This window comes from Chiloscyllium plagiosum, unplaced genomic scaffold, assembly GCF_037043375.1.
Source record: "Chiloscyllium plagiosum isolate Xiang-an unplaced genomic scaffold, Cpla_swu_hap1 HiC_scaffold_50, whole genome shotgun sequence".
NCBI classification, from domain to species: domain Eukaryota; kingdom Metazoa; phylum Chordata; class Chondrichthyes; order Orectolobiformes; family Hemiscylliidae; genus Chiloscyllium; species Chiloscyllium plagiosum.
Genome location: NW_028270188.1, coordinates 45,662,652 through 45,734,740, shown reverse-complemented (window position 1 = coordinate 45,734,740; position 72,089 = coordinate 45,662,652). Strand labels below are relative to the sequence as shown.

Below are 72,089 nucleotides of genomic sequence, written 5' to 3'. Positions count from 1 at the left end.
TCTATTCCTCTGATCATCTTATAAACCTCTATCAAGTCACCCCTCATCCTTCGTCGTTCCAACGAGAAAAGGCCTAGCACTCTCAACCTATCCTCGTACAACCTATTCTCCATTCCAGGCAACATCCTGGTAAATCTTCTCTGCACCCTCTCCAAAGCTTCCACATCTTTCCTAAAGCGAGGCGACCAGAACTGCACACAGTACTCCAAATGTGACCTAACCAAAGTCCTGTACAGTTGCAACATCACTTCACGACTCTTGAATTCAATCCCTCTGCTAATGAATGCTAATACACCATAGGCCTTCTTACAAGCTCTACCCACCTGAGTGGCAACTTTCAAAGATCTATGAACATAGACCCCAAGATCCCTCTGTTCCTCCACCTCACTAAGAACCCTACCGTTAACCCTGTATTCCGCATTCTTATTTGCCTTTCCAAAATGGACAACCTCACACTTGCCAGGGTTGAACTCCATCTGCCACTCCTCAGCCCAGCTCTGTATCATATGTAAGTCTCTTTGCGTCCAACAACAGCCCTCCTCACTATCCACAACTCCACCAATCTTCGTATCATCTGCAAATTTACTGACCCACCCTTCGACTCCCTCATCCAAGTCATTAATAAAAATTACTCCAGCAGAGGACCCAGAGCTGATCCCTGTGGAACTCCATTTGTAACTGGGCTCCAGGCTGAATATTTGCCATCTACCACCACTCTCTGACTTCGACCGGTTAGCCAGTTTTCTATCCAATTGGCCAAATTTCCCTCTATCCCATGCCTCCTGACTTTCCGCATAAGCCTACCATGGGGAACTTTATCAAATGCCTTACTAAAGTCCATGTATACTACATCCACTGCTCTACCCTCATCCACATGCTTGGTCACCTCCTCAAAGAATTCAATAAGACTTGTAAGGCAAGACCTATCCCCACAAATCCGTGCTGGCTGTCCCTAATCAAGCAGTGTCTTTCCAGATACTCATAAATCCTATCCCTTAGTACCCTTTCCATTACTTTGCCTACCATCGAAGTAAGACTAACTGGCCTGTAATTCCCGGGGTTATCCCTATTCCCTTTTTTGAACAGGGGCACAACATTCGCCACTCTCCAGTCCCCTGGTACCACCCCCATTGACAGTGAAGACGAAAAGATCATTGCCAACGGTACTGCAATTTTCTCTCTTGCTTCCCACATAATTCTAGGATATATCCCATCAGGCCCGGGGGACTTGTCTATCCTCAAGTTGTTCAAAATGTCCAACACATCTTCCTTCCTAACAAGTATCTCCTCTAGCTTACCAGTCCATTTCACACTCTCCTCTTCAACAATACGGTCCCTCTTGTTCGTAAATACTGAAGAAAAGTACTCATTCAAGACCTCTCCTATCTCTTCCGACTCAATACACAGTCTCCCACTACTGTCCGTGATCGGACCTACCCTCTTTGTGACAGAAAGCCACATTTCAAGACCCCATGTCCGTAATGTTGTGTCATAACAGGTTCAATCATGCTTATTGAAATATGAAAACAGCTCACATTTCCATATTACTGTATTATTCGAGTTTACAAAGGAATAAGATATGTGTGCTGCAAACCATGGAAAACTGTAGTAAAATGCCTTTATCACTTCCCCAACATCATTTAACAGGTGTGCTACACGCTAATCAGTCAATCTGAGATTAAAAATCACCATTTGATCAGTTTTGCTATTATTTACAAGTGGCTTAGAAATGCCTTCTGATTTCATTGTGGCCTTATGTTGGTCCCTTCACTTTTTTATTGTACTTATGTCTTTAGCTTTTCTCCTTGGACTTGCTTCTTTCAGATCTATTAATTGATTGCAGATGGCCTCTTGAAGAGTGGGCTTCCCATTGACTCGTTATGACAGGTTCAAATGGGTTCTGCTTTAGCAGTAGGTTTTCATGCAGTCATGCTCAACAGTGTAGATTTGTAGGTCATGGGTTCAAAACAACCTTCAAAGTTGTGGACAGTAAAGAAGGTTATGTATGATGACACAGAGATTTAATTGATTGGGTAAATAGGCTGAGTGGCAGATGGAGATTAATATGGATAAGTATGACGTGTGGCTTTGTAACATTCATTCACACAATGAGGGCATCATTGGCTGGACAGCATTTGTTGCTCATTCCTAATTGTCCAGAGTCAACCACATCGCTGTGGGCGTGGAGTCACATGTAGGCCAGACCAGGTATGGATGCAGCTTTCTTCCCTGGAGGACATTAGTGACCCAGATGATTATTGAATTCAAATGTCACTGTCTGCCATGGTGGGATTTGAACCCAGTACCCAGAACATTATGTGGGTCTCTGGATTACCAGTCCAGCGATAACACCACTAGGTAATCGCCTCTCTAATACAAAACACAAAAGATCTCTTGCAATTAGTGGTAGCCCCTTGACCGGTATTGGAGAACAGACAGACAATTAGATTCATGGATTAATTCTTTGAAATTGGCATCAGATGTAGACAGTGCATCACGCTTGCCTTCAATGTTCAGACTGTTGTGCATAAGAGTTCAGATGCCATTCTCAGGTTATACAGGGCATTCGTCAAGCTACTTCTGGTGTACTGTTTACTATTTTGGTCACGCTATTTATAAAAAAGAATTTTACTAAACTGGAGAGGGTTCAGAAAAGATTTGCTAGGATTTTTCCAAGATTGGAATTTTTGAGATATAAGAATGGACTGGAAAGGAAGAGACTTTTTTCACTGGAGCACAGGGGATTGAGGGGTGATTTATTGAGGTTTCTAAAATCAATTCGTGATTAATAAGGTGAATGACAGATGTGTTTTCCCTATGGTTGGGAACTTCAAAACTAGGTGGTATATTTTTATGGTGATTGGAGAAATATTTAAAAAGGAAATTTTAAATATGCGTGTGTGAAATGAACTTCAAAGAAAGTCGTGAATGTAGTTACAGTTACAACGTTTAAAAGACATTTGGATAATTTCATTATTAGGACAAGTTTAAACAGATATGGGTCAAGTACAGCCAGATCGGATTAGCTTGCCTCAGAAACATGGTCAAACAACAAAAAAGAACAAAGAACAAAGAAAGTTTACAGCCCAGGAACAGGCTTCTCGGCCCTCCAAGCCAGAGCTTAAAAATGTGTTGCTGGAAAAGCGCAGCAGGTCAGGCAGCATCAAAGGAACAGGAGAATCGACGTTTTGGGCATAAGCCCTTCTTCAGGCCTGAAACGTCGATTCTCCTGTTCCTTTGATGCTGCCTGACCTGCTGCGCTTTCCCAGCAACACATTTTTAAGCTCTGATCTCCAGCATCTGCAGTCCTCACTTCCTCCAAGCCTGAGCCAATCCAAATCCACTGTTTAAACCTATCGCCCAATTCCTAAGCATTGGTATCCCTCTGCTCCCGACCTACTCATGCATCTGTCCAGACGCATCTTAAATGAATCTACCGTGCCTGCCTCTATTACCTCTGCTGGCAACGCGTTCCAGGCACCTACCACTCTCTGAATAAAGTACTTGCCGCATGTATCCCCCTAAAATATTTCACTTCTCACCTTAAATAGTTGCACTGAAAGGTCTGTTTCTGTGCTACATGACTTTATCAAATGGTGACTCTTTTTGTAGACATGTTGCATCACTTCCTTGCTTCCTTGGTCTACAATTCAATTTATAAATCCAAGGATTCTATCAGATTTCTTTGCTACTGTTTCAACTTGCCTTGCCACCCTTAAATCATCTACAAATTTAGGCATTTTGTTTTCAACACCCATCTTCAAATCCTTTACATCAATCAGGAAAAGCAGAGGTCCAAACCCAGATCTGTGGGCAACATCACTTTCAACTCATCTCTAATCTGGCAAATGCCCACCGCCACTATCCTCTACTTCTGATCCTTTAGTCAAACACGAATCCATGCTAGCAATGACTCATGAATTCCAAGCATTTCTAGTTTGCTACCGCAGTGCCATGTTGCACCAGTATCATTCCTTTCCTGAAAGATCAAATATATAACATGTGCAACAGTACCCTCATCTACCGCCGGTGCCACTTCATCATCGAACTCAATTAAACTTGTTACAGATGATCTGGCCTTGACAAAATCATGTTAACTGCATTATCCTGTTTTGTGGCCTCCATCTGTTTTCCCACCATTGATGTCATGTCCTGCTCTGCTGTTTCCTGGGTTATCCTTTGCCAGTTTCGTAAACAACGGTGTCACATTTACAATCCTCCAGTTGTTGGTGACATCACTCCGCGATTTGTTCCTTAACTTCATTCGCAATCTGGATGCATCCACCTCAGTCTGGTGACTTCTCAGTCTGGACCGCTGCCAGCGTTTTTAGCATCTCTACTCTATCTATCTCAATACTGTCATTCACGTTTCAACTCTGCCATTGTTACCATTTAGAATTTAGAATTTAGAAAGGTACAGCATAGAACAGGCCCTTTGGCCCACGATGTTGTGGCGAGGATTATTCCTAATCTAAAATAAAATAACCTAACCTATGCACCCCTTAATTAACTGCTGTCCATGTGCATGTCCAACAGTCACTTAAATGTCCCTAATGACTCTACTCCCACCACCTCTGCTGGCAATGCATTCCATGTATTGACAACTCTCTGTGTAAAGAACCTACCTCTGACATCTCCACCATACCTTCTTCCTAATATCTTCAAACTATGACGCCTCGGGCCATCAATTGTGCCCTGAGGAAAAATCTCTGGCTATTGAATTTATCCATTCCTCTCATTACCTTGTATACCTCAATCAGGTCACCTCTCTTCCTCCTTCTCTCCAGCGAGAAAAGTCCGAGCTTAATCAACCTCTCTTCGTATGGCAAGCCCTCTAGTCCAGGCAGCATCCTGGTAACCTTCTTTGCACCCTATCCAAAGCCTCCGTATCTTCCCATAATAGGGTGACCAGAACTGGACACAATATTCTAAGTGAGGTCTAACCAGGGTCTTGTAGAGCTGCAGCAAAACCTCACGGTTCTTAAATTCGATCCCCTGCTTTCTTAACAACCCTATCCATTTGGGTGGCAACTTTGAGGGATCTATGCGCTTGAACACCAAGATCCCTCTGTTCCTCCACACCGCCAAGAATCCTGTCTTTAATCCTATATTCAGCATTCAAGTTCGACCTTCCAAAATGCATCACTTCGCATTTATCCAGGTTGAACTCCATCTTCCATTTCTCAGCCCAGCTCTGTATCCTGTCTACGTTGCGCTGCAGCCTGCAATAGCCCTCTATATTATCAATGGCACGTCCAACCTTTGTGTCATCTGCAAATGTACTAACCCACTCCTCAACCTCCTCACCCAAGTCATTTATTAAAACTACAAAGAACAGAGGCCCAAGAACAGAGGCCTGCAGACACTACTCACCACTAACATCCAGGCAGAATACTTTCCATCTACAACCACTCTCTGCCTTCTGTCAGCCAACCAATTCTGAATCCAGGCAGCCAAATCACCCTGTATCCCATACCTCCTGAATGAGCCTACCATGGGGAACGTTATCAAATGCCTTGCTGAAGTCCATATACACCACATCGACTGCTTGACTTTTGTCGACCTGTCTCGTCATCTCCTCAAAGAACAAAATAAGATTAGTGAGGCATGCCCTGCCCCTCACAATGCCATGCTGACTGCCTTGAATCACACTATGCTTTTCCAAATAGTCATTAATCCTATCCCTCAGAGTTTTTTCCAAATCTTGCTGACTACAGACGTAAGGCTGACTTGTCTGTAATTGCCAGGGATTTCCCTATCTCCCTTCTTGAGTTAGGAGGTTACGACTCCTGTGGAGAGTGAGGAAGCCGCTTAGCAACCTCCTTTCTCGTTTCCCGGAGCAACCTAGGGTAAATCTGGTCTGGCCCTGGGGATCTACAGTTCCCTGATTTTTCTTTACATCTCTTCTTGGTTAAGGGTACAACATTGGTGGGCAGCACGGTGGCACAGTGGTTAGCACTGCTGCCTCGCAGCGCCAGAGACCCGGATTCAATTCCCGACTCAGGCGACTGACTGTGTGGAGTTTGCACGTTCTCCCCGTGTCTGCGTGGGTTTCCTCCGGGTGCTCCGGTTTCCTCCCACAGTCCAAAGATGTGCAGGTTAGGTGAATTGGCCATACTAAATTGCCCATAGTGTTAGGTAAGGGGTAAATGTAGGGGTATGGGTGGGTTTCGCTTTGGCGGGTCGGTGTGGACTTGTTGGGCCGAAGGGCCTGTTTCCACACTGTAATCTAATCTAATCTAATCTAATTCGCTACCCTCCAGTTCTGGGATCTCATACATGGCTAAAACTGATGCACATATATCAGCTTGGGGCACTGCAAATTATTTTTTACCCTCTTGCACAATTCTTGGACATATCTAGTTAAACTAAGGGGACTTATCCACTTCATACATTCTCATACATCCAACACCTCCTCTACTGAGATATGTATTGTCCCTAAGATATCAATACAAACTTCCCTGATTTCCCAAGTCTTTATGTCTTTCTCCAAGGTAAACACAGAGGAGATATATTGATTAAGGATCTCACTCATCTCCTGCAATATCACACATACATGTCCACTATGGCTCTTGAGAGGTCCTATTCTGTCTTGAGTTATTCTTTCACCCTAACCTCATAGATTCACCCTAACCTTCTCAGCCAAGGCTATCTCGTGCCTCATGTTCATCCTCCTAATTTCATTGTTCAGTCACCTCCTGTATTGCCTATATACTTCCAGGGATTCCCTTGATCCCAGCTGCCTTTGGCTGAGCCATGCCTTCTTCTTTTTCTTCTCGCCAAAGGCTCAAGATCTCAAATAAGCCTGTTGGACTATAATCTGGTGTTGTGTGCTTTTTGTCCACCCAAAACCAATACCGGCACCTCTACTTCTTCAACATTTCTTGTCATCCAGCGTCCCCTACTCCTGCTAACCCTGCTTTCATGCACACAAGAACATATGGACATTAAACTCCAGCTATTGTACATTTGAATGCCTCCCTTTGGCTGCAAACAACTACTCCCATCAACCCCTGCAAGCTCCTGTTTAATTTTATCAAAATTTGCCTTGGCCAAAGTTAGAAATTGAGAGTGTGGATTAGTTTTGTCCCTCTCTTTAACGATTTTAAAATTAATACACTGGTCCCAAAGTGCGCCCACACCATCACCTCAGTAACCAACCCTGCCCAATGTCCGAAGAGTAAGTGGAGTTTTGTGATTCCCGAGTTAGACCCTGTATATGCTGCTTGCGAAAACCTTCCTAATCATATTTTAAAATTTCACGTCATCTAAGCCCTTAACGCCATGGCAGTTCCAGTCCATATTAGAAAATATTAAATCCCCACTCTAACAATTTTATTGCTCCTGCTAGACTCCCCAACCTCCCTCCATAGTTGTTCCTCTATTTCCTGTTGACTATTTAGGGTACTGTAGTACAACCCCAATAATATCACCATCCCCTTCTTATTTATTAGCTCCACCCACAAAGCCTCACTGGATGATCCTTCATTTATTTCATATCTGCGTAATGCCGTGAAGCTCACCTTAATCAAGCATTTAACTCCCCATACATTCCTTCCCCACCACCTCTGTCCCGCCTCAACCATCTGTACACTGGCATATAAAGCTGCCCATCCATTCCCTCTCTTAGCCATGTTTCTGCAATGGCTATAATATCCCAGTCCCACATATGTATCCATACCTTGAGTTCATGGGCCTTGCCTGACAACCTTTTGCATTGAAATAGATGCAATTTCATTGAAAAGTCAATCCTTGCTCCCTGCCATGTTCCAGCCTGACCAGTCCCATTATCTTACTATTTCTGATTACATTACATCAATCCAGCTTCACAGTTGCCTGCCTGCTGTTGAGGATCCAACTATTCCCTGCCAATCCAGTTTAAATCCTTCTTCGTTGCACTAGCAAACCTTCCCGCCAAGATACTAATCCCCCTCCTGTTCAGGTGCAATGCGTCCTTCTGGAACAGATCACCTCAGCCCTGATCTGAAAATCTGAATCCCTGCCCGCAGCATATCTTTAGCCACAGATATTTTCCATATTCTCCTGTTTTATCCTCACCAGCACGTGACACTGGAAGTAACCCACTATAGAGGTCCGGGCTTTTAGCTTTTTTTCTAACTGTATAAAAAAGGAGAACCTCATCCCTATTTCTACCGATGCCATTTATTCCAAGGTGCACAATGACTTCTAGTTGCTCACCCTCCCCACTGAGAAAGTTCTGCAGCCACTCCTAAACAGCATGGACTCTGGCACGTGGTTTTGCAACACACCACCCTGGATTTCCGTTTGCGGGCACAAACTCTGCTATCTGTCCCCCTAGCTATCGAATCTCCTATCACTGAGGTCCTGCTACCTTTACCCTTTTCCTGTTGTGCTCCAGAGCCATTCGTAGCACCATCGACCTGGCTACTGCTGCTTTCCCATGAACAATAATCCCTCCAACAGTGACCAAAATAGCATACTTGTTTTCGAGGGGATTGGCTACAGAAGATTCCTACACTCTCTGTCTACTCCCTCTGCCTTTGCTGGTGGTTACACAGCCACTCTCTGCCAACAACTTAGTTGTGACCATCTCATTAAATCTCTGATCTATGATGAGTTCCACATCTCAGATGATCCTGAGTGCAGCCAGATCGACCTTCATAACACAGTCTTGGAGGAGATGCAGTTGGGTGCACACTACACACGTTTACTCACAAGGGACGACGGAGGTCTGCCTGAGCTCCCACATCCTGCAGGAGGAGCATGTGATTGCCCTAACTCCTATCTCAACTGCTCTAAGACTAAAGTGGAATTTTAAAAGGACTTTATCTGAGCTTACCTGTACATCTTGCTGAAGAGTTGCTCTCCGAAGCCTGTTAGGCCAAAGCCTTACTACTTACTCTGCGACCAACATTTTTTTCAATAACACGTCTCTTTACACATTATTTCTGGTTAGATGAGAAGGAAGGGAAGAAACATTACAGTGATGCCGTGTTTCAGTCTGAACCACTCCTTGAACCCAGGCCTAAGATGCACCACTCTTCAGTGCAGATGACTCTATAACTCCAGGATGACGGGGTCAAGAATGTCACAGCATCTTCAGAATATTCTTTTGTTTGAAGATGAGCAGTCAGAGGTCATGGTCCATGCTGGTCACAATGATGTGGATAGGAAGTGTGATGAGGTCTGGGAATCAGAATTTAGGGATCCAGATGGAAGGTTAGCAAGCAGGACTCGCTGGATTGCTCCGAGTGCCAGGATTGAGTTCTTTGGGGAACATTTGGCTAGTGCTGTTGGGAAGGTTTTAAATTAAGTTGGTAGGTGTGTGGGAACCAAAAGGAAGTGTTGAGGAGACTACCAGGATCCCCAAAACTCTTGGAAATGCAGCTGGTGCAAGTTTACAACAGTTAGTTCAATAACTGAAGACGGAATATGGAAGCAAATGACATCTACATTGTAGTTATTCTGCATGCATGGGAGTACTCGGACTTCAGTAAATAAGATTGGGGAGCTACAGATGCTGACTGGTATGTGGAAATCTGATGATGCAGTGATTACTGAGAGTTAATTCAAGGAATGTCAGGACATGATAGAACATAGAACATAAAAAAGTACAGCTCAGAACAGGTCCTTTGGTCCATAATGTTGTGCTGAGATTTAATCCAAATGTCAAATATAGTAACTTAACCTATGCACCCTTCAACTATCCATGTGCTTGTCCAGCAGTCGCTTAAATGTCCCCAATGACACTGCTTCCACCACCACGGCTGGCAATGCATTCCATGCATTCACAACTGATGTTAAATATTGCTCTATACAAAGTATTCACAGTTGACAGAAAGGAAGAGATGAAGTGCCGAGGTTTAGAGTGGCGTTAGTTAATGAGTCTGAGAGAAAGACATTACCTCCAAGGTCAGAATGATTTTGGCTTGAGGTACAGAACAAAAAGTGTAGAATTACACTGTAAGGCACAGTCTATATGACACTAATCAATGCAAAACATGGAGAGAACAAATTCTCAGAGATATTAGAGAAAGGTGGCAACATCGTAGAGCAACAGAGAAACTTAAATGATTCAAATATAAACTTGGATACTGGCAGTGCCAGGGCTATGAGGGGTAAGTGTTTCTAGATTGCACGGAGTAAAGCTCACTTCAGAAATATGTCTCCAACCCAGTGTTGGACGTGGTCCTTGGAAAAGAGAGAGGGCAATTGGATCCAGTGCCATTCGGCAACATATTAGGGCATAGTAATCATTTTACTATAAATTTTAGGGTGATTTTAGAGAAGGACATGCAACAACTGAAAGTGCGAAACATCAGTTGACTGAGAGTGGTTTCAATGGTGCAGGAATGAAGATGGGAAGATTAGACTGGAACACCGAGTTGGAGAGAAAAACAAAAACTGAACAATGGACTCCCTTCAAAGAGAAATGCTTGGGTTGAGTCAAGGAATTCTTCCTCGTATCAGAAAGGCAGGATAAGCAAACCCAAAACGTTCTGGATGATAAAGCAAGAAATTAAGGTGAAGAAGAATAATAAAGTAGGTGTCAGATAGAGAATCGTATGGGAACAAAGAGGAATGTTGACGACTCAGAGGGGAGAAGATTGAGCAGGGGGGAATTATGAGACAACGGATAGCAAACATAGAGCTATCCCACAGTCTTCTGTGGATACCTAATAATGAGAGTACTAAACGATGGAGTAAGTCTGATTCAACACAAGGAACAGTATTTATAACTGAAAGAAGGCGATTTGGCTAAGTGTTAAATGAATACTTTCTCTCTGTCTTTACAAAAGAGGGAAAAGCTACCCATGCCATGGAAGCTCTATCACAAGAATGGTACAATATTGGTGAGCTAGACCTGTGTGGAATAGGTGACAAAACATGTTTCACTGCATTTTCCTCGATCAACTTGACAGCAAAATCATTCATTCATTAATTCATTCATTTGTTCATGGAATAAAAGGGACTGTATCAACGTGAATACAAAATTAGCTGATAGAAAATAGAAAGGAATCGTCACGAGATTTTTTTTTGAGTTGGAGCAAGATTTTCAGTGCAATGCCCCAGGACTGAGTTTTGGGAACCTCCACGTTTGGATATGTGTGAACAATCTATGCCTGGTGTGCAAGGTGCTATTTCAAATTTTACATAAATCACAGAACTTAAACAAATTGAGCAAGGTGGAAAGTATTGTAGAACTCCAAAAAAACCATTGAGAAGTTGGTAAAGTGAGCAGAAAGGTGGTAGCTGAAGTTTGGCGCAAAGCATCATAAGACAATGCAATTTGCTAGCAAGAGCATTAAAAGACATTATAAAATAGGATGTAAAATCTGAAAAGCTATGGTGCAAAGGACTGGAGGTATAGGTGCACAGATCATTGAAATTTGCAGGACATAAAATCTAAGTAAAGCATAAAGTATTTTTGGCTTTTTAAAAATTCATTATGCGGTATAAGAGCATGGAGGTGATGTTGAACTTGCATTAGACCCATGTTAGACCTCAACTGGAGTATTGTATACAGTCCAGAGTGTCACATTGAAAGAAGGATGTTAATACATTGGAAAACGTGAAAAACTATTTACAAGAATAGTTCCAAGATAAACAAATTCCGCTGTGAAGTTGGAAACAGTGTCTTTGGACAGAAAGTAGCTAACAGGAGATATGATTGAGTTTTCAAACGCATAAGCAGATTGAATAGAACAGATAAAATAGAACTATTACTGTTCATAAAGGGAACAAGAATGAGAGGGCTTGGATTTCAAATTATACATAAAAGAAGAAAGAGTGAAATGAGTAAGAGCATTTTCACTTGATGAGATGTTACGATGTGCATGGATATGTTCAATGGAAACACTCAAGAAGGGATTGATTGAGTATTGGACCAATAATGATGTGGAGAAAGTGAGGGCTGCAGATGCTGGAGATCAGAGCTGAAAATGTGTTGCTGGAAAAGCGCAGCAGGTCAGGCAGCAACCAAGGAACAGGAGAATCGACATTTCGGGCTTATGCACGAAACGTCGATTCTCCTGTTCCTTGGATGCTGCCTGACCTGCTGCGCTTTTCCAGCAACACATTTTCATCACCAATAATGATGTGTAAAGATATGGGGAAAGCGGGAGTTTATTACTAGATAATGAGTTCAGTTGAAGATCTGGTGCAAATATCATGTGCCAAATGACATTATCTGTGCCAATTCTTTTATGTGGCTCAGTAAGATCTATTGAGGGTCCTCCAACTCCATTAACATGCTTTCTCTGTAACTGAATGGACCCCGTACAATCCATCCCTACCTTTACAACCTCCATCAGCCAATGTAGCCCTCCGTTCTGACTCAATCTCCTCCAACCCTGACAATCCTCCCTCTCTATGTAATCTTTCTCAAGTGCTGACTGTTCTCACTTTCTTTGTAATTGTTCCAATCCATAAAAACATCCCAATCTTTAAAATGTCTTCTAGTCCATGCAACCATCAATGTCACTAAGTCCCTTCTGCTCTGACAAGTCGTAGTATCTCCATGAACTCTCCAGTTACAACAGTGTGCATTATATCTGCAACTTTCACCAGCACCTACAACTCTGCACATCTCTTTAACTTCGTCGAGTCCCTACAATTTCCACAATATGTAACCTACTGCACTGTGAAATCAGCTGCATAACATCCTGTAGCCCCTACAGTGCTTCTCGATTCTGTAACCATCTTCTGTCTCTACATAGTTCCTTATTTTAGAAACCTTCAGATCCTAAATCCATCCCTATCTGTGGAAAAAGCTCTAGACCTCGCTTTTAGGAGTTGCATGGTGGCTCTGTGGTTAGCACTGCTGCCTCACAGTGCCAGGGACCCAGGTTCAATTCAATCCACAAGTGCCTTCCTGCATGAAGTTTCCACGTACTCCCCGTGTCTACGTGGGTTTCCATCACATGATCCAGTTTTCTCTCACAGTCCAAATATGCGCAATTTATTTGTATTAGTCATGAAACATTGCCCATACTGTTGTGGTATGTTTAGGTTAAGTGCCTTAGCCAAGGGGGATGCAGGATTACAGGGTTAGCATACGGGGATGTTTAGGAACAAGATGCACCTTGGACGGTCGGTGTGGACACATTGGTCCCGATGTCCGGTCGACCCATCTGGGAGACATCATACCATTCAAGGGTCTCATGTTCGGCCATAGAACCGCCTATCTACTCCCCTTACAATTGAATCCCCTATGACTATAGCCATTCCACTCTTTTTCACGCCCTTCCGAATAGCAGAGCCAGCTTGTCCAACCTTATCCCCCAGGTGACTATAGGGACATATTTCAATGTTCCTCTCATCTTAGGAACCAGTGATAAAAGACTCCATTCCACTGACTATATCTATAACTTCAACTAGTAAAGAACAAAAATGTTCATTTAACAGTGCCTCAAGGAAGGGGAGGGAACCGTGGCGAGCTCAGAAGTTTGGTCGATGTCTCCCTGCCTTTGCTTTCACCTCTGGTACCACCTAATCTGATCAGGCCTCAGCAGAATTCACCTCCCTCCCTTGCTCCCTATCCCTCAATATCTCCGTCCCACTCTCACACGCTCCCTCTCTTTCTTGACCTCCTATGTTCTCTCTTTGTTCCATGTTGCTACGTGCCCATTCCCTTGAATCTCTATTCCTCTTGCAGACCCTTTATCTCCCCCCTTCCGCTTCCCTCATGCTGTCCACACTTATGTGCCTCTAAATCAAACTCAACTTCCTTTCCTTGGGTAACCAATTGGGGATGGGTTCCCATGACTTACTCGGGAACGGAGTGGGGATGATGATCAAAGGTATCAAAGTGTGGATGGGTTCACAGGCTGTTGCTGGAGGAATACGGTGAAGATTGGTTCACAGGCTCTTGCAACACAATGAGAATAGTTTTACAAGCCCTTGCAAGGGCAATAGAGTAAGGATAGGTTTAGACGATGTTCCTCGGTCAATCATGTGAGGAATGGAATAGAGGAAGTAAGCTTTCAAAGACCATTGCTAAGAGAAAAGGTTGGCTCTGCATTCAAACCGCATTGCTGGTAGAATAGTTGTGGAGGTCTTTGCGGGAGAACAGATTGTGAATTGATCACAGGCCATTGCAAGGAGAACAGAGTGGGATTGATGGACCGGTCATTGCTAGGTGAACAAAATGGGCAGCGGTTGACTGGCCATTACTAGGGGTGGGGGTGGGGGCAGAGTGAGAATAGATTCACGGGCTGTTGCAAGAGTAACAGAGTGGGAATGCTTTCACAAATCGTTACATCAAGAAGAGAGTGAGATGTTTAAGGACAGATTATCATCATATCATGATTACGAACTGCAGGGACTATTCAAGCTCTCATGTAGTCCTGCATTCGTATGAACTTATAAGATATATGCTATCTTCTGAAGTTTAACAATGATTCAATTGATAGATAATGAGGATTTGTTTTCATTGACTGAACAAACAAGAGAATGGAACAAAAAAGAGCACAATCATGTAGCGTGATTTAAAGAGACAGTACTCCAGATACAAGACATTGGAAGCTGTGCATATCTCCTGTCAAATCTTCTGAGGAATAGCTGCCAATAAAAACTAAAACAGATTTGTAACTTTTTGATTCGAGAGCGTGAGGATTTACAGAATCAACTCTCAGTATATTAAGTATGGAGAAGGGCTTTCCTGAAGAAGGGCTTATGCCCGAAACGTCGATTCTCCTGTTCCCTGGATGCTGCCTGACCTGCTGCGCTTTTCCAGCAACACATTTTCAGCTCTGATCTCCAGCATCTGCAGACCTCACTTTCTCCTCATATTAAGTATGGATTCAAGTCAGACATGATTTCACAAAAATTTCAGAATACACAGCAGTTGCATATGATTGTGTTTAGGTGGGCCTCATGTTTTGGAACTCCTTGTCTATATTCCTACACAACCCATTTGCAGACCCATCTTCAAACAAAAGCTATGGACAGTCTGTTGTCCTCAGTTGTCAGCTCTATTTTTAAAACATTGATCTCGATTGTTCAAACTACATATGGCTTGCAAAGATCTGTCATAAATCAAATTACTCCATTTTTCACCAGGTCATAGGAAATTGTGAGGAGTTGCTGATTAATTTAACGATGTTTGTCAATAAATATTCTCCTTACTGCTACTTTCTGTTTTTCCACAAATTTTTTATTGCCACTTTTAAAACAGAATAGTTTTTCATGGGTGTGGCATGCTTATTAACACATTTGTTCTATTTCCCAGTGTGAGTGGTAACACAGAAAGTATGTATTGTTACATGTTCAATCGCCGCCCCGTTGAGCCACACTCCATCATAATTGATTTCCCAGATTCATGACATCTTGAGAAGAAACTTTTTCTCATCTGTTTTAATGTGCTAGTCATTCTTAAACCTTTAATTCTCAATTAGCCGACAAGAGGAAATATCCTCTCAGTCTTCTTTAAAATCTTTGATATCTAAATTGCATCTGCTCTCACTCCTCTAAACTCAAACAGCATTCTCCTAAACTGTTCACACAAAAAAACGCCTCTCCAGAATCTTTCTCCTGAATCTTCTCTGAACTTCCTTGAAAACAGTTACACCCAACATCAAGTAAGAGTGCAGAAATGCCATGCTGTATTGTAGGTGTCAACTAACTAATGCCTCGCACAGATTAAGCAGCATTTCAATTATTTTATTTATTTTAAAAAAGGACACTGTGTGAATATGTTCTGCGACAAACCAACATATTAAAACAAACTGTAAAAATAAAACTTATCATCTGTCAAGCAAGGTTTCACACTGGATTCTGACTCGTCCAAAATTACTGATCAGCTGTGGTAATAGTTGATATGATCCTTGTTGAAGGGAATCGTACCCCTACCAGGAAGGTAAATTGAAATGATAAAAACTTACCCTGTGTGTTCAGCGGTCTCCATTTTTCTCATAGCAGTGTGAGAAATGACAGTAAGGGCCAGGGGCCTGTCAGGAAGATAAATTTAAAATATAAAACTTACCTCTTGTATAGGCGAAGAACACGCTGAGCAGGAGCCGACATGGGACTGCTGAGTAAGTTAGGTCATATATTTAGATGGTCGCTTTATGCGAAACACCATGTAGATAGTGTTTCCCACCCTTCCTCCTCTTCTAACCAAAAAGAAAGTTTCTGTGCGTCGGATTGGAAAGGTAAATAGTTTTCTTTTTTTAATTTTCCAACACTATCTTTGAATATTTAGAACAGTGGGAATGAGGGTTAGGGCAGTTGAATGTTTGTCCTGAAGAACGTGGGAGGTAAAAGTCACCACTAATGTCCCTGCTAACTTCATCTGTGGGAAGTGCACCCAACTCCAGCTCCTCGAGAACCAAGAACTGGAGCTGGAGCTGGATGAACTTCAGATCATTTGGGAGGTGGAGGGGGTTATTGAGAGGATATACAAGAAGGTAGTTACACCTCAGGTACTAGAAAAAGGCAGGTGGGTGACAGTCAGGGGACAAAAAGAAAGCCGGCAGGCAGGATAGGGATCCTTGTGGCCGTTGTCCTCAATAACAAGTATACCATCTTGCATACTGTTGGGGGGTGGAGGGTTGACTTACCAGGCATAGGCCATTGTTTAAAGGTGTCTGCCACATAACCGGTCGCTGATGCTCAGAAGGGAAGGGGGAGAGGACCAGAGCATTAGTCATTGGGGATTCCATACTTAGGGGAACAGATAGGAGGTTCTATATGAACGAGAGAGGTGCCAGGGTTCACGATGCTTCTGATTGTTTTTCCAGGATCCTTAAGGGGGAGGGAGAGCAGCTCCAAGTCATGGTCTGTGTAGACATCAATGACATAGTTAGGAAAAGGAATAGGGAGTTAAGACAAGAATTCATTGAGCTCAGGTGGAAGCTTAAAGCTAGAAAAAAGTTAGTTTCGCTGGTTTGTTATCCGTGCCACGGGTTAGCGAGATGGGAAATAGGGAGACAAGGAGTTCAACACGTGGATACAGGGAGCATGCAGGATAGAGGGTTTCAGATATCTGGATAATTGGGGATCATTCTGGGGTAGGTGGGACCTCGACAAACAGGATGGTCTACATCTGAACCAGAGGGGTACCAATATCCTGAGAGGGTGGAATATTTTCTAATGTTCTTTAGGAGGGTTTCAATTAATTCATCAGGGGGTTGGGAAGCTAAATTGTTGCTCCAGTGTCCAGGAGGTTGACAGCAGTGAGGTCAGAAATATGGTTTCAAGTTCACAAGAATGCACCTGCTGGCAAGAGGGTGGTCTAAATAGTGTTTACTTCAGCGCCAGGAGCATCCAGAATAAGGTGGGGGAGCTTACAGTGTGGGTTGGTACCTGGGATTTTGATGTTGTGGCCATTTCAGAGACATGGATAGAGCAGGGAAAGGAATGGTTGTTGCAGATTCCTGGATTTAGATGTTTCAGAGAATGTGGTAAAAGAAGGGGGATGTGGCATTGTTAGTCAAGGATAGTATTACAGTGGCAGAAAGGACATTTGATGAGGACTCGTCTACTGGGATAGTGTAGGCTGAGGCTAGAAACAGGAACAGAGAGGTCACCCTGTTGGGAATTTTTTTTCAGCCTCCGAAAAGTTCCAGAAATGTCGAGGAAAAGATAGCAAAGATGATTCTGGATAGGAGTGAGAGTGACAGGGTAGTTGTTATGGGGTTTTTAACTTTCAAAGTATTGACTGGAAATGCAAGAGTTTGAATACTTTGGATGGGTCAGTTTTTGTCAAATGTTTGTAGGAGGGTTTTCTGACACAATGTGTATACAGGCCAATAATGCCACATTAGATTCGGTACTGGATAATGAACCCGGCCAGGTGTTAGATTTGGAGGTAAGTGAGCACTTTGTTGAACACAATTCTGTCATTTTTACTTTAGTGATGGAAAGGAGTCAGTACAGATCGCAAGGCAAGAGTTAGAGCTGGGGGAAAGGCAATTATGATGCGATTAAGCAAGGTTTAGGATGCATAGAATGGAGAAGGGCACAATTGAAACGTGAAGCGTATTAAAGGAACAGTTTGGCCAGTTGGATAGAGAACTGGCTAACCGGTCGAAGTCAGAGAGTGGTGGTACATGGTAAATATTCAGCCTGGAGCCCAGTTACGAGTGGAGTTCTGCAGGGATCAGTTCTGGGTCCTTTGCTGTTTGTAATTTTTATTAATGACTTGGAAGAGGGAGTCGAAGGGTGGATCAGTAAATTTGCAGACGATCTGAAGATTGGTGGAGTTGTGGATAGTGAGGAGGACTGTTGTCGGCTGCAAAGGGACTTAGATATGATGCAGAGCTGGGCTGAGGAGTAGCAGATGGAGTTCAACCATGTCAAGTGTGAGGTTGTCAATTTTGGAAGGACAAATAAGAATGTGGAATACAGGGTTAACGGTAGGGTTCTTAATAAGGTGGAGGAGCAGAGGGATCTTGGGGTCTATGTTCATCGATCTTTGAAAGTTGCCACTCAGGTGGATAGAGCTTGTAAGAAGGCCTATGGTGTATTAGTGTTCATTAGCAGAGGGATTGAATTCAAGAGTCGTGAGGTGATGTTGCAGCTAAATAGGACTTTGGTAAGGCCACATTTGGAGTTATGTGTGCAGTTCTGGTCGCCTCATTTTAGGAAAGATCTGGAAGCTTTGGAGGGGGTGCAGAGGACATTTACCAGGATGTTGCCTGGAATGGAGAATAGGTCGTACGAGGATAGGTTGAGAGTGCTAGGCCTTTTCTCATTGGAATGGAGAAGGATGAGGAGTGACTTGATAGAGGTTTATAAGATGATCAGGGGAATAGATAGAGTAAACAGTCAACAGTCCCCGGGTACAACAGAGTGTTACAAGATGACATAAATTTAAGGTGAAGGGTGGAAGGTATAGGGGGGATGTCAGGGGTAGGTTCTTTACCCAGAGAGTGGTGGGGGCATGGTATGCGCTGCCTGTGGGAGTGGCAGAGTCAGAATCATTGGTGATCTTTAAGCGGCAATTGGATAGGTACATGGATGGGTGCTTAAGCTAGGACAAATGTTCGGCACAACATCGTGGGCTGAAGGGCCTGTTCTGTACTGTATTGTTCTATGTTCTATGTTCTATGTTCTATGTTCTTACTGCGTGTTCTTGATAAGTATGTACCTGTCAAGCACAGAGGGAGTGGTCGAGCAAGAAGGCCATGGTTTACTAAATAATTTGAATTTCTTGTCAAGAAGAAGAAGGAGGCTTATCGAGTTTTGAGAAGATTTGTAACCAGGATGAGGAAGGGCACCATTTCGACTGGGACAACACATCCATCCTAGGACAAGCCAAGCAAAGACACGCATGAGAATTCTAAGAAGCATGGCATTCCCACCGGAACTCTACCAACAAACACATGGAGTTAGACCCCCATCTACCACCCCCTGAGAAAAAGAACAGGAAGTGACTTCGCACCTGAAATGACATCACCACAGGAAATGATATCACCAACCCAAAGAAACCCAAACATGCAAATAGAAAGCAGGACTTACCAGTAGTGCTTCGCCTGAGGACCACTGGAGATGTTACCTAGTAGGACGACAAAACGTCTGGGAATGAAACTTCCAGCTTAGCGAGCAAACCTACATCCAGAAAGGAGGTTTATGTTAAGATGAGACATGAAGGCTCAGTTAGGGCGCTTGAGAGTTCCTAGTTAGCCAGGAAAGACCTAAAGAGAAACCTAAGAAGAGCTAGGAGGGGAAATGAGAAATCATTGGCAGGTAGGATCAAGGAAAACCCGAAAACTTTCTATAGGTATGTTAGGAATAAAAGAATGACTAGAGTAAGATTATAACCAATCAAGGACAATAGAAGGAAGTTGAGCATGGAGTCCGAGGAGATAGGAGAGGCACTAACTGAATCTGTTTCGAATGTGTTCACACTGGCAAATGATAATGTTGTCGAGAATACACAGATAAAGCCTACTAGATGAGATGAGATTGAGGTTCACAAGGAGGAGGTGTTAGCAATTCTGGAAAGTGTGAAAATAGATAAGACTCCTGGGTGGAATGGGATTTATCTAAGGATTCTCTGGGAAGCCATGGATGAGATTGCAGAGTCTTTGGCTTTGATCTTCAGTTGTCATTTTCTGTAGGAATAGTGCCATAAGACTGGAGGATAGCAAAGGTTGTTTCCTTGTTCAAGAAGAGGAGTAGAGACAACCCTGGTAATTATAGACCAGTAAGCTTTATTTTGGTTGTGAATAAAGTGTTGGAAAGGGTCAGCTGGCCATCGATTTGCATGGCATGCCTGCATGACTATTTGGCACTTCTCTCTCCCTGTTGGTCGGTCTCTGTTGCCTGGTGCTCGGACTCGTGGGTGGCAAGTCGTCTCTGTACCTGTACCTCTGGTCCCGGCGCCTTTCTCCTCCAGTAATCGACCGGCACTTCGGTGATTCGCCTCCCCGTGCAGAGAGGGTCTCTGGTACCATGCTTCGCACCAAGCATGCACAGCCAGTCACGCAGCATCCGAGGAGCAGGACAACCGACATTTCTGGCATTAGCCCTTCATGTGAAATAACCGGAGCAAACCCACAAAGACACAGTGACAATGGGCAAACACTGCACAGACAGTCGCTAGAGTCTGGAATCGAATCCAGTTCCCTGGCACTGCGAGGCAGCAGTGCTCACCACTGAGCTACCTTGCTGTGCTCGCAAAGATTGAGGATGATTGTCTAGATTGGCTAACTTCTTCATAAATGTAGAGTTCTGCCAGTTGCAGACAGATCTTCATCTTTGTTGTTATGTATTCACCCTCTCTATCCCTTCACCTGATTCAGATATAGACAGCTGGAATACCCATTATTCTACGATCCTCAGAAACCGCTACATCTACAGTCATGGTATTTCTGGAACTTCATCACGTGCTCAAGCATCCACTTGACACAGTAGAGAAGGCCATCAATTAATCAGTCCAACCAATGGTAGCCAATGCAAGATGGATCTGGAGGACCAAGCAGGAGAGACTTATCCACTAAAGAATGGGAGTGAATGGAAAGTTGAGCTGAGAGAACAGAGACTCATTAAATTTTTCGACCAGCTTCATCAGCTTGTCCTCACTGTGCAGTCCCAAATGACTGTATTCGTGAATATCTTTTAATAATACGCTATATTGACTTTATTCAGCCTCTTCTCATTCAGCACTCTGAAACCCTATCCTGGACAGTGAGTCATTTTGGAACATTCTGTGGGCGAAAACAATTATAATAAACACACAAACTTTCTCATTTAAAGTTTAATAGTTGTAGATTTTGATCCAAAGATTACATTATGATTAACATTCAACATGATCTGCCTTACTGATGGATTAATATGCTTGGCAGCGTGGTGTAAATATAACGAACTATCCATCAACACCAGCAAAATGAAAGAGCTGGGCATTAACTTGCAGAGGTGGACTGGAGGGCACACCCCCATCTGCATCAATAATGCTGAGGTAGAGATGGTCCAGAGTGTCAGGTATGTGGGAGATATTATCACTAAAAATCAGTCCTGGTCCTTCCACGTCAACATGACGGTGAAGAAAACACAACAATGCCTCGATTTCTTCAGCAGGTTGAGGAAATTGGGCTTGTCCACAAATAAGTTAACCAATTTTTCTTGATGCACCATAGCAAGTATACTATCTGGAAGCATCTCAGTATGGAATGGCAACTGCTATTCTGAAGACCTCAAGAAACTACAAAGAGTCGTGAACATAGGGCAATCCATCATCCAAACCGGCCTTCTGTCCATTGACTCCATTTGTACTTCCTGTCATCTCTGGAAAACAATCAATATATTCAAAGATACCTCGAACTCCGGTTATACGCTCTTGTATCCTCTACTGTCCAGCAACAGATATAAAGGTTTAAATACATATAGTGACCAGATTCATGAATAGCTTCTTCCCCACAGTGAGAAGTCTTTTGAACGAACCTGTCAAATGTTAATGTTGACCTCTCTTCTTGCACCTTGTCTGTGGTTGTTTCACTGTAGTCTGCATTCAGTTCAACTACCTGAAGCACTTTATATCATAGGCCATGCTGAGAGAGCACGTGAAGCAACACTTACCGCTGTATCTCGGGATATGTGACAACAATAACTCAAAGCAGAATCAAATAAAATAAAGGAATCAGTGAATGTACAGAATCGACCTAAAATAATTGTATGTCAACTTTTTCAAGTAGTCCTGATAGCTCAATCAACTCAACTATTAGCTCAGGAGACCTTAACCCCACACATTTTGCGCAGGGCACTTCAGAGGATATAGTGAGTAACATTAACCTTTTGACTAACACCATCAAGATAATAGATAATTCAAAAGGATTTAACAGCCAGGCATTGGATTAATGAACATTAAACATTGCTGTGCACAAACTGATGTTGTGACAGTTATAGTTTGTATTCAGGTAACATGCTTCATGCAATAAAAATGTCTTAAGCCGAACCAAAGCAGTTTCTTGAAGAAGCATTCAACAACTAGTCCGAATGTGACATGCGGAAAGATGTTAATTGGACAGACTATATTGATCAAACATCTTTAATTAAGAGATAAGTCTTGAAGGCTTAAGAAAGAAATGTCAGAAACTTTCACATAGTTGTGGCATCCACTGGTGAAATCAGTGAAAACATTATACTGAAGAATCCAGAATGGTAGGATCACAAATCTGTCAGAGGGTGCTGTGGATGCAGTTTGCATGTGATCTGATGTACAATCAATGATGAAACTTTCAAAAGTCCAAGTTCCTTTCCAGATACTGGAACAAAAAGAAAATCACTCAAGGTCACAGAATGAGAGAAATGTTTGTTTGGGGAAGGACAGTGCTGGCTCCAATTGACAAGGAGCAAACCTGGAATGAATGGATTCAGATGGGTAGGGGAATCGAATTACTAAATTCCTACTGGACATTATCGTCGGTCCAATTATTTATTTTTTTTCCTATATGACCTGTGTGGATTTGGCGAATACAATGGTTATAATCTAAAATGGAGCAGAAGGCTTGAGATGCTTCTGTGTGAGTCAAAAAGTTGGCTCTCCCATCTTCTCTTTCTTTGTTTATTCAATTCTACCTTACGCCATCCTCCTTTTTATTATTTAATCTCTCCTGTCTTCCAACTATGACAGAGCATCCTAATTATTCAATCATCCTCTCTCAGACAACATAGAACATTAAAGAACAGCACAGGCCCTTCGGCCTTCGATGTTACGACGACCTGTGGAAACAATCTGAAGCCTATCTATCCTACACGTTTGCATTTTCATCCATATGTTTCTCCAATGACCATTCAAATGCCCTTAAAGTTGGCAAGCCTACTGCTGTTGCAGGCAGTGCGTTCCATGCCTCTACTACCCTCTGAGTAAAGAAATCACCTCTGATATCTGTTCTATATCTTTCACCCCTCAATTTAAAATGATGTCCCTTCATGCTAACCATCACCATCCAAGGATAAAGTCTCTCACTGTCCATGTTATCTAACCCTTTGATTATCTTATATGTCTCAATTAAATCACCTCTCCACCTTCACCACTCTAATGAAAATAGCCTCTAGTCGCTCAGCCTTTCCTCATAAGACCTTCCGTCCATACCAGGCAACATCTGAGCAAATTGCCTCTGAACCCTTTCCAGAGCTTCGACATCCTCTACATAATATGTCAGGAAACCCTCCTGCAAAATTTGAACAAAAACTGGCCCATTTAAAGTACTCAAACTATGGTACTGCCAGTCAATGTTTGGAAAGTTGAAGTCCCCCATAACAGCTGGCCTGTCACACTCGCTCCTATTGAGAATCATCTTTGCTGTCCTTTCCACTACATCTCTGGAACAATTCAGAGGCCTGTAGAAAACTCCCAACAGGGTGACATCTCCTTTCCTGTTTCTAACCTCAGCCTATACAACGTCCGTAGACAAGTCCTCAAACGTCCCTTCTGCCACCGTAATCCTAAACCTTGACTAGCAATGCCACACATCCCCCTCTTTTATCATCTTCTTTGTGCTTACTGAAACATTGAAATCCCGGAACCTGCAACAACCATTCCTGTCCCTGCTCTATCCATGTCTCTGAAATGGCCATAATCGAAATCCCAGGTACCACTCTGCAAGTTCGTCCACCTTATTCTGGATACTCCTGGTGTTGAAGACACACACTCCAAACCACCTATTGCTTGCTAGAGTACTCTTGCAACATTGAAACCTCATTTCTGACCTCATTGCTCTCAATCTCCTGGACACTGGAACTATAATTTAGTTTCCCATCTCACTACTGAATTACTTTAGACCGTCCCGAAGAACATTAGCAAAATTCTCCCCATCCCACCCCCGTCAATCCAAGGAATTTGTTACCCCTCCGGGTTCAGGTGTCGACCATCCTGTCTATAGAGTTCCCACCTACCCAGAATGAGCCCCAATTATGCAAGTATCCAAAACCGTCCGTCCTGCACCATCCCTTTAGCCACGTGTTCAATTCTTCTCTCTCCCTATTCCTCACCTCACTAGCACATAGCACGGGCAACATCGAGACATAACAACTCTGTTTGTTCTGGTACAGATGTTTTGCCCAAGCTACCTGAATTTCTGCCTTAAATCCACATCATTTTTCCTACCTATGTGGACCACAAATTGGGCTGGTCGCTCTCCTCCTCTAGGATCCCAAAAACATGATCTGAGATCCCGAACCCTGGCACGGTGGAGGCAATGTACCAACTGTGAGTATCTCTCATTCCAACAGAATCTCCTCACTGTATCCCTAACTATAGAGTCTCAATGACTAATGCTCTCCTCATCTCCCCCTTTCCCTTCTGATTAATGGGGACAAACTCTGTGCCAGAGACTGGACTCATAGCTTACCACTGGTAAGTCCCCCCCACACAACAGTATCCAAAATGGTATACTTGTCATTGAGGGGAACGGCCACAGTGGTTCCCTGCACTACCTGCCGTTTCCCTTTCCGTCCCCTGACTATTACCCATCTGCCTCTTTCTTGCACCTGAGCTTTGACTACCGCCCTGCTCCCTGTAATTCCTCTCAATAACACCTCCACCTTCCGATAGATCTGAAATTAATCCAGCTCCAGCTCCATCTCCAGTTCCGTAACACGGTTCTTGAAGAGCTGGAGTTGGGTGCACTTCCCACAAATGCAGTTAGCAGGGACACTAGTGGTGACCCTTACCTCCCACATTCTGCAGGAGGAACATTCAACTGCCTATCTGACATTCCCAGTATTTTAAATTCCCAAAGAGACTGTAGAAATATAAAGAACTTGTCACCTTCTGTCCAGCAGACAGAAGTTTTTGTTTTCTTTTAGAGGAGGAGGATTGGTGGGAGACACTTCCTAAGTCGTGTTTTGGTTGACACAACCACCCAAATATATTACCTACCTTACTCAGCAGTCCCGTGTCCGCTCCTGCCCAACGGGTGATCCACTTATTCACGAGGTCAGTTCATAAATCAGTGATTCACCTTCCTAGTAACCCCCACACTCCCACCCTCCCACCCCACCCCCACCCCCACCTCCGCCCCCCCACCTCCCAGCCAGCGCATCTGCTCTTACTGCTGCTGAACCAGAACTAGCGGACCCTGATGCTTAAGGTATGTTCTTAACTCTGATTCACCTTCCCATTAACCCCCTAGTTGACGCTCCAGCTGTTCCTCCTGCTGAAACAAAAACCTTAAAGGGAAATCGCAGAAACGAAAATATTTATTGAGAAATATTCCTAAGTAACATCCTGTAGTAATTGTGCCCAGAGAAAAAGTGAATGAATTTGATGTGAAGCAAAGCTTCTTCAGCCTAATATAGTTTGAAGATGGAAACTTCTGATCTGGAGTCAGATGTGTTTTGTTGTACCACAGGTCTAAACACCACGAGGTGCTCTTCTGCAAGATTAAGAGAAAACGTCATGAAGAATGTTTACATTATGACTGACAATGGAGGCCAAAATATTGTCCATAATCCTTCTGTTTTAAAAGGATGTCGAACAAAGCAGTGTCAGAATATAGACAGGGAGTTCCAGACTTTTAGACCTACCTACTCATCCTCCTGTACCTGCTATACTCTCCTCAAATCTTTTCTACTATTTCATGAAATCACTCCGGTCCTAAATCCTCATTAGCTTTTATCCGGATTTAATTCTATAAACCTTCAAACACTCACCTCAAAAAAAAACTCTTTTTGGCTTACTGGTTTTAATTGACAGCCTGCCGACAGCATTAGGTTCTAGTCCAACAGGTTTATTTGGAAGCACTAGCTTTCAGAGCGCTGCTCCTTCACCAGATGGTTGTGCACAACGACCTGATGAAATGGCTGTGCTCCAAAAGCTAGTGCTTCCAAATAGACGTGTTGGACTATAACCTGGTGTTGTCTGATTTTTATCTTTGTACAACCTTTTTACTTTGTAGTTTTAACTTTGTCGGGTGGCACGGTGCCTCAGTAGTCAACACTACTACATCCAGCACCAAGGACCCCGTGCCTTGGGCGTCTGTCTGTGTAGAATTTGCACATTCTCCCTGTGCCTGCGTGGGTTTCCTCTGGGTTTTCCAGTTTCCTTCTGCCATTCAGAGATGTGCAGGTCAGGTGAATTGACCATGCTAAATTGCCCATAGTGTTAGGTGCATTAGTCAGAAGGAAGTGGGTGTGGGTGGGTTACCCTTTGGAGGATCAGTTGGGCCAAATGGCCTATTTTCACACTGAAAGAAATCTAATCTAATCACTCCAGTCCATCACCGGGACCTCCGAATTGTGACCACCTACAATATGTTTTACTGGAGACATCTTGCATGATATTTGTCTCCACTGTTGCCACCTCATAGCACACATAATTACTTTCATCTCTATTTTTCATTTCTTGATGTTCATCGGTTGATTGAAAGAAGTCACTGTCTATCACATCGAATATTTTAGTTACCTGTAACACCTCAGGAAATAATACATATTTTCTAAATGTCTGTGAATACATTACAATATGAACAGTCCCTCCTGTGTTGTAAACCATATTCTGAGCTGCATGTTGGCAGCTCAGAATATGGTTCTACCACTTTACTTTGACACTCCCTATCATAAGACGTCGTTACTCTCTGGAAAGTAAAGCACATTTAATGATCTTAAGCAAGTGGAAATTCGTGATTTAAGTAATGACAAGATAAGTCTTTGCAGTTTATTTGGATCTGATGTATCAACAATGATGTCAGATATGCCTTATGAGAAAGACAAATTAACAATCAATCAAGTATGTTGTCAAAGATAGGATAAGATGGACCTGAAACCGTCCTCTTATAGCCAGCTTTTCAACTATGTTTCTTTGTTGAATACTTCCCTGTTGACTTTCCATCCATGAAGATTGGATAAAATCTGTTTTATTCAGCACAAGTCCTGACATCCAGCCAGATGATCATATCAAAAGTGTTTTCTTTTTCAGCAAGACAATTTTCCACTGCATCACGTCTGCGTCTTGTCAGATTGGACCCCGTGTAAAACAGTTCCAGTGGAGAACCTCATCATTACATATTAATACTCAGATCGCTGACGGACGTGTGATAATTCTAAATTCTACACAAATGTAATTTGAAGTCATTGGAAAAAAGACTTAACTTAGCATGATTTACGAAACATAGTCTCAGGGCGACACTGATATTGGTGCAAATGGACAACAATGTGTCTGCTCTTCTCTCGAACAAACATTGAGTTGTAACATTTGCCATTATGTAGACATCGAGAGAAAAGCAACACGATAAATAGTACTATCCCAGATGATGGCAATAGTCGATAAATTAGACTGCAGCGTGAAACCTTGCTTCATTGCTCATAAGTTATATTTTTTCCAATTTGTTTTAACATGTTAGTTTGTCGCAGAACATATTCACACAATGATCTTAATACGAAATAACTCAAGTTGATTGCAGGAAATAAAATCATTGACACCTCTGGACGTCTCTGTCCACTTACATGATGTTGGGTGTAGTTTCATTGAATGAAGTACAGAGAAAATTCACGAGAAAGATTCTAGACACGCACTTTTTCGTGTGTGTTGAAGAAGATTGAATCGTTTACACTCTTGCTCCCTAGAGTTTAGGGATATAATATGGATATCAAAGATGTTAAAGAAGATTTAGAGGCTATTTCCTCTTGTTGGTTAATCGAGAATGAAATATCATAGTTTAAGGAGTAGTAGATTTAAAACAAATGAGGAGAAATTTCTTCTCAAGATGTCGTGAATCTAGGGAATGCATTACTGCAGCGTGTGGCGATAAACATAAATACTTTCTGTGTTACAATTCACACTGGGAAACAGAATAAATGAGCACGCCGAGTCCATGAAACACTGTCCTCCTTTAAAAGTGGCATTAAGACTTTGTGAGTAAATAAGAAAGGGAATGAGAAAACTTATCGACATATTTTGTTAAATTGTTTAGCAAAACCGCACAATTAGCTACGCTCTGGTGAAAATTAAAATACTTTTAGGTAAGACAAACCTTAGTTAGTTAGAACCCGAAACAGTATTGCTGCATCATAAGCTCAAGCATTGCCAGCTGCTGTTCTGCAAGGTTATGAGAAAGAATTGAGATTAAAGTTTTAGAACTAAAGCTGACAACGGCGAATGACAGGCTGATCATGCCCTTCATTTTAAGTTGCATCTAAAAATGAGTTGCGTAGGGATATAGAGGGGGAGTTCCTGAACATCAGGCCCACCTCAACACAGTCAGTTAAACCTACTGCCTACTCTCACACTTGCGTGAAATCATGAAGAAAGACAAAATGTTACAGCACAGGAACAGGCCCTTCGGTCCTCCAATCTTGTGACGATCCAAATCCTCTCTCTTAACCTGTCGCCTATTTTCTAGTGATCTGTGTCCCTTTGTTCCCTGCCCATTCATGTATCTGTCTAGATACATCTTAAGTGAATCTATCATTCCTGCCCCTAATTCCTCCATTCGAGGCACCCACCACCATCTGCATGAAGAGCTTTCCATGTATATCTCCCCTAAACTTTTCCCCTCTCACTTTGAAATCATGCCCTCTCGTAATTAAGTCCCCCCCTATCCACCCTACCGATACTGCTCATGATTCTGTGGATCTCAATCAGGTATCCCCTCAACCTTAGGCTTTCTAATGAAAATAATCTTAATTTACTTAACCTCTCCTCATATCTAGCACCCTCCATACCAGGCAACATCCTGGTGAACCTCCTCTACACCCTCTCCAAAGCATCCACATCCTTTTGGTAATGTGACAACCAGAACTGTACGCAGTATTCCAAATGTGGCCGAACCAAAGTCTTATACAATCGTAACATGACCTGCCAGTTTTGTACTCAATACCCCATCTGATGAAGGAAACCATGACGTATGCCTTCTTGACCACTCTACTCACCTGTATTGCCATGTTCAGGGAACAATGGACCTGAACACGCAGATCTCTCAGTACATCAATTTTCCCCAGGACTTTTCCATTTGCTGTACAGTTCATTCTTGAATTGGCTCTTCCAAAATTCATCACCTCGCATTACCCTGATTGAACTCCATCTGTCATTTTTCTGCCCAACTCTCCAATCTATCTATATTCTGCTGCATTCTCTGTCAGTCCCCTTTACTATCTGCTACTCCAACAATTTTAATGTCACCTGCAAACTTTTTAATCAGACGACCAATATCTTCCTCCAATCATTTATGTATATCACAAACAAAAGTGGTCCCAGCATGGATCCTCACAGGTTTCCATTTTGAGAAACTCCCTTGCATTACTACTCTCTGTCTCCTGTTGTCAAGACAATTCTTATCCATCGAGTACACCCTGGATCATAAGCAACTTCACCTTCACCATCAGCGGAGAACCTTATCAAACGCCTTACTAGAGTCCAAGTCTATGATATTAACATCCTCCCCTTATCAATGAACATTGTCACTTGCTCAAAGAATTCTAATACTTTTGTAAGACATGTCCTTCCCTGCACAAAACCATGTTGCCTGTCACTGAGGGGCATATTTTCTTCCAAATGGGAATAGATCCTATACTTCAGCATCTTCTCCAGCAGCTTCCCTACCACTACATCAGGCTCACTGCTCCATAATTAACTGGATTGTCTCTGCTAACTTCCTTAAACAATTGGACAACATTAGCAATTCTGCAGTCCTCTGGGACCTCACCCATGTTCAAGGATGCTTCAAAGATATCTGTTAAAGCTCCTACCATTTCCTCTCTTGCTTCTCTCAGTAGCCTGGGATAGATCCCATCTGGACCTCGGAACTTGTCCTCCTTAATGCCTTTTAGAATACCCAACACTTCCTCCATCCTTATGCCGACTTGACCAAGAGTAATCAAAGATCTATCCCTAACCTCAACATCCATCATGTCCCTCTCCACAGTGAATACCAATGCAAAATACTCATTAAGACTCTCACCCATTTTCTCTGACACCACGCTTAACATTCCTCCTTTGTTCTTGAGTGAGCCAACACTTTCTCTAGTCATCCTCTTGCTACTTATAATTGAAGAAAAGGCTTTGGGATTTTTGTTACCCTGTTTGCTAAATATATCTCATGACCCCTTTGAGGCCTCTTAACACCTTGTTTCAGATTGATCTGACATTCCTGATATTCTCCAAAGCTTCTTTTGTCTTCAATCACTTGGAACTTCTGTGCACTTCCATTTTCCTCTTAGCTAGTCTCTCAAATTCACTTGTCATTTATGGTTCCCTAACTGTAGCATTTCTATTCCTCATTTACACAGGAACATACTCTCCTGAACTCTAATCAACCTCTTTTTAAAAGCCTCCCACATATCATAGTGGATTTACCTTCAAACAGCTGCTCCCAATCTACATTCCCCAGCTCCTGCAGAATTTTGGTATAGCTGGCCTTCCCCAAATTTAGCACTCTTCATTTTGGTTCACTCTTGTCTTCGTCCATGAGTATTCTAAAACTTACGGAACTGTGATCACTATTCCCAAAGTAATCCCTGACTGAAACTTCAGCCACTTGGACGGGCTCATTTCCAGAGTCAGTATGGCACCTTCCCGAAATTAACTATTTACATACTGTTCTAGAAAACCCTCCTGGATGCTCCTTACAAATTCTGCTCCATCTAGACCTCTAACACTAAGTGAATGCCAGTCAATGTTGGGAAAATTAAAATTTCCCATGGCCACCACCAAACTGTTGCTCCTACATCTTTCCATGGTCTTTTTTCATATTTGTACCTCTATCTCATGCTTGCTGTTGGGAGGCTTGTAGTACAGCCTCAACATTGTTACTGCACCCTTCCTATTTCTGAGCTCTGCCCATATTGCCTCACAGCTCGAGTCTTCCATACTTCCCTCCTTCAACACAGCTGTGATCTCCTCTTCGACCTGTATTGGAACTTCTTCACCCCTCTTACCCCCTCTTTATCCCACCTGATATCCCTGGGATAGTTACTTGCCGTACTTAAAATACCTAGGATTGAATCTCTAAAACTTTAAGCTCTCGCATCAAACAGCTGAAATTCTATTTCAGACCTTTTGTCAGAAGGTCTGTCTCCTCAAGTAACACTACATGATTTTGTTCTTTCCTGTTTCATTTTCTTGTTTGCTCAGTCAATAAAAAAAAATCCTCACTATCTGTCAATTGAATCCATCTGTAACACTTCAGGAATTAGCATACTCCTTTTAAATATCATATAATTACAGGAGTACATGATAGTTTGAATAACTCCTGCTGCGTTTTAACCATTCTGTGATGCTAATCTGCCTTCATATCCCCCAATCTGTTCTCCCCGCAATGATCTGCAGAAGAATCCTTATGCTGTTACCCCAGCAACAGCCTGTGAACCTATCCCCACTCTGTTCCCCCAACAATGGTCTATCAACCACTGCCCACGTGTTGATCTGGTAACGACCAATAAACAATTCCTAATCTGATCCCTTTGCAACGGGCCTGTGAACTATTCCCACAATATAGTATCCGCAACAGCCCATGAACCTTTCCGTCCACTACTCCTCCAGCAACGGCCTTCTGAACCGAGACCAACTCTTTTCTTTCTGGAATGGCCTGTGCACCCATCCCTGCTCTGTTCACGTAGCAATGGCCTGTGAACATAGAACATAGAATTTAGAAGCATACAGCACAGAACAGGCCCTTTGGCCCACGATGTTGTGCTGAGGATTAAACCTAATGTAAAATAAAATAACTTAACCTACGCACCCTTCAATTCACTGTTGTCTGTGTGCATGTCCAGCAGTCACTTAAATGTCTCTAATGATTCTGCTTCCACCACCATCGTTGGCAATGCATTCCATCCATTCACATCTCTTTGCGTAAAGAACCTTCCTCTGACATCTCCTGTATCCCTTTCTCCTAATATCTTAAAAGTCTGACCCCTTGCGCCAGTCAGTCCTGCCCTGGAGAAAAGTCTCTGGTAATTGACTCTATCCTTGTGTCCCTCGATCAGGTCACCTCTTTTCCTCCTTTTCTCCAGAGAGAAAGGTCTGAGCTTAGTCAACCTCTCTCATAAAGCAAGCCATCCAATCCAGACAGCATCCTGGTAAACCTTCTTTGCACCCTCTCCAAAGCCTCTGTATCTTTCCTTTAGTAGGGTGACCACAACTGGACACAATATTCCAAGTGTGGTCTCACCAGGCCCTTGTAGAGCTGCAGCAAAACATCACGGCTCTTAAACTCGATCCCCCTGTTAATGAAAGCCAAAATACCACATACTTTCTTAACAACCCTATTCACTTAGGAGGCAACTTTGAGGGATCTACGTACTTGAACACCAAGATCCTCTGTTCCTCCACACTGCCAAGAATCCTGTCTTTAATCCTATATTCAGTATTCGAGTTCAACCTTTCAAAATGCATCACTTCACATTTATCCAGGTTGAACTCCATCTGGCATTTCTCAGCCCAACTCTGCATCCTGTCTATGTCGCGCTGCAGCCTGCATTAGCCCTCAATTCTCTCGAGAATGCATCCCCATTTTAATCTCTTGACAATGGTCTGTGAATCCATCACCTCTCTGTTACCCTTGAAATGGCCTGTGATCCCATCGCCAATCTGTTCCCTCAGCAACAGCCTGTGAACCTCTTCTTCACCTGGTGCCCTAACCTGGTACGTGAAACCATCACCACTCTGTTAACCGAAGAACGGCCACTGAACCAATCCCTACACTGTTCCCAGCCAACAGCCTTTGATTGCACCCTCATTCTGTTCCCTGCACAACGCCGTGTGAATTCACCCTTATTATATTTTTCTCACGACTGTGTTCCCCTTACAATGGACTGTGTGCCTATCCACACACGGTTTCCCTAGCAACTGCCTTTTGAACCCATTCCTCACTCCTTTCTTCCAGCAACAGCTTGTGAACCCATCCCCACATTGTTCGTATATCAACGGCCTTTGATCCAATTGCCATGCTTTTCTCCTGGGAATGGTCTTTTTAACATACTCCTTCATTTTCTTCTCACACAGCCAGTGAACCCATTTCTGCTCCGCAGCCCTCGCAACAACCTGTGAACCTAGACCTCGCACTGCTCCCCCAGCAACGGTCTTTGAAACCACTCCAACTGACTACTCCCCACAATAGCCTCTGGACTGATCTCTTCTTTGTTCCCATAGCAAAAGACTGTAATGCTGTTCCCACTCTGTGCCCCTTGCAACAGCCTGTGAACCCATGCCCACTCTGTTGGCCAAGGAAACAGCCTTTTATAACATTCCCACACTTTTCTCCTTGCAATGGCCTGTTACCCCATTCTGTCTGTTTCCCTAGCAATGGCCTGTGGACCAATTATTTCTCCATTACCCTTGCAATGGTTTGTGAATCCATTCTCAATCGGTTCCTCTATTAAAGGAGCAGCGAAATCGACGCTTTGGGCAAAAGCCCTTCATCAGGAATAAAGGCAGAGAGCTCCCTGCCTTTATTCCTGATGAAGGGCTTTTGCCCGAAACGTCGAATTCGCTGCTCCTTGGATGCTGCCTGAACTGCTGTGCTCTTCCAGCACCACTAATCCAGAATCTGGTTTCCAGCTTCTGCAGTCATTGTTTTTACCTCCTGTATTAAAGGTCTGTGAACCCATTCTCCCTCTGTTCCTCTAGCAACGGTCTGTGAGCCCATTCTCCCTCTGTTCCTCTAGCAATGGCCTGTGAGCCCATTCTCCCTCTGTTCCTCTAGCAACAGGCCTGCGAACCCATTCTCCCTCTGTTCCTCTAACAACGGCCTGTGAACCCATTCTCCATTTGTTCCATTGCCAACAGCCTGTCAACCCATTCTCCATTTGTTCCATTGCCAACAGCCTGTGAACCCATTCTCCCTCTGTTCCATTATCAACGGTCTGTCAATCCATTCTCCCTCTGTCCCTCCAGCAACGGCCTGTGAACCCATTCTCCCTCTGTTCCTCTAGCAACAGCCTGTGAGCCCATTCTCCCTCTGTTCCTCTAGCAACGGCCTGTGAACCCATTCTCCCTCTGCTCCTCTAGCAACGGCCTGCGAACCCATTCTCCATTTGTTCCATTGCCAACGGCCTGTGAACCCATTCTCGCTTTGTTCCCCTTGCAACGGCCTGTGAACCCATTCTCCCTCTGTTCCATTATCAACGGTCTGTCAATCCATTCTCCCTCTGTCCCTCCAGCAACGGCCTGCGAACCCATTCTCCCTCTGTTCCTCTAGCAACGGCCTGTGAACCCATTCTCCATTTGTTCCATTATCAACGGTCTGTCAATCCATTCTCCATCTATCCCTCTAGCAACAGCCTGTGAGCCCATTCTCCCTCTGTTCCTCTAGCAACAGCCTGTGAACCCATTCTCGCTTTGTTTCCCTTGCAACGGCCTGTGAACCCATTCTCCCTCTGTTCCTCTAGCAACGGCCTGCGAACCCATTCTCCCTCTGTTCCTCTAGCAACAGCCTGTGAGCCCATTCTCCATTTGTTTCATTGCCAATGGCCTGTGAACCCATTCTCGCTTTGTTCCCCTTGCAACGGCCTGTGAACCCATTCTCCCTCTGTTCCATTATCAACGGTCTGTCAATCCATTCTCCCTCTGTCCCTCCAGCAACGGCCTGTGAACCCATTCTCCCTTTGTTCGTCTAGCAACGGTCTGTGAACCCATTCTCCCTCTGTTCCTCTAGCAACAGCCTGTGAACCCATTCTCCCTCTGTTCCACTAGCAACGGCCTGCGAACCCATTCTCCCTCTGTTCCTCTAGCAATGGCCTGTGAACCCATTCTCCATTTGTTCCATTGCCAACGGCCTGTCAATCCATTCTCCCTCTATCCCTCTAGCAACGGCCTCTGAGCCAATCCTCCCTCTGTTCCACTAGCAACTCCCTGCAAACCCATTCTCGCTTTGTTCCCCTAGCAACAGCATATGAACCCATTCTCCCTCTGTTCCTCTACCAAGGGCCTATGAACCAATTCTTTCCCTGTTCCCCTTGCAATGATCTGTGAACCCATTCTCCCTCTGTTCCTTTACCAATGGCCTAGCAACCCATTCGGCTTTCCTAGCAATGTTTTCTGAACCTCTACTTCATCTGTTGCCTTCTCAACAACTTGTGAACCCAACCTCATTGTGTTGCTCGATCAATGGCTTGTGAACTCATCTTCACAGTTTTCCTACAGCAATCCATTTCCTGTCAATCCATTCCTACTCTGTTCCCCTAGCAATGGCCTGTGATCATTATGCACACTCTGTTCCATAGTAGGACATGTGCACCCATTCCCAATCTGTTACCCTAGCAGAGGAAGATGAGAGAGAATTCGAGAAAGATATTTCTGGACAGTGTAAGGGATGTGTGAGAGGGAGAGGGAGTCAAGGGGAATGGGGAGGTTGGAAAAGTCATAAAAGTAAGGAAATGAGAGGAAGAGAGAAAGAGGGACAGTGCGAGAGTAGGAGGGAGCTATGGAGGCAGAGGGAGCAAAGGAGGGAGATGAATTCTGCCGACGCGAGGTTGGATTGGGTGACACAAGAGGAGAAAGCAAGGACGGAGAGATTTCATCCCATAACATGGGCTCCTGTATTCCCTGAGGCACTGTGTAATGAACATTTTTGTTCACTCCAAATTGAAGTTATCAATACAGTCAGTGGAACGATGCTTTTTCTCACTAGTCTTTAAGTCGAGAAGAACAATGAAATGTGTCCCTGTAATCCAGTGTGGCAAAGGGTGAACAAACCAGCACTGTCCTCAGTCTGTTACTATAGCAACAGTCTGCTCCAGGGTTGAAACTTTGAACCGAAATTAGAAAATTCTGGATAGAGTCATTAATGAGTGAATTTGATTGATTGATGAATTTGGGTAAAGGGATATTTCAGCACATTCTTCAGTTGCTTTCTGAACTTAGTCTGGGTCACGGCATAAATTGCGGTGTTTGTGCAGCAACTGAGGAGCTGCAGCATGAAGCCTAATTCAAGCATGAACCAATGAAGATACACAGAGTCATACCCAATCTGCCACATCCGTCTCCATATAGAATACACCATTAACGTTGACCATAACAGGATGAAATTGGCCGAGATCACAAGCAGTAAAATGACGGATTTTTTTCGATTTTGCATTTCTGTGTCAGACTGATCGTCCCCATTGATGTGAGTCCGAAGTCTCCTGCGGGCTCTGCTGGCCACTAAAATGTGCCTGACAGTGAAAATATTGAGCAGCAGAATCAGGAGAAATGGGAGTGCCGGGTTTAGAATGTGGTGGAGGAACTCGATTGTGACCCAGACACAAGAGTCATAAACATTGTCTCTTACATCACAAAACCAGGGAGAGCTCTCCTGTGAATACCAAGCTGTGAACATAAAATACCAGAAAATATTCTTTAAACAGCTCAGCACAGTCACTGATCCCAGAACCACAGCTGCTGTTTTCTCACTGCAGTACTTACTTTTCAGCTTCTGGCAACAAATGGCCACAAATCGATCAAAAGTGAAAGTGACGGTGAACCAGACAGAGCAGTCAGTGGTTGCATGAAGCAGGACAGCGTGGATATTACACACAGGGATGGAGTACAGGAAATTAAACTGTCTCCTATAAAGAATCGGAAAGTGTCTCCATACCACGTCGAGGATAATGACCAGTAGATCCGCCACAGCCATGGCCACCAGGTAATGACTGACACATCGAGACAATCCACAATCTTTATAAAGCAGGACGTAGATCGTTACTACGTTAACTGTGAGGAAGGAAAGCAAACACATTATACATCAGCCTGGAGGCAAATTTACCAGTTTGTTTGAGGACCTTTTAAGATTTTCAAATATCTCATTATATTCAGAGATTTATTGAAATTGGCACTGAAATAACAAATGATACGTTCTGAATTACTGACAAAAATATTCTGCAAAACACAAGAAACCCTCCCTCCCCAAACACACATATGCACATCCATAAGAACAGATGGTTTCTGGAACATTCCCACACATTTGATCACTCGAAAGCAGACGCAAGTCAGGTCTTCACAGTTCATAATACAGAGGGTGAAAACATTGCCATTCTGAAGGATTCGCTCCCAGTTCCTTCAATACCAATTGAAGTTAGAAATTTCTGTCTTTATGTCTAACTTGTGGTGGATCCTCTGTAGTGAAGAAACCTACATACAAGGAAAACTTATCCACCTCTTTAACTGCCTGAGGAAGTTCCTGAACAATGTCGCCTTCTCCATGGAAAGGGGTCTCTTCCCTCTAGATTTTATCTTTTGTTCAATTAACTGACATTCAGCTGTTCAAAAATAATATCAGTTATAGAATGTTCCAGACATAGATGGTTACGGACCAATCTGGATCGTTATAACCAATTACCTACTTCAGGAAAAGAGCAATTTCCCCCAGTATGTGACACACGAAGATGAATAGAGTTGGAGTTTTGTTAAGCCACATACAAGTAAAGTCTATCACGAGGAGAAAGTGAGGACTGCAGATGCTGGAGATCAGAGCTGAAAATGTGTTGCTGGAAAAGTGCAGCAGGTCAGGCAGCATCCAAGGAGCAGGAAAATCGATGTTTCGGGCATGAGCCCTTCTTCAGGAATGAGGAAAGTATGTCCAGCAGGCTAAGATAAAAGGTAGGGAGGAGGGACTTGGGGGAGGGGCATTGGAAATGCGATAGGTGGAAGGAGGTTAAGGTGAGGGTGATAGGCCGGAGTGGGGGTGAGGGCGGAGAGGTCAGGAAGAAGATTACAGGTTAGGAAGGTGGTGCTGAGTTCGAGGGTTGGGACTGAGACAAGGTGGGGGGAGGGGAAATGAGGAAACTGGAGAAATCTGAGTTCATCCCTTGTGGTTGGAGGGTTCCTAGGCGGAAGATGAGGCGCTCTTCCTCCAGCCGTCGTGTTACTATGGTCTGGTGATGGAGGAAGAAGCGGAGGGCTTTGAGTCCTTCGTGATGGGGGATGGAGGTGTACAGGGACTGGATGTCCACGATGAAGATAAGGCGTTGGGGACCGGGGAAGTGAAAATCATGGAGGAGGTGGAGGGTGTGGGTGGTGTCCCGAACGAAGGTGGGAACTTCTTGGACTAAGGGGGACTAAGACTCAAGCCCTCCGCTTCTTCCTTTCCCGCCGTACTAACCAGTACCCTTCCACTGACACCCTCCTTCGACTGACTGAACTGGTCCTCACTCTGAACAACTTTTCTTTCCAATCCTCCCACTTCCTCCAAACCAAAAGAGTAGCCATGGGCACCCGCATGGGCCCCAGCTATGCCTGCCTCTTCGTAGGATATGTGGAACAGTCCATCTTCCGCAGCTACACTGGCACCACCCCCCACCTTTTCCTCCTCTACTTCAATGACTGTATCGGTGCTGCCTCATGCTCCCACAAGGAGGTTGAACAGTTCGTCCACTTTACCAACATCTTCCACCCCAACCTCAAATTTACCTGGACCGTCTCAGACTCCTCCCTCCCCTTCTGAGACCTCTCCATTTCTATCTCGGGCGACCAAATCAACACGGACATTTACTATAAACCGACCGACTCCCACACTCCCACAGTTACCTAGACTACACCTCCTCCAACCCTGCCCCCTGTAAAAATGCCATCCCATAATCCCAATTCCTTCGTCTCCACCGCATCTGCTCCCAGAAGGACCAGTTCCAATACCGAACAACCCAGATGGCCTCCTTCTTCAAAGACCATAATTTCCCCCCAGACGTGATCGACGATGCTCTCCACCGCATCTCCTCCACTTCCCGCTTCTCTGCCCTTGAGCCCCGCCCCTCCAATCGCCACCAGGACAGAACCCCACTAGTTCTCACCTACCACCCCACCAACCTCCATATACATCGTATCATCCGTCGTCATTTCCGCCACCTCCAAATTGAGCCCACCCCCAGGGATATATTTCCCTCCCCTCCCCTATCAGCGTTCCAAAAAGACCACTCCCTCCATGACTCCCTCATCAGGTCCGAAACCCCCACCAACCCAACCTCCACTCCCGGCACCTTCCCCGGCAACCGCAAGAAATGCAAAACTTGCGCCCACAACGCCCCCCCTTACTTCCCTCCAAGGCCCCAAGGGATCCTTCCATATCCACCACAAATTCACCTGCATCTCCACACACATCATTTACTGCATCCGCTGCACCCGATGTGGCCTCCTCTATATTGGGGAGACAGGCCGCCTACTTGCGGAACATTTCAGAGAACACCTCTGGGACACCCGGACCAACCATCCACCACCCCGTGGCTCAACACTTCAACTCCCCCTCCCACTCCACCTTGGACTCATCCATCGCCAGACCATAGCAACACGACAGCTGGAAGAAGAGCGCCTCATCTTCCACCTAGGAACCCTCCAACCACAAGGGATGAACTCAGATTTCTCCAGTTTTCTCATTTCCCCTCCCCCCACCTTGTCTCAGTCCCAACCCTCAAACTCAGCACCACCTTCCTAACCTGCAATCTTCTTTCAGACCTCTCCGCCCCCACCCCCACTCCGGCCAATTACCCTCATCTAAACCTCCTTCCACCTATCGCATTTCCAACGCCCCTCCCCCCAGTCCTTCCTCCCTACCTTTTATCTTAGCCTGCTGGACACACTTTCCTCATTCCTGAAGAAAGGCTCATGCCCGAAGCGTCGATTCTCCTGCTCCTTGGATGCTGCCTGACCTGCTGCGCTTTTCCAGCAACACATTTTCAAGTCTATCACGAGGCCATACAGCCTTTCACACCTGTTTCACCATTCCATAATTTGGATTGTGTCCTGAGCTCCGTGTTACAGGAAATTTCAATTATTCAATCCCCTCGATTCCTGTCACGGACAATGCTACATTCAGACAATTTTTATTCAGCTTTTCTACAGGACCCATTTTGCATGAGTACAGACTCAGCAAACAATATATTCTATCAGATTTAAACTTTAATATAAGCTCAAAAGGATTTTACACAACAATCAAACATATACAGTCATTTTATAGGCATCAAGGTTCACTTTTTATTAGTAATTGTGGTCATTCTATTTACCAAATGATAGCCTCTATTCCCTAGCCTTATCATGCAATATAACAAGTGGTTGTGTGTAGGGAGTATCTAGAATTAGGAACAAAATTAAAGAGTTGGACCCCAAGTGTTAGAATCTCTGGATAATTTCCTGAGCCACATGTAAGTTTGCACAGAAAGAACAAATTTTAGGAAGCAAACATGTCACCAAAGAAGCGATGCAGGAAAGAGGGGCTCCGTTCCCTAGGGCACTGGCATCGGTATTGGGACAGAAAGGAAATGGACCATTGGGATGGACTCCACCTGTACCGATCTGAGACCAGGATTCGAGCAGGAAGGTTAAATAGTGTGATCAGAAAAAGTGGAAAATAGTTAGTAGAGGTGAGGGTTTAGGAGATGTTTCGAACGTTTCCACAACAACTAATAAGAGAGAGAGTAGGAAGCAGGTCAATAACCTAACGCCAGGCACAGCAGATCTGTATTAGAAGGGAGATAACGCAGCACTGAGGCTGCTGCATTTAACTGCACACAGTATACGAAACAAGATAAATGAGCTTGCAGTTCAGATTGTGTGTGTGAAGTGAATGTTATGGGTATCACAGAGACGTGGCTGCAAGGGAATCAGGACTGGGAAATAAATATCTAAGAACATATGAAAAGAACAGGCACATAGGCAGCACACAGGAGGTCAAGCAGCATCCAAAGAATGGAAAAATCGAGGTGAAGCACTTATACCTGAAATGTAGACTCAGCGGCTCTGTGTATTCTACCTGACCTCCTGTGCTTTTCCACCACCACACTCTGACTCTCCAGAATCTGCAGTCCTCACTTTCTCCAAGATAGGCAGAGTGGACAGGGATAATCTATCAGTAAAGCGTAACACTAAATGAATTGATTTTGCAAGATTAAAGTTTAATTTCGTGAAGGATTTTCTGTGTCTCCTTGGTGTTTTTTAATAGAATTTTGAGTGTTTCCTCCACAACAATAGCAAGGAGTGATTTCTAATTGGAAGGTGCAGAATCTGTGTGGGCGGATGTGAAGAACCACAAAGGGGAAAACACAACTCCTTGTGGGAACTGGATGCAGGCCTCCGAGTGGATTCAGAATGTGAGGCAAGAAATAAATCACGCATTAGAAAAGCCATGCAAGAAAACCACGATTACAATAATCATCGGGAATTTCTATCTGCAGGTTGACTGGGAAAATTGGTTCATAATGGATCCCAAGAAATAAATTTGTGAAATATATTTGAGATTTTATTTGGGACCAGCTTATGGTGGAACCCAGTGGGAAATAGGCAATGTGGATTTGGTGTCGTGAAATGACACACATGTGATTATGGAGTTGAAGTTGAAGGAGCTTTGGGAGGCAGTGGCTGCAATATGATCAATATTGCCCTGCAGTTTGAGAATGAGAGGCTGGAATTAGATCTGATACTACTTTTGATACTACTAAAAGTGGCATGACAGAGGAGTGGAGTGGAAGGAGAGATGATCAAGTAAGTCGGCAGAACTCAAACGGCTGTAGTTTCTGGAGGCACAGCAGGAATACATTCCAAGGAATAAAACACATTCTAAGAGGAAAGAGAGGGAAGGCAGGAAAAGTAGCTCCTGTAACACCCCTGTTTAAGACAGGAGAATGACAGATGACAAGGAATTATGGAATATTTAGGCTGATCTCGTTCAATGGTTATTATTAAGGATGAGATTGCGGAGTACTTGGAAGTGAATGGAAAATAGGTCGAAGTCAGCATGGTTTAATCATTCAGATGACATGCCTAGTGATTTTGTTAGAATTGGTTGAGGCAGTAACAAACACGTTGGACAACGGGGTGCCAGTGCATGTGATCTCCGGATTTATGAAAGACCTTTGATAAGGTACCACACAGCAGGCTGCTGAATAACATATGAGCCCATGGCTTTCGGGACAAGATAATGACAGGCATGCAGGATTGGCTCACTTGCAGGAGGCCGCGATGAGGGATAAAAAATGATATTTTTCAGGATGGCACTAGCCAAGAGCAGAGTTAGGTAGAGGTAAGTGTCGCAATCACAACTGTTCACTCTGTACATGAACGATCTGGACGAAAGAGCTGAGGCCATTGTTGGTAAGCTTGAAGATGACACAAAGATAGATGGAAGTACAGGTCATGTTGTGGAGGGTGTGAGGTATCGAAGGAAAAATCCTTGAAAGTGACAGGACAGTTTAGTAAAATATTTAAGAACGCATGCAAGCCACTTGAGTAATCGAGGCATTGATTAATAATAATGGGGAGGTTTTTTTGAGCTGTTCAGATCTGTGGTCAGTCCACAGCTTGATTACTGTATGCAGTTCTGGCCACCACAGTCTTGGAGGGATCTGAGTGCACTGGAATGGGGACAGAGGAGATTCACCATAATGTTGCTAAGGATAAAGTCATAGGACAAAGGAGAAAAAGTCGGCCAGTCAGCTAAATGAATCTGATCCACCACTTGTGACTGATCTGATAACCCACAAGTCTCTTTTCCTCCATTTTCTCCTTGGTTCTCACTGATTAAAAATCTGTCCATGTCAGTCTTGAATGTACTTAATGAACCAGCTCCAACAGCCCTCTGTGATGTGGAATGCCAAAGAATTACTCAAGGTAAATGTAGTAATTGGAATGAGGCCAGCCAGCTGGAACTCCGAATATGAGGCTGTTAATCTGGGACAATCATGGAGCCCTGGCTGACAGATATAAACAGGAGGAACTGTTCACTCTGAGAGCTGGCTCTGAGGGAACTGGGTCAGCAGCAATGACTCTACATGTTTAAATAAACGGTAATTTGGTGACAGGTTACTGGCCTCTTTAGAGTTATTTCAGTAACGTTTACATAGTCCCGCCGGATCATAGGTTTGTACTGACATTGGAGAGAGATGATTGGTCTGGTAGAAACGGATGATCATCACGCCTCAGGCAAGGCAAAGAGTTGAGACTTGGAGTCCTTTACGGAAATCTCAGCAAGTAAGAGAATTGACACCTTGCTGTTGTCATCCCTCTGCATGTCAAACCGTTCAGCCAGCCAAGTGAGTGAACTGAACCCCCAAAACAGGTTCACTGGCCTCTGAGAGGGAGAAATATCCTCCTCTTCCTTGTTTTTGATGAACAACTACTTATTCTGTGATTCAGCTGTCTGGTCCCAGAATCTGCCACAAAGAGAAACAACCTCTCTACGTTTCCTAACCATCCTGAACATTCCAATAAAGTCATAGGCACGCTGTTTGCCAGGCATCACTTGTGATGCTAGAAAGCCATGCATTCATGGTATATTTGTCAGGTACCATTTCCCAAGGGGCGCTTCGTTTTGTCCGTAGAGTAGGGCAACTTATCAGTTCAGTTCTTGGAAACAAAATTCCAAAGCGCAGGAAAGTGGCAGCCGTGCTGCTCTATGTACAGTTTACAGGATGAAGGAAATCTACTTTTGCTGTCTTGAAGTCACAGACTGATGTCACATACTAAACGAAATGCGTTCTGCACTCGTGTTTTTCACCCCCACCCCTTCCACCCACTGCAGACTGAACATAACTTGTTCTGACTTTAACTTCTTAAACTAATCCCTCCCCTTCGTCGGGCATATAAAACAGATTGTTACAGCACAGGAGATGGCCCTTCACTTTCTCGTTCCTCTGTTGACTCTCCTAATAAGCGATTCATCTCCTGCCACTCTCAGTAATCCTGCACATTCTTCTTTTTGCAGAAAATAATCCATTCTTGTTCAAATATAACCACGTCCATTGCCCTCTCCAACAGAGCATTCCTGATTTTAAACACTCTCTGCAATAAAACATGTCTCCTTGTGTCTCGATTGCTTCTTTTGACAATTACTCTCAGTATGTGGCCTTTTATTCTCCATCTTTTCATCAATGGAACTGTTCTTCTCTATCTACATTGTCCAGGCCTCTAATGATTTCGAGCACCTCCATGAAACCACCACTCAACTTTCGCTTGTCCAAGCAATACAGACCTAACATCAGCAATCTATCAACAGCTCTGCAGATAGCGGAATGTACAGCTGACTGTGTATGGGAAATGAAGTAACAGAGAAGTCTCTGATTTGGATCCTACATGTTACTGCAGAACAGGTTGTTCACTCTCATTGAATCATCAGATCTTACTGGGAGATGTGTATGCAGGTCTGGCTTGACGAATTGGAAATGAGAATATTACACGGATTGCAAAGAAGATTTTAAAAGATGACACCAAAAACTGAGAAGCTCTGACTTTTTACACAATGACTGGTCACTGTGAGGCACTTTCCTCTAGAAAAGATAAAATCCAGAAGCGAAGGAATGCGTACTTTAAATTTAACAAGTGGATTGGGGGCCAGGCAGATGTAGAGAAGCTGTTATCCACTTGTTGGGAGTAGGGGTTGCCAATGAATAGTAATTATTAATAAAAGCAATGAGACAATCGCAAGAAAACTATTTGCAGATAAAGAGGTCAGGAAGTGGAGCTTGCTACTGCATGGAGCAAAGAAAGTAGATTGGATGTCAGTTTGCTCGCTAAGCTAGAAGATTCGATTTCAGATGTTCTGTTACCAACATCATGAGTGATCCTCTGGATGAAACACTGGTTGTATGGCCTGCTTTCTATTCATGTGTTTAGCTTTCCTTGGGTTGGTGATGTCATTTCCTGTGGTGATGTCATTCCCTGCGGTGACGTCATGTCCTGTTCTTTTTCTCAGCTAGTGGTAAATGGGGTCCAAGTCAATGTGTTTGTTGATAGAGTTCCGGTTGGAATGTCATGCTTCTAGGAATCATCATGTGTGTCTCTGTTTGGCTTGTCCAAGGATGGATGTGTTGTCCCAGTCGAAGTGGTGTCCTTACTCATCTATATGTAAGAATACTAGTGAGAATGGGTCTTGTCTTGCTGTGGTTAGTTGATGTTCATGTATCCTGGTGGCTAGCTTTCTGCGTGTTTGTCCAACATAGTGTTTGTTACAGTTCTTGTAAGAACTGTGGAATGACATCATCACAGGACCAACCCAAGGAAACCTAAACACATACTATCAGTGCTTCGTCCGAAGGCTCACTGATGATGTTCCCTAGTATGGTGACAAACGACTGAAAATGAACCTTCCAGCTCAGCGACCAAAACTACATCCAGACCTGCAAATCTTCTCAGAAGTAGACTTTACAAGTATATAGCCAATAGAGACATAATGGGCTGGATAGCCTTCTTCAGCACTATGATGACGTTTTGACAGGGAATCGCTACCAGTATCTGAAAGAGAAAAGAATACAAATTTCTAATAGTTCCAGATGAAGTTGCTGACAGCAGGATCATTTGGAACATAAACAGCAGCACAGAATATGTTGAAAATATGGCTCATCTCTGTGCTGGACATCCATGGAGCAAGTATGCAACACAGTATGTGAGGCATGAACTTAGCCAACCGAGTACCAATGGAGCCAACAGCAGAGCAGCAGCACAGCTCTCAGTCAAACACAAATGACTTCTGATCAAAAAAACCATAACGTTAGAAATATTAATGTCCAGAATTGAAACAGAGCATGAGTCAAAATTACAGCATTGACGAGCGTTGAGGAAATCAAACCTGAACAATGTGAACCTCCATAGCTTAGAATGATAATTGCATTCACTCACTGCGGGCGATAATAGCTGGGATTTGCATAACGCCTTAACACAAGAATGTTCTCTGAGCTGGAAGGTTTGTTTTCAGATGGTTTGTCATGATGACTAGATAACATAATCAGTGATAGTCTCTAGTGAAGCGCTGCTGGTATGTCCCACCTCTCTATTTACAGATCTTGGTTTCTTAAGGCGGGTGATGTCATTTCTTTTTTTCAAGGGAAGACATGGGATATAAGTTGATGTGTTTATTGATGGTGTTCTGGTTGGAATGCCATAACTCGAAAAATTCCCGTGCGTGCCTTTGCTTCGCCTGTTCGTGGATGTGTGTTTTGTCCCAGTCAAAGTGGTGTCCATCTTTGTCTGTATGCATGAGAACTAGTGATAATGGGTCGTGTCTTTTGGTGACTAGTTGGTGCTCATGTATTCTGGTGGCAAATTTCCTGCTTGTTTGTCCGATATAGTGTTTTTTACAGTTCTTGCATGGCATTTCGTAAATGCTGCATAATCCACATCATCCACCATCATTTCCGCCACCTCCAAATGGACCCCACCACCAGGGATATATTTCCCTCCCCACCCCTTTCCACTTTCTGCAAAGACCGTTCTCTCCGTGACTAACTGGTCAGGTCCACGCCCTCCACAACCAACCCTCCCCTCCTGGCACCTTCCCCTGCCACCGCAGGAATTGCAAAACCTGCGCCAACACCACCTCTCATCTCCACCCAAGGCCACAAAAGAGTCTTCCACATCCATCAAAGTTTCACCTGCACATACACTAATGTCATTTATTGTATCTGGTGCTCCCGATGCGGTCTCCTTTACATTAGGGAGAAGAATGCCTTCTCTCAGAGCGTTTCAGAGAACATCTCCATAACACTCACAACAAACAACCCCACTGTCCTGTGGCAGAACATTTTAACTCCCCCTCCCACTCTGCCGAGGACATGCAGGTCTTGGGCCTCCTCCACCACCACTCCCTCATCACCTGACACTTGGAGGAAGAACACCTCATCTTCCGCCTTGCAACACTTCAACCCCAGGGCATCAATGTGGATTTCACCAGTTTCCTCATCTCCCCTCCCCCAACCTTACCCCAGTTCCAACCTACCAGCTCAGCACCATCCGCATGACCTGTCCTACCTGCCAATCTTCCTTCCCACCTATCTGCTCCACCGTCCTCTCCAACCTATCACCTTCATCCCCACCTCCATCCACCTATTGCACTCTTAGCTACCTTCTCCCCAGCCCCACCACCCTCCCATTTATCTCTCCCCCCCCACCCGGAGGGTCCCTGCCTCATTCCTTTTGCCTGAAACATCAATTTTCCTGCTCCTCGGATGTTGCCTGACCTGCTATGCTTTTTCAGCACCACTCTAATCTTGACTCTGATCTCCAGTGTCTGCAGTCCACACTTTCACCTGGTTGATTTTAACCTGACTGTGAATCTTCTTGCCAGGTTGTCTACCTTGAAGAAGTTCACCTCCTCTCTCTACAAGGATCTGTGAGTCTCTCTCTCTCTCTCTCTCTCTCACTGCAACCCCCAGCTCATCTTCTCTGCCCTGAAGCTCCTCAACCATGTCCTTAAACAGGCTCCTCACTGCCTGCCTGCACAACCAACCAATCCCACATGGATTCCAGAAAACAGCGCAGTTTGGATCCAAACAGGATAACCAGTACAGACTACAAATTCAAAACCAGCAGCTACGGTTCTCCTACAGGATCCTCCACTCCACGCTTGCATCAATGCACCGCCACCAAACCTCTCTACAGTCAGCTATGCCTCAACTGAGGGCCACACACTCTTAGAACTGCACAGGACCCCTTCTGTACTATATCCTAAGAAGAATTCATACTCTCAACAAACAGTGTTTCCACACCATCTCAAACATGAAAAACTGTAAGTACAACAAACTTTTATATACCCACCTCCATAACCAGCACTCCTGAAACATTCCAGAAGCTTCCCCCCAGCCTCCGGAACTGCTTGGCTGCCATTAGCCACGAGGCCGGTAGAGCCACCATCCCCACAGCGATCGGTGGCATCACGTCCGCCCCCATCATGGCCTCTTCCGTAGCCACTTCCACACTTAATGATTTTGCATGCACCACGCGTGATATCATTTCCGCCCTTCACGTCCATGTTCGCCACCACTTCCGCCCCACCAACGCCAATCACTTGCATACTGCTGACACACCACCCACGGATCCCACTGTCACAATCTCCACCCTCCAGAACCCTGAGGGGAACATCACCCCTGCTGATGACTCCCCCCATTCCCCTGCCACCCACTGCCACTCCAGTTACAGGCTCCACTCCCACTTCCAGCTCCACACCTACTGCAGGTCCTAGCTCACAACCCTGCCGAGTTTTCATCATCCACCACAGAACTCTCCATCACTGAGGACAAACGATCAGTCCTCAGCAAAGGCCTTACCTTTATCGCCCTCCATCCACGCATCAATGAATTTAAATGCGTCATGACGTTGAACACTTCTTTCACTGCCTCCACCTCTGACCTTACCTTTTCAATCAAGACTCCTGCCCACCTTGCGAGGACCTCTGCACCTGCCTCCAACACACTCCATCCACCTGGACACCCTGTGCTAGCCTATTACCCACCCTCAACCTCTTCATTTCCAACTGCTGCTGAGACATTAACTGCCTCAATTGTCTACCCCCTCCCCCACTCTAACCTCTCACCCTCAGAACACGCAGTCCTCCATTCCCTCTTCTCCAACCGCAACCTCACCATCAAACCAGCGAATGAAGGGGTGCAGTGGTAGTTTGGTGCAATGACTTCGACAACACTGAAGCCAAGTGCCAACTCAAAGACACTTCCTCCTACCACCCCCTCGACCATGACCTTACCTCCCCATCACCAAACCATCATCTCCCAGACCATACACAACTTCATTGGCTCAGGAGATCTCCCACCTATGTGATTCCAACCTCATTGTTCAGGAACCCCACACCACCCGATTCTACCTCCTTTCCAAGATCCACAAGCCTGACCACCCCGGCCAACCCATTGTCTCAGCCTGATCCTGCCCATGAAATTCATCTCCACCTACCTCGATACTGTCCTATCCCTCCTAGTCCAGGAAGTCCCCACATATGTTCGAGACACCATCCATGCCCTCCACCTCCCCCAAGACTTCCATTTCCCCAGCCCCCAACGCCTCATCTTCACCATGGATATGCAATCCTTCTACACCTCCATCCACCATGACCAGGGCCTCCATGCCCTCCTTTACTTCCTCTTCCGGCGTCCCCACCAGTACCCTTCCACCGACACTCTCATTTGTTTGGCTGAACTGGTCCTCACGCTCAACAATTTCTCCTTTGAATCCTCCCACTTCCTCCAGACCAAAGGGGTAGCCATGGGCACCCGTATGGGCCCCAGCTATGCCTGTTTCTTTGTTGGCTACGTAGAACAGTCCAAGTTCTGTACTTACACCGGCATTGCTCCCCACGTCTTCCTGATGTTGATGACTGCATCAATGCCACCTCATGCTCCCGCGAGGAGGTTGAACAGTTCATCAACTTCACCAACACATTCCACCCCGACCTTAAATTCACCTGGACCATCTCTGACACCTCCCACCCCTTCCTGGACGTCTCCATTTCCATTAATGACGACCGACTCAACACTGACATTTTTTACAAACCCATCGACTCCCACAGCTACCTATATTACACCTTTTTCCACCCTCCCTCCTGCAAAAATGCTATCCCATGTTCCCAATTCCTCCTCCTCTACCGTATCTGCTCCCAGTAGGACCACTTCCACTACAGAACACATCAGATGGCTTCCTTCTTTAAAGATCATAATTTCCCTTCCCACATGGTTGAAGATGCCCTCCAATGCATCTTATCCACGTCCCGAACCTCTGCTCTCAAACCCTACCCCTCCAACCGCAACAAGGACAGAACACCCCTTGTCCTCAGCTTCAACCCACCAACCTCCACATAAACCACATCATCCGGCGACATTTCTGCCACCTACAAATGGACCCCACCACCAGGGATCTATTTCCCGCCCCACCACTTTCCGCAAAGACCATTCCCTCCATAACTACCTGGTCAGGTCCATGCACCACAACAACTCACTGTCCCCTCCTGGCACCTTCTCTTGCCACCGCAGGAATTGCAAAACCTGCACCCACACCTTCCCCCTCACCTCCATCCCCAAAAGAGATTTCCACATCCATCAAAGTTTCACCTGCACATCTACAAATGACATTTATTGTATCTAATGCTCCCGATGTGGTCTCCTTTACATTGGGGAGACTGGATGCCTTCTCTCAGAGTGCTTCAGAGAACATCTCCAGGACACCTGCACCAATCAACCCCACTGCCCGTGGCCGAACATTTAACTCCCCCTCCCACTCTGCCGAGGACATGCAGGTCCTGGGCCTCCTCCACTGCCACTCCCTCACCACCCGATGCCTGGAGGAAGAGCACCTCAACTTCTGCCTTGCAACACTTCAACCCCAGGGCATCAATGTGGACTTCACCAGTTTCCTCATTTCCACTTCCCCAACTTTACCCCAGTTCCAACCTGCCAGCTCAGCACCATCCTCATGACCTGTACTACCTGCCAATCTTCCTTCCCACCTATCCACTCCACCCTCCTCTCCGACCTATCATCTGCATCCCCACCTCGATCCACCTATTGCACTCGTAGCTCGCCTCCCCCGAGCCTCACGCCCTCCCATTTATCTCTCCACCCTGGAGGCTCCCTGCCTTGTTCCTGATGAAGGGCTTTTGCCCGAAATGTCAAGTTTTCTGCTGCTTGAATGCTATCTGACCTGTGGTGCTTTTCCAGCACCACTCTAATCTTGACCCTGATCGCCAGCATCTGCAATCCTCACTTTCGCCATTTTGTAAATGACGTTAATTTTGCTGGTCACATTTAATTAATCCTTTTGGTTCATTAGTTCTATTTAAGCGTGTTGATAGGTTTGTGGGTTATCACGATGCCAGAATCAAACCCCGGTCGCTGGCGCTGTTAGGCAATAGTTCTAACCACTTATGCCCCTGTTCTCTCTATCTATCTATCTATCTATCTATCTATCTATCTATCTGTCTATCTATCTATCTATCTACCTACCTCTTTCTTTCTCTCTCTCTGTCTCTCTCCCTCTCTCTTCATTGTTGAAAGACTAAAATGTCTGAAATTGTTCATGGCGGATGGAGGTGCAAAAGGACTGGATGTCCATTGTGAAGTTGATGCGTTGGGTGCGAGGGCAACAAATGTCTTGGAGGAGCTGGAGGGCATGGGTGGTATCCCGAACTTATGTGGGAAGATCCTGGACCAGGGGAGATAGGACAGTATCGAGGTATATGGAGATGAATTCATTCGGGCAGAGCAGGCTGAGACAATGGGTCAGCCATGATAGTCAGGCATGTGGATCTTGGGTAGGAGGTAGAACCAGGCAGTGTGGGGTTCCTGAACTATGAGGTTGGAAGCTGTGTGTAGGAGATCCCTTGATGTGATGAAGTTGTATATGGTCTGGGAAACGATGGTTTGGTAATGGGTGGTGAGGTCGTGGTTGATGGAGCGGTAGGAGGAGGTGAACCCAAGTTGGCACCTGGCTTCGGCGGTGTAGAGGTCAGTGCACCAAACTACCACAGCACCACCCTTGTCCACTGGTTTGATGGTGAGGTTGGGGTTGGAGCGGAGGGAATGGAGGACTGAGCATTGTGAGCGTGAGAGGTTGGAGTGGGTGAACGGGGGTGGACAGGTTCAGGTGGCCAGTGTCCCAGCAGCAGCTGGAAATGAAGAGGTTGAGGGTGGGTAACAGACCGGCACGGGATGCCCAGAATATTGGGGTGTGTTGGAGGCGGGTGAAGGGGTCCTTGGAAGGTGGGCAGGAGTCTTGATTGAAAAAGTAAGCACAGAGGCAGGGTCGGCTGAAGAAGTCACAACAGGTCTTGAATTCGTTGATCTGGGAGCTGAGGGTGATGAAGGTAAGGCCTTTACTGAGGACTGGTCGTTCAGCTGAAGAGCCTGTTTCCATGATGTATTACTCTTTGATGCTATACATTATCTGCAACATCCTCAGCCAGATATTTTGAGTTGATGATACATAATGTCCACAGAATCACAGATGTCAGTCTTCAGCCAACTGGATTTGCTCCATGTGACATCAAGAAATAGCTGAGGGTCGGGGACGTGCTGGGTGCCGGGGGCCTGGGCTGGACGCTGCCGCAGGACATAGCAGGCAGGGCAGCGGTTGACGTCCAGTACGTGGCCACCGCCATCCGATGCCTTAAAACGGCGGTGCTCGGACCCGACGTAGTGCACCAGTTGGAGGACGCTCAGGTGTGCGATGGGATCCCGTCCGTGCTCACCCCAGCCCGGACGGAATTTCACATTGGCCCCAAGGTCCCGTACTTCCCGCAGGAGCCTGTACCCCACAACCTGAGCCGCCTCCGAAATTTTAATTTTGTCTCCTTCAAAGATATAAAAAGGAGGGCCCTGTATAGACTGCTGCTGCACACCGTCCACCTCTTCTCCCTCATCCACCGTCCGGACATGCCTTGGTGTGCCCATTTGCCACCGGGCGGTGGGGATCCCCAGTGGAGGGCTCTCTACGCGGGAGTCCTCCCCCTTTCTCTCGGGGATCTGGGGTGGAGGGTGCTGCACGCAGCAGTCCCCTGCAACCGCAGGTTGCGGTGGTTCACGGACTCCCAGCCCAACTGCTTGTTCTGTGGCGCTGTGGAGTCCGTGGACCATGTATATATTGGGTGTGGGCGTTTGCACTCCCTTTTTGATTTCCTTAAAAACCTTCTCCTCTGTTTTTGGCTGCACTTCAGTCCCACGCTCCTGATCTTTGGGCACCCGGTACGGAGGAAGGAGGGCAGATCTGAAGACCTCCTCGTGGTCCGCTCCTGGGCCTGGCCAAACTGGCCATTAACAGGTCCAGGCAGCGGGCCATGGAGGGGGTCGTTAGAGCCGACTGCCTGCCCCTCTTCCGCGGTTACGTTAGAGCCCGGGTGTCCTTGGAGAAGGAGCACGTGGTGTCCACCAACACCCTGGAGGAGTTCAGGGAGAGGTGAGCGCCGCAGAGAGTGGAGTGCATCATTTCTCCCTCCAACTCTATTTTGATTTAGTCCCTACCCTCCCCTTCACTGTTTTTGATCACACAGCACTGTCCTTTGTGAAGGGCAGTGTTTGTCACTGGCCACCCGGGTGTTTTCCTATCTTCCTGGTGGTGGAATTTGAATAAAGATTCGTGCACTTTGTGTCTTTCACTGTGTCTCACACCTGCACACACACACCATGGGTGCTGGGGAAAAAAAATAAGCACTACCACACTTAGGTGGTAGTGTAGGGAAAAAGAAAAAAAAATATTAAAAAAAGAGAAAAAAAAAGAAATAGCTGAGCACAGTAGATATCAAAAAAGCAATGAGCCCTGCGACCATTCCTGCACCAGGGCAGAAAACTTGTGCTGCACAATAAGCCGTGCTGCTGAGGATGCTGTTTCATTTCGGACGTCTACCTGGCAATGTGGAAAATTGCTCAACTATGTACAATCCCCTATCCAGAAGTTAATTCCAGTCTGACAAATTATCACGTCATAAGTCTCAGTGAGATAGTGTCATTGGTGGAAACGTGGGGTTTTTGCCAAACAGCACAGAACTAACCTGTTCGTTGTGATTTCCAATTGGTCCAAATGTGGAAATGCTGTTCTTGTGGAAATGTCACTGGATTACTAAATCCAGACCAGACTAATGCTCTGACAGCTGGTGAAAGTTAAAAACAATTAATAAAATATTGCGATCGAATTGTTGTTGTCAGTAATACAGTCCTTGAAGCCAATATTGATTGTAAGTATCAACTTGCTGCACCAAAGAATTTTCAGAAAGCTAATCTATCGTATTTACATGGTCTGGCCGAAAAGCAATCCCAGACATTCACGCAATTAATAAATGCATCTTCAATGGTCTCTGAAATGGTCCAGCAGGACTCATAATTGTATTAATCTGTTCTGAGGTCTTAAGGGATTAAACCAAACTAGTTCATGTCTAATCATCTCCTTAGTGCACATTTCCCACACGATGCACAAATCCCTTAATGTGTTTAACAATTGGGAAATATAAAATAGGAAGTGCAGTTTCCCTTCGGTCCATCAATTTTGCTCCCCATTAAGTATAAAGAAAGCTGATCTTCTGAGTCCACACTGTACACCTGCTCTCTCCCCAACCCTTTAGAGGCTACAAGTCCTTAATTATATTCAGTGCCTTGAATTCTGCTGCCTGATGTGGTCGGAAATTCTCCAGTTTCACAAGTGTCAGAATGCAGCCATTTATTCTCATCACAATGCAGAGTGGTATACCTGTACCTAATGCTGTGGCCACTTGTTTTGGATGCCCCAGCCAGGGAAATGATAATCTCTGCTTTCAATCTGTCTCTCCCTGTCAGAATTCTATATATTTCACCGAGATCTCCACCTGTCTTCCTAGCCATCGTGGAATTCAGGCCCAATCGACCCAAACTCTGCTCACAAAACAAGCCTGTCATACCAGAAATCAGTCTGGCTATCATTTGCTGCACTCCCTCAATGCCAGGTTCGTCCTTTAATGGATAAGGAAACCAAAACTGCACAATGTTTGACATGAGGTCTCACCAAGGCCCTGTTCATCTGCAGTAAGAATAACTAAAATCCTGTACTTAAATCTCCTCGAAGTGAAGTACACACGACATTTATCTTCCTCACTGTTTTCTGTTCATGCAATACACGTTCAGTGACTGGTGTTTGTTTCCTCTGCAACTTTCTAATGCACACATTTACAATTTCATCAAAGTCATTTGTATATATCACAAACAACAGAGGTTCCAGTATGGATCCCTGTGGAACACCAACTGGTCAAAGACCTCCAGCCTGAAAAAATACAGTTCTACCACTGCCATCTGCCTTTTGTATGCAAACCAATTTTGAAACCACGCAGCCAAGTCATCAAGGATTGCATATATCTGAAGCTTCTGGTTAAGCCTACCATGGGGGATATTGTTAAAAATCGTTCTAAAATACATATAGACAACATCTAATGCTCTACCCTCATAACCACCTTTGTCACCTGCTCGGAAAAGTCAATCAAGTTAGTAAGACATGACCAGCCCCTTACAAAGTCATGCTGCTTGTCCCTAATTAGGGCATGGTTTTCCAAATGTCCATAAATCCTATGCTGTTCATGAAATCCAACACCACTTCTTTCTTGATTTCAAAATGCCCTGGCTTATAAGCGTGCCTTACACTATTCTCATTGTCCTTCTCCTGGTTGCAGATGCAAAGTACTCATTTAGAATTTCGCTGACAGCATCTGTCTCCAAGCACCAGTTCCCTTTCATATCATCGAGAAACCCTACCTTCACCTACTTATACTCTTGCTTTTAATGTATGTATAAAATGCTTTAGGATTCTTCTTAACTCCAAAGGCAATGGAATGGTCAAACTACTCGACGTTAAGCAAAATACAGTTTATTTAAATACGAGTTAAAATACAAATAAAATAAAGAAGTTAGAATAACTTAACTCTACTGGAAACCTAATGGAATGACGGGTACAGTAACTATTACTAATTAACTGTCCCGCTATATTAACATCACCTAAGCATAGGCCTTGGAAAGTAATGCAAAATCATTCTCACATATATTTCTCCCTTCCAGGAGGGAAAAAATGGAGAGAAAATTTAGAGAGAGTTGCAGCAATGAGACATTTGCTGAAGGATCCAACTCTGGACAGAACCCAACAGCTTCTGATGCTTCTGGGCAGCCAAAGCTCAGAAATCCTGATCAATAAGAGATGTCCACGCTTATTCATGCTGCTTCCATTGTTCCAACTCAAAAATAAAACACACATCCTCACAAGCTGTTTACTCTGTCGGTTTTTTTGTACATGGATCAGCACCTCTGCATTACAACTTTTCTTCAAAATCAGATCAAAATACACCTCTAGAGGCCAGAACGTCTTCACACCCTCTTCTTCACTTCCTAATGGTCATATTTCGTTGATACCTTTCCAGTTTCCAAAATGGCTTCCTGCCTTTGCAGAATGGAGAGGAACGCAATACAGTGATCCCCAATGCATTCAAAGTGTCTTTTCCTGCTTCCTCCAAACTTCTGCGATGAAGTAGATCTGCTCCGTTAGACCTATCAGTGCTTCAACCAGCTATATTTCAATTATGACCCCGTTACGTATATCAATGATTTAGTCTGTGGTTACACCACTTTCATAGTTATTTGGTATTTCTGACAGATTTTCAGTATCTTACTCCATGAAGACAAAGTAACTGTTTAGTTTCCCCATGATTTCTCAATTCTTTACAATAAATTATCCTGTCCACGCATTCACTGGTTCATATTTGACCTTTTGTTTCCTTTCACATATCGATAGAGGCTTTTCAACAAATTTTATATTTATTGATAATTTTCATTCTTGTTCTCTTTTTGATTTCCTTATTAGTTCTTGGTCTGTCTTTGCTGAGTCCTACATTTCTCTTACCACAATATCTGGCATTTCTCTAAGCCACTTCCTCTGATTTAATGGAAACTTCAACTTCTTTTGTTAACCATCGTTGAATCACCTTCCCTTTTTGTTGTTTGCAACTTGGAGGGTTAGATGTATATTGTCTATCTTACAGTGTTTATCTAAATAACAGACATTGCCTATCAAATCTTTCACATGTAGTTTTCCAATTCACTAAAGCCAACTGTCGTACATGCATTCATGGCTTGCATGAGTAAAGTTCATAACCATAATTTTTTTAAAAAACTGTTTTCTAATAAGATGTCATTCAACATTCAATATCTTGTGATTACTGCTCCCAAAGGCTCCTTTACAACAAGATTTCCAGTCAGATCTTTTGATCACACAAAACTAATTCCAAAAAATTCTGATCTATAGCCTGGTGCTCAACATACTGTTAAAGCAAACCATTTCATACGTGCTCATGAAATCCATTTTCCCACCACTAGCATTCACTTGGGTTAACACAGCTTAGGAGCAACTTGAATTCATCCATCATTACTGCAGTACCCACAAACCTGCATATCTGATTTCCTATTTTATAACATGCTGTATGACATTGATATTTAACTCCTATCAACGTTTGTTTCTCCTTGATGTTTCTAAAGTCCACTTTAGCAGTTTGAGTGAAATTTGAGAGACATAGTCTCCAGAGAGATATTTGTTAGGGCCCATCTCGACGTTGACTTAATTTCGCCATATCATTATCGTTCTTCTCAAAGGTTAAAAACTTGCCTTGGCGATTTGCGGCCTTCATTCTGGAAATGGAGCTGAACGAGAGTGAATGGAGAGCTACTTTGAAAGGCAAGTCATATGAAAACTGACCTTGGAGATTTGGAGCCTCCACTTCGGGAATGAAGCTGACCAGGAGCAAACGGAAAACAACCTGGGAAAGGTTCTGAGGTTTGACAGTAGGGGAAACTGAAAGGTGATATTACAGGAAAGCTGTGATTTATTGGCTAATAATGAGTCTGCGTTAAATTACACCTTGTTAATTATTGGTTACAATGTGTGTTTAGGTTTAGAAGACACACAGAGATAAAGAAAAAGTTACAAATCCAAAACTAATCCAAAACAAAGATGGAGAGTCAGGTGATGTATTGTTCCTGCATGTTTTGAGAGCTGGTTGACTGTTCTCTGTGAACAAGTTTGAGGGTCCCAAAGGTTGTGTGGCCTGCCTGGAGCTTGGGTTCGGGATATCTCATCTGGACTGAACGTGAACTTGGAATGGGAGGGTAAAGTTCCAGTGACTGATTCACATAAGTACCAACAGCACAGATAAAATTAGAGCAGAGGTTCTGCTAAATTAATATGGACAGCTAGGAGCTAAATTAAAAGACAGAACCAAAACAGGATGAATCTTTATATTACTACCTGAGAAACGAACGATTTGGCAAAAGGTCAATAGTATTAATCAGGTAAATGCATAGCTCAAAGGCTGATGGGAGAGAAATCATTTTGAATTCACGGGCCTTTGGTGCTAATACTGGGGAAGAAGGGATCTGTTTGGATGGAGCGGTCTTCATCTGAATCTTGCTGGCACCAGAGTCCAACTGAATCACATAACCAGGGCTGTAGACAGGTCTTAAAATAAATAGGTGGTGCGGGGTTACAGTTATAGGGAAAGTTAGAATATCCAAATTAAAGGAAGAAGTAAGAGTGCTGGTTAGCAATGTGGCAGATCGTTACCAAACTATAAAGGTAACGGACAGAACAGGTGAATATTTTTATGCACCAAAGAATTGTATAGAAGTATGGAAATTTCCCAGTGGAACAAATTTGAAGACTTGGCATCTAAAGGCATGAAGCATTCGAAATAACGTGGATGAACAAATCACGCAGACAGATTTAAGCGGGTATGATCTAATTAGGATTGGGGAGGCATGACTGCAAGGTGAGCAGGAATGGCAACTGAATTTCTCAGGGTATTCAGTATTTAGGAAAGACAGATAAACAAGTACAAATGAAAATGTGGTGGAATACCATTGCTCGTTAAAGATGAAATTAACACAATACTGAGAAAGAATAATAGCTCTGACAACATTGGAGTATGTATGGTTCGAGTTGAGAAACGCCATGGGCAAACAAACATTATTTGGTGTCAATATAGACCAGCATAGTGCAGTGGTGATGTTGGGAATGGAATGGAATAGGATATTCGAAATGCAGGTGATAAGGGGATTTTTGCTGAAAATGTGTTGCTGGAAAAGCGCAGCAGGTCAGGCAGCATCCAGGGAACAGGACAATCGACGTTTCGGGCATAAGCCCTTCTTCAGGAATGGGAATTTTGGTGATTTTTGGGGATTTTTGGTGATCATGGATGATTTTAAGCTGTACACAGATTGGGAAAATCAAATTATCCCCAATGCCGTCGAGGAGGAATTCTTGGAGTGTACACAGAATGGTCTCCTGACCACATTGTGGAAGAACCAACGAGAACAGGTCATCATAGACTGGGTACTATCTAGTCAGAAGGGAATATTTGCCAATCTAGATGTTCAAGACCCCTTCGGGATAAGGGAGCATAATATGATAGACATTTTTATAAAGTTGGAGAGTAAGAAAAACTAATTCAGAGACTAGGGTGCTGGATCTTGATAAAGGAAACTAGGAATATATGAGACACGAGTTGGTTTTGATAGATTAGGGAGTATTACATAATGGGACGACAATGGATAGACAATCACAAATGTTCAATTAACGCTTGGGGGGGGTTAAACCACTGTTTATTCCGGTTCAGAACAAAATGGGTAAGAGAGCCAATCCATAGATTACAAGGAAACTAGAGAGAATATCCAATCCAAGGGAGAAGTATACAGATTAGCCAAGAAAAAGCAATAGGTCTGTGGATTGTTCCAAAAAGGAAGGTAGACAGAAATCAGAGAATTATAGACCAGTAAGGTGAACATCGATAGTGGGGGATTTTTGCGAATCTGTTGTCAAGGACTTTAAAGTAGAGCATTGAGAAAGCAATGGCAGAATCAGACAGAATCAGCAACGATTTATGAAGGGGAAATCATGCTTGACAAATCTGTTGGAATGACATAAAGACGCAACGAGTAGAGTTGACAAGTTTGCAGCCAGTCAATATGGCATACGTGGACATTCAGAAAGCCTTTGACAATATCCAGAATATTAGATTATTGTGCAAGATTAAAGTGGATGGGATTGGCGGAAGTGTATTGAGATGGATAGAAAACTGATTGGACGAGAGGAATTAATGGGTCCTTTTCAATTTGGCAGGCAGTAGCCAGTGGGTGTCATGGGATGGGTGCTACGATCACAGTTATTCACAATATGTATTAATGGTTTAGATAAGGGAAAAAAATGTAACCCCTCAAATTTTGCAGATGATACCAAAGTGGGTGGGAGGGTAAACTGTCACGAGGATGCAGAGATGCTTCAGCATGATCTGGACAGGTTGGGTGAGTAGGCGAAAGTGAGAACTGCAAATGTTGGAGATTAGAGTCAAGATTAGAGTGGTGCTGGAAAAGCACAGCAGGTCAGGCAACATCTGAGGGATAGGAAAATCGACGTTTTGGGCAGGACCCCTTCATCAAATTGGTTAAGAAGAGCAAATCAATAGCAAATGCGATATAATTTGAAAATATGCGAATTTATTCACTTTGGAAGCAAAAACAAGAAGGCAGATTACTACCTGAATGGCTGTAAATTGGGAGAGGGGAGTGTGCAGTGTGACCTGGGGGCCCTTGTACACCAGTTGCTGAAGGTAAGCTTGCAGGTACAGCACGCGGTAAAGAAGGCAAATGGTATGTTGGCTTTTGTTGTGAGAAGTTTCAAATCCAGGAGCAGGGATGTCTTGTTTCAGTTATACAGGGCCTTGGTGAGGCCACATCTAGAATAGTGTGTGCAGTTTTGGTCCGCTTTTCTGAGGAAGGACACTCTTACTCTCGAAGGAATGCAGCACACGTTTACCAGGCTAATTCTGGGGACGGCAGGATTGACATATAAGAAGAGATTGATGCCGTTAAGATTGTTTTTGCTGGATGAGAATTAATCTTAGGGGAAGTTATTAAAATTATAACCAGAACAGGTTGATACAGGGAAGATGATCCCGATGCTTTGTGCATCAGAACCAGGGGTCACAGTCTGAGGATTTTGGATGGACTATTTAGGACGGTGATGTGGAGACATTTCTTCACACAAAAACTGGTGAGCCTGTGGTGTTCATCGCCACAGGAAGTAGTTGATGCTAAAACATTAAATGTATTCAAGTGCAGTGGGATACAACACTTGGGATGAAAGGCACTATAGGTTATGGGTATAAAGCAGATTAGGTGATTCAGTTGGATGATCAGCCATGATCGTGCTGAATGGTGGAGCAGCATCGGGGCGCCAAATGGTCTCCTCCTTATCCTATCTTCTACGTTTGTATGTTTCTATGTCATTATGACATTTTCACTAGATCTCCCGTTATGCTGGTGGAATAGAGAAAGACTATGATCTTTCAACAATGCCGTGCATAACCTGGGTGGAAATCTTACAGCAGACTGCAAAAGTGCAGCTGTCACTGTAAAGGATCTTAGTGAGATCACATCTGGAGTCGTGACTCCAGATTTAGTCTCCTCACTGAAGAAAGAATATTGTTACATTGGAAGCAACTCAAGGGTGGTTCCCTCAATTGATTCATGTAATCAAGGTGTTTGCTTGAAACAAAAGAGTGAACAGATTGACCCAATACACATTGGAATTTACAAGAACGAAAGATGATCTTACTTTAAATAGAAGATCAGAAGTAGTAAGCAACAGAAGCCAATTGTACAACAAATAGAATAATCCATTCTGCGTCTCCTGCTTGTTAAACAGGAACAGTAAAAATATACTCAAGCCTTCGACTCTGTTACAGCAGCATAGAACAAATCTATTCAGCTTTGGAGCTTGACATAAAGTGACAGGAGGAGGCCAATCAGCTCCTCGAACCTCTAAGACTGGGCATAGACTAAGCCTTGCAACACCGGTATCCTGTTGAACAGCAACAGTGTTAGCCTATTCATCCTCCACAATCTTCAAAACAGGAACTGGAAGAGGTTACAAAGTGGCTGGAGATAGGTACACTGGAATATGAGAAGATCATTTAGCCAATCGAAGTTATAACAAAGGAATTGAGGAAGGATACAAAACTATTTGAGACATTTTATGAGGAAGGAGGAGGTAATTCAACCACGTGTCTCTTTTATGGAAAGGGGGGGAAGACAAATCACTCCCTAAATCCCATTTCAAGGGTGCAGCAGGAAGATATTTGGCATCTCAATTCCATTTTGGAAACATATGAGGAGACCCTTCATCTCGTCAAACTGTTGAACAGCAACAGGAAGACTCCACAAGATCCCATTCCTCTTACACACCAACAGGAGGAGGACAAGCAGACCTTCAGCCTCCTGCTCTAGGAACAGAATGAGTCCATGCAGCCACTCATGCTTCTTACACAGCAAATGGAGCAAATTCTTTATGGCCTTGTGCCCATTACACAGGAATTGGAAAGTGAACAGGGAGATTATAGAAAGGGAAGATCTTAAAGGGAAGAAAGGGAAGATCTTAAAATAATTATCTTCACTAGGGAATAAAAAAACTAGTGAACTATTGGGATTCAAGTCAAATTGTTAGAATCCATCAACAAGGAATTAATAACAAGACATTTGCAAAGACAAACCAGAATCCATCAGAGTCAGTATGTTTTTATGAAGGAAAAGTGGTGTTTGAATTATTTTCTCGAGTTCTCTAAAGATGGGAAAAGCAAGGTGATTTGTGGGGATCCTGTAAATGTAGAATATGTAGACTTCCAGCAGGCATTTAATAAGGTGCTGTACAAAAGATAAATCTGCAAAATAAGACGGCAAAGTGTCAGCAGTAATTAATCAGTTTAATAGCTTGGATAGAGGTTTGGTGAACCAAACAAAATGCGGTGATTTGTAATCGATGGACCATTTTCTGGTTGGCAACGTTTTGGATGCCATGAAGTTCAATCCTCAGGCCTAAACAATTCATATTCTATATTATCACTCAGGTGAGGGGACAGAAAATACTACAGCCAATTTGTCAGATAACTCTAAAATACAGAGAAAAGTGCGTTGCAATGAAGATGTATAAGATTTACAAATGGATATGGAGAGGTTAGGTGAATGGGCCAGCATGTGACAAATGAAACTTAACATGGATAGGTTTAGAGTTATCCATTCTGGCCAGCAGAGCAGAAAGATAACTTATTATCTAAATGGCCTGTTCCCTGATGTTCCCAATGGTTCAATTGGTCTCAGTACACATGGGATATTTTGATGCTTATGGTTGGGGATGGGGATTGGTGAGTGAGAGGATATTTTGAAATAACCATCAAGTGGGCAGCCTTTATCCATGATTCCATTGTTTTTTCCTAATAGGGAGACCCAAACACAATGAGAATGGCTGAATGCTTCTGAATGAAGAGGCTGTGTTGCTGTCATGACAGTGGGTATTCACCAACATGATGTACTGTGCATGGGCACACTGTGACATTAATGGAGTGAGAGTTTCTCCAGTTCCTCATGCGCTCCTAACTTTAACACTAACATCTCCAGAATATACCTGACTGGCTCATGCAATCTGTTATTTGAAACCTGATCAATGGATAACAGCATTAATGATGTCAATTATCTACTGTTGACACTCCCAGTTTTAAACTGCATAAAACAAACCTGAGTTGGTCCTCTGCGGCTCAGATCTGAACTCACACCAAAATCCCATCCATCCATTATTCCTATGCACACTGATCTATATAGTTATTGGGTCTATCAATACCATTATTTTAATATTCTCAAGCACATCATCTAATCTGTCCATGAAATTAAATGTCCCTTCGTCTCTCCCCCTCTCTCTCTCTCTCTCTCCCCCCCTTTCTCTCCCCCTCTCTCTCTCTGTCAATTACAGAAACTCCTGCCAGTTATTCAGATTAAAGTTGATTTCCCCCCTGTGTGTTCTCTCTCAAACATTGATTCACACATCGGCCATTACCCCCATCCCAGCACACCTACCACTGCCAGAAAAAAAGATTGCCTGACTTGTTATGGTGCAATGGAGAAATAGAGAAATAAATTTCTAAGAGACCCTTTTACTGTCACTCACAACATTGGCTTCAAATTTCCCCATGCTAAGCAGTTGTCAAGTGCAAGCATAGTACCAATATACTGCTAAAGTTTGCAATGTTTCCCATGCTGGGCAGATAATCTAGTTGACCGAGCATGGAACTGGCATGATCCATGGGCTGTCATCTATTCCCAGTTTCTGGTAAATGGACCGGTACTGTAAGATATATTGAGAATTTGATGTAACTAACCATTTCAGCTAATCTGTCTTTATTCAGTTTTCTCATTCTTGTGATTACACCCACTAGTTCTTGTTCCTCAAGATCATCCCACTCCCCCGTTTTTTCCCCCTTGTTTCGCCGACGTGGCTCAGTTAATCAATTGTCTGTTTCTAACTTTAATATGAATCTTTCTGTCCCTCCTGTGATGACAGTGTGCAGGTAAATTAACAACGGGAATGACTGCAGAATATATAAAAAGAACAGTTATACAATTATGCATGGTTTATAGGAATAGTAACTTGACAGTAAGACTTACCAGGAACACCAACGATAACCATGATTGGAAAATAAAAATATTTAAATATGTAAAGTACATACGTGATCCGCCATGTCAATGGCCTTTTATCATGGTTTTTAGAAAAATACCAAACAAACCAGGACAAACTCCTGTCCATTGTAGCAGCATTCCAGTCTATCGCTCTCAGATTCTGATCCATTCTTGTAACATTCTAGTCTATTGCTCTCAGATTCTGATCTCTCCTCTTCCTTCCTCTGGAGCTGCTCTTTCCTGTTAGTGCTGTCGGTGATGCTACCACACATTCTACAGGATAACACATTGAACGTAGCCTATTTATCATGTAAAGATGGCAACCTCCACTGAGATAATTAGAACCCATGGAGACTGACATTAAGCACAGTCACCGAACAAACAAATACTGTTAACCCCTTTGGTACAACATATCACAACAAAAGGAAACATTCATTTTGTCTGACTGGAATATATGGGGTTTGATAAGGATGGACTGTAAGTCATTTAAACCTTTATGTCTTCATTCCTTGTATGTGGGAGTAGTGCCAGAATGGTACTGGGTTTTTATCTTCCACTCTGAAAGGAGGCAGGGCTAAAATAACAGACTGACTGCATAAAATGACTGGTGGGGCAAGTTCTCGACACCATAAATCAGGGTAATATATTTATTGTTCACTGCATTTGTATAATACCACTGTTAATTTTTCGTGCCACGTTATCAAATCCTTTCATAACCTTGAGACATCATTCAGAGCTCGAGACCGCTGTTCATGAAAGGATGAAGTAAATCTGTCCCAATCTGCCTGTTAAAGGCAGAATATTGGGTCAATGGAAAGATTCTTGGTAATGTTGATGTGCAGAGGGATCTTTGAGTCCATGTACACAGATTCCTGAAAATTGCCACCCAGGTTGGTAGTGCTGTGAAGAAGGCATACGGTGTATTAGGTTTTATTGATAGAGCAATTAAGTTCTGGAGCCATAATGTCATGCTGCAACCATACAAAACGCTAGTGCAGCCACACTTGGAATATTGTACACAGTTCTGGTGGCCCCATTACAGGAAGATAGTGGAAGCATAGGGAAAGGTGCAGAGGAGATTTACTAGGATGTTGCCTGGTCTGGAGGGAAGCTCTTATGAAGAAAGGCTGAGAGACTTGGGTCTGTTCTCATTAGAAAGAAGAGGTTAAGAGGGTATTAGATAGGGTAGACAGTGAAACTCTTTCTCCTAGGATGATGATGTCAGCTTGCACAAGGAGACATCGCTACAAATTGAGAGGTGATATATATGAGACAGATGTCAGAGCCAGGTTCTTTTTTCAGGGAGTGGTAAGGGCATGGAATGCCCTGCCTGCCAATGTAGTTAACTCAGCCACATTAGGGAGATTTAAACAATCCTTGGTTGAGCACATGGATGATGATGGGATAGTGTAGGGGGATGAGCTTAGGTTAGTTCACAGTGCAACATCGAGGGCCGAAGGCCTGTTCTGCACTGTATTGTTCTATGCTCTATGACAGGAGGAGGCCATTTAATTCACTCCAGCCTATTCACACTTGAAGAGGTGGAAAGCTGGAATGTTGGAACATTTTTCTAAGGGAACATTCAAAACTAGAGTATTAGGGAGAGGACAGCCCTGCAGTATATTGTGTTGTTTGGGTTTCCGTAATGTAGAAGGGAGGGACTTCCATCAGATACAGTTTAACATTGCTCATCATTCTAGCATTGTTTTGTCCTTTAGTTTTTCGGACATGTTACAGACGGATGGGAGAGCCATTAATTTTCTCCAGCATGTTAAAGAGGAGCAGGGGAAGGCCAATCGGCCTCTCAAAACTGTTGAACAGGAACATGATGACGCCAGTAAACCCCTCTGACCTTTCTACAGGGCCAGCCAGACTCCGTTCAGTTGCAGGACATGTCACATCGGAGCAAGAGAGGTTCAGCCTCTCATGTTGGTCTAATAATGATCAAAAGCAAGGAAGACATAAAGTTCCTTAAGAATGTTTCTTGAAATCAGGAGCAAGGATTAATTCCGATGGCAACCAAAGAGCAAAATAATATTGAAGGCATTCTGTCCTTCCATCCCTTTCCAAATTTATTTCTCAAAGCTGGTGAAAGTGGGCTGGACAACGATACTCAACCGCTTCAACAGAAATCATAGGCAAGATGGAGTTCATTCGCACCCCCCCCCCCCCCTCCCCCGAGGAACTCTGACCCTGGAACTCCAGCAGGTCTGTTAGCCTCCATCGAACTATTGCATAGAGATAGGAGGAGAGCTAGATTGTTACAAACTAGGAAAAGGCGGATAACATGCATGAGTAGGCCATTCAGTCCTTGAACTTGCTGAAATGTTCAATAAGACCCATGGAGGATATAATTGTTGTCTCAGTTCCAAATTTCCCCATCCATGCACAAAAACCTTTGACCCTGGTGCTCATCATGCGAATGTCTGCCTCAGCCTCATGAATATTCAATAACTCCCAGCTCCCAGAGTCAGGGTTGCCTGCATTTGAGTTGACAGGATTCTTAACGGGGGTTAAGATTATTGGTACCAATGAAATAGCTACGAAAACTGATGAGGACCCGAAAAGTGAATACAGGCTGGAAGCTAAAAGGCAGGACTATCAGAGTAGCAACTTCAGGATTGTTACCGGTGCCACATGCTGGTGAAGCTCGGAACAGACTTGGCTGCAGAGCTGTTGTAGGAGGAATGGTTTCATAAATGTGAATCATTGGGATACCTCGTGGTGAAGGTGGGATGTGTACAAGGAGGACGGATTGCTCCTGAACTAGAGGGGTACCAACAGAGGGGTGGGAGGTTTGTTAGAGCTCTTTGGGACGGTTTAACCTAGTTTGGCTGGGGAAATCGGAGCTAAAGATCAGAGGATGGGTATAACTGGTGAACTGGAAAATACAGCTTGAAAACAGTCTGTGAGGAAGGATTGACAGTTGATAGGGCAAATTTGCAATCAGTGTGATTAGTTGAAGTGTAGCTACTTTCATGCAAGAAGTGTCAGGAATAAGAGCGATGAACTTTGAGCATGGATCAGTGCTCAGAGTTATGATGTTGTGGCCATTATGGAGACTTGAATACCACAGGGCAGGAATGGTCGTTGGATATTCTAGGGTTTAGATGTTTCAAAAGGAATAGGGATCAAGGTAAAAGAGGTGGAGGAGTGGCATTGCTATTCACTGATATTATAACAGCTACAAAAAGGGAGGTCGTCAAGGAAGGTTTGTCTATTGAGTCGTTATGGAAGGAGATCAGAAACAGGAAAGGAGCAGTCACTTTTTTGTGAGTTTGCTGTAGACACCCCAATAGAAATGGTGACACGGAGGAGCCGATTGGGAGGCAGTTTTTAGAAAGTTGCAGAAGTAACAGGATTGTTGCAATGGGGGACTTCAACTTCCCTAATATTGTTTGTAGCCTCCTTAGTGCAAATAGTTTGGATGAAGCAGAATTTGTCAGGTGTGCCCAGAAAGGATTCCTGACTTAACCTGTCATTCGGCCGACTAGAGGGGAGACCACATTATAATTAATGCTTTGCAATGAACCAGTTCAGTTGTCAGATCTCTTGGTGGAAAAGCATTTTGGTGATAGTGATCACAACTCCCTGACCTTTACTATCTTCATGGAGGGGGATAGGAGCAGGTGGAAAGGGAAAGTATTCAATTGGTGGATGGACAATTACACTGCTATTAGGCAGGAACTCTGGACCTTAATTTGGGAACAGATATTGTCAAAGAAAAGCATGACAGAAATATGAAGGTTGTTTATATGGAGCACTTGTTGCGTGTGCTGGATAGCTTTGTTTCATTTAGGCAGGAAAGTGATGGTAGATTGAAGGAACCTTGGATGACAAGAGATGTGGAACATCTAGTCAAGAGGAAGAAGGAGGCTTCCTTAATTTTGAGGAAGGATGGATCAAACAGGGCTCCAGAGAGTAACACAGAAGCCAGGAATTAACTGAAGAATGAACTTAGAAGAGCAAAAAGGGCGAATTAAGTAGCCTTGGCATGTAGAATTAAGGCATTCTACACTTATTTGATGAACAAGAGGATGGTCAGAGTGAGGGTCGATCAGGGATATCTGAGGGAACTTGTGCGTGGGGTCCGAGGTGGTGTAGGGGAGGTTCCTAATGAATACTTTGCTTCAGCTTCCACCAGTGAGACAGACCTTGCCATCTGTAGAACAGTGTGACACAAACTGATAAGCTCGAACTGGTTGATGTTAAGCAGGAAGATGTGCTGGAAATTTGGAAAAACATGTGGAGTGATAAGTCCATGAGTTTTGAGAAGATTTGTAGGTCAGGTTTGGTTTTGGATGTAAGTTTGCCCGCTGAGCTGAAAGGTTCATTTTCAGACATTTCATCACCATTATTTAACATCATCAGTGAGCTTTCAGTGTTGTGTCCCGCTTTTTATTTATGTGTTTAAGTTTCCTTGGGTTGGTGATGTCATTTTCTGTTCTTTTTGTCAGCCGGTGGTAGATGGGGTCCAAATCGGTGTGTTTGTGGATAGAGTTCTGATTGGAATGCCATGCTTCTAGGAAGTCTTAAGTGTGTCTCTGTTTGGCTAGTCCTAGGATGAATGTGTTGGCCCAGAAAAGTGATGCACTTCCTCACCTGAATTGAATTGAATTGAATTTATTGTCACGAGTATCGAGGCACAGTGAAAAGGTTGGTCGTGTGAGCAATACAGGCGGATCAGTTTAAGTAGCATAGATAAGTAAATAATAGGTAAACAGCAGCAAAAACAAAAATACAGGTACAGGCAAATGCTAAGAGTTTGTGAGTCCATTCAGTATTCTAACAACAGTAGGGTAGAAACTTTTGCGTTCAGGCCTCTGTACCCTCTCCCCGATGGTAGAGGCCGTAGAAAAACATTGCCAGGGTTGGATGGATCTGTGAGAATGCTGGCAGCCTTTTCTTGACAGCGAGCCTGGTTAATGGATTCTACAGATGGAAAGTTGGTCTTTGTGATTGTCTGGGCCGAGTTCACCACTCTCTGTAGCCGTCTCTGATCTTGAATGGTACAGTTGCCATACCAGGTAGTGATACATCCAGACAGAATGCTGTCGATAGCACATATATAAAAGTCGGCAAGGGTATTCATTGTCATGCCAAATTTTCTCAGCTGTCTGAGGAAGAAGGGATGTTGTTGTAACCATGTGTCCAAACGAAGAGTCCAAGAAAGCTTGCTGTTGATGACCACTCCTAGGAGCTTGACAATCTCCACTCGTTTCGCCTCTTTGCTGTTATTGTGTAGGGGGACATCTATATGGAAGGATACTGGTGAGCATGTTTGCAGCAAACTGCCCAGCCTTCAGAACATCGAACACAACACGGTACAACGGTCTCATGTCGACCACTGGAAGACATTACCTGTGGGGACACCAACCACCGTGTCCATGGCAGGTATTCATGTAACTCGGACAACGTTGTCTATCACATACATAGCAGGCACAAATGCCCCAAGGCATGGTACACTGGCGAGACCAAGCAGGCGCTATGACGTGAATGTACACTATGCAGCAATCACCAGACAGGCGTGTTCCCCTCCCAGTTGTGGAACACTTCAGCTGTCCTGGACATTCAGTCTCGGATCTCCGGATGACCATCCTTCAAGGTGGACTTCGGGACAGGCAACAATGCAAATTGTCCGTGCAGAGGCTGATAACCAAGTTTGTTACCCATGGGGATGGCCTCAACCGGGACCTTGGGCTCATGTCACACTACAGGTGACCGAACTGCACTATACACTCACACACACACACTTACACACACACAAGCACACATACACTCACACTCTTACATAATCACACTCACACAGACTGTCTCTCATACACACTCTCTCTTTCATACACATACACTCCCACGCTCACACCGACGCACACACCCTCTCAAAGGCTTATACTCCATCACACTTGCACACACACATTACCAAGCTTTCACACACTCAAACATATACTTTCTCACGTGCACTCACATTCACACACGCACACAAATGTAAGTCTATGGCATGAATTTGTATTTGCAGAATTATATTTGCAGATATATTTTGTTTTGCTCAAAAATGTACAATGTGCAGGCAGTCAATGCAGCCAATCAGTTCATGAATATTTTCTGAATTACACTTTGGAAATAGAACCAGTCTGACTCAAGACTGGGAAACAGACAAATTAACCTTACACCTTTTATGCATTGCCTGAGCTAAGATGTCACCTTTTATTACAAAACTTTACATTATCCAGAGAAGGTGACTTAAAAGAAGTTCTGGGATTCACATGCCAAAATAACTGAAACCTGCAACCCATTCAAAATTTTTCAGGTTTATTCAATATATCATTTCAGTGACATGTCACTGTAACCTTTTGTAATAAATTCTGTGTCTTATGGTCCTTTTCTCCACAACCACCTGCTAAAGGAGCAGTGCCCCGAAATCTAGTGCTTCCTAATAAATCTGGTGTTAGCGAGTTTTGAGAAGATTTGTAGGTTAGTTTGAGGTTCGGCATGTAGGTCTGCTCGCTGAGCTGGAAGGTTAATTTCCAGATGTTTCATCACCCTACGAGGTAACATCTTCAGTGAGCCTCAGGCGAATCACTGCTCATAGTTCCTGCTTTCTATTTATATGTTTGAGTTTCTTCGGGATGGCAATGTCATTTCCTGTGGTAATGTCATTTTCTGTGGTGATGTCACTTCCTGTTCTTTTTCTCGAGGGTAGTAGATGGGGTCTAACTTGATGTGTTTGTTGATAGAGTTCTGGATGGAATGATATGATTCTAGGAATTCTCGTGCTTGTCGTTGTTTGGCTTGTCCTCGGATGGATATGTTGTCCCAGTCGAAGTGGTGTCCTTTCTTATCTGTATCTGAGGATACTAGTGAGAGAGGGTCATGTTGTTTTATGGCTGGTTGATGTTCATGTATCCTTGTGGCTAGTTTTCTGCCTGTTTGTCCAATGTAGTGTTTGTTACAGTCTTTGCACGGTATTTTGTAAATGACATTAGTTTTGCTTGTTGTCTGTATAGGGTCTTTCAAGTTCACTAGCTGCTGTTTTAGTGTGTTGGTGGGTTTGTGGACTACCATGATGCCAAGGAGTCTGAGTAGTCTGGCAGTCATTTCCCAGATGCCTTTGATGTAGGGGAGAGTGGTTAGGGTGTCTGGACATGTTTCATCTATTTGTTTGGATTTGTTGCTGAGACATAGGCAGACTGTGTTCATTGGGTACCCATTCTTTTTGAATACACTGTACAGGTAATTTTCTCCTGCTCTGCGTAGTTTCTCTGTGTTTCAGTGTGTGTTGGCTTGTTGAAATAATGTTCTGATGCAGCTTGGCTTGTGGATGTTGGGATGATTGCTTCCATAGTTCAATATTTTGTCCATACGTGTTCTTTTCCTGTAGACGCCGGTTTGAAGTTCCCCATTGGCTTTTCGCCCTACTGTGACATCTAGGAATGGCAGTTTGTTGTTGTTTTCCTCCTCTTTAGTGAATTTAATGCCAGCAAGAGTATTATTGATGGTCTTGAAGGTTTTCTCTAATTTGTTGACCCTATATACACAACTGAACAAGGATATTCAGCCTCTTGAGCTTGACAAGCAGTTACAAGAGTTCAATCAATCCCTCAAGCCTATAGCAGTGGACCAGGAGTAGGTCATGCAGCAACCATTTCCTGTTACACACCAACTGAATCAAACCATTCAGCCTTTAAAATCTGCAATACAGATAATGTGAGAGGTCACAAAGGGATTGAAGAAGGGCCATTGAGCCCATTCAGACATTTTGTTGGAAATGAGAAGTTAATTCAGCCACATGTTTGGTGTAAATGAACATGAGAAGACGAATCACACAGTCAAAACCATTTCAGGGGCGTTGGAGGCCATTCAATATTTCCCAATCCTGGAATGGAATAACATGATGAAGCCCTTCAATCCCTCAAACTATTGCACAGCAACAGGTAGATTCCATAAACCCTGAAGCCTCTTTAACAGCAGCAGGAGGAGGACCTCTTACTCAAGAACAAGAGCGAGAC

The 72,089-nt window shown here is 44.0% G+C and overlaps 1 protein-coding gene across 1 annotated transcript; it reads right to left on the bottom strand.

Moving 5' to 3' along the window:
- Window positions 1-36,146: 36,146 nt before the first annotated feature.
- On the bottom strand, window positions 36,147-64,210 carry LOC148135286 (putative G protein-coupled receptor 139). The gene is made up of 2 exons (XM_087985097.1): window positions 64,072-64,210; window positions 36,147-37,054 (listed from the first exon to the last, which is right to left on the bottom strand). The coding sequence occupies exons 1-2, from the start codon at window positions 64,208-64,210 to the stop codon at window positions 36,147-36,149; spliced, it is 1,047 nt and encodes a 348-aa protein (XP_087841223.1).
- Between the last annotated feature and the right edge of the window lie 7,879 nt (window positions 64,211-72,089).

Bases quoted from the DNA above. Each gene is read 5' to 3' on its own strand.
- LOC148135286 (XM_087985097.1), bottom strand. From the start codon at position 64,210: ATGGACAGGAGTTTGTCCTGGTTTGTTTGGTATTTTTCTAAAAACCAT. The intron at 37,055-64,071 runs GTAAGTCTTACT...CCTTCCTCACAG, and splicing joins GGTTATCGTTGGTGTTCCTG to TTAACGTAGTAACGATCTAC.